At 30.4% G+C, this 71,890-nt stretch overlaps 6 protein-coding genes across 6 annotated transcripts; all 6 read left to right on the forward strand.

Moving 5' to 3' along the window:
* Positions 1 to 1,156: 1,156 nt before the first annotated feature.
* TRIADDRAFT_18816 (uncharacterized protein) lies at positions 1,157 to 6,629 on the forward strand (the record flags this gene model as incomplete). Its single annotated transcript, XM_002107587.1, has 13 exons — positions 1,157 to 1,294; positions 2,071 to 2,241; positions 2,318 to 2,425; positions 3,195 to 3,260; positions 3,375 to 3,584; positions 3,688 to 3,930; positions 4,156 to 4,219; positions 4,366 to 4,455; positions 4,630 to 4,780; positions 4,904 to 5,042; positions 5,204 to 5,311; positions 5,893 to 6,015; positions 6,285 to 6,629. Coding segments are annotated over 13 exons (1,956 nt in total), but the record flags the coding sequence as incomplete, so codon positions are not given.
* A 10,411-nt stretch (positions 6,630 to 17,040) lies between these two features.
* TRIADDRAFT_51324 (uncharacterized protein) lies at positions 17,041 to 23,687 on the forward strand (the record flags this gene model as incomplete). Its single annotated transcript, XM_002107588.1, has 16 exons — positions 17,041 to 17,190; positions 17,627 to 17,797; positions 17,889 to 17,996; positions 18,100 to 18,165; positions 18,325 to 18,531; positions 18,828 to 19,079; positions 19,537 to 19,597; positions 19,818 to 19,907; positions 20,281 to 20,431; positions 20,550 to 20,688; positions 20,837 to 20,944; positions 21,550 to 21,672; positions 21,802 to 22,137; positions 22,968 to 23,117; positions 23,349 to 23,481; positions 23,623 to 23,687. 16 exons carry the CDS (start codon positions 17,041 to 17,043, stop codon positions 23,685 to 23,687), a joined length of 2,310 nt encoding a protein of 769 aa, XP_002107624.1.
* Positions 23,688 to 30,722: 7,035 nt separating this feature from the next.
* On the forward strand, positions 30,723 to 38,971 carry TRIADDRAFT_51325 (uncharacterized protein; the record flags this gene model as incomplete). The annotated part of the gene is made up of 17 exons (XM_002107589.1): positions 30,723 to 30,980; positions 31,321 to 31,458; positions 31,622 to 31,798; positions 31,884 to 31,991; positions 32,099 to 32,164; positions 32,295 to 32,498; positions 32,933 to 33,175; positions 33,886 to 33,949; positions 34,297 to 34,386; positions 34,545 to 34,695; positions 34,880 to 35,018; positions 35,154 to 35,264; positions 35,369 to 35,485; positions 35,710 to 35,973; positions 36,348 to 36,518; positions 38,545 to 38,632; positions 38,898 to 38,971. 17 exons carry the CDS (start codon positions 30,723 to 30,725, stop codon positions 38,969 to 38,971), a joined length of 2,463 nt encoding a protein of 820 aa, XP_002107625.1.
* A 10,806-nt stretch (positions 38,972 to 49,777) lies between these two features.
* TRIADDRAFT_51326 (uncharacterized protein) lies at positions 49,778 to 55,600 on the forward strand (the record flags this gene model as incomplete). The annotated part of the gene is made up of 9 exons (XM_002107590.1): positions 49,778 to 49,862; positions 50,990 to 51,057; positions 52,430 to 52,817; positions 53,074 to 53,155; positions 54,575 to 54,600; positions 54,683 to 54,729; positions 54,885 to 54,978; positions 55,100 to 55,110; positions 55,436 to 55,600. The coding sequence occupies 9 exons, from the start codon at positions 49,778 to 49,780 to the stop codon at positions 55,598 to 55,600; spliced, it is 966 nt and encodes a 321-aa protein (XP_002107626.1).
* A 4,667-nt stretch (positions 55,601 to 60,267) lies between these two features.
* On the forward strand, positions 60,268 to 63,774 carry TRIADDRAFT_51327 (uncharacterized protein; the record flags this gene model as incomplete). The annotated part of the gene is made up of 5 exons (XM_002107591.1): positions 60,268 to 60,397; positions 61,275 to 61,664; positions 62,721 to 62,884; positions 63,538 to 63,582; positions 63,646 to 63,774. 5 exons carry the CDS (start codon positions 60,268 to 60,270, stop codon positions 63,772 to 63,774), a joined length of 858 nt encoding a protein of 285 aa, XP_002107627.1.
* A 3,229-nt stretch (positions 63,775 to 67,003) lies between these two features.
* On the forward strand, positions 67,004 to 69,566 carry TRIADDRAFT_51328 (uncharacterized protein; the record flags this gene model as incomplete). Its single annotated transcript, XM_002107592.1, has 7 exons — positions 67,004 to 67,048; positions 67,759 to 68,161; positions 68,351 to 68,420; positions 68,560 to 68,604; positions 69,005 to 69,036; positions 69,099 to 69,166; positions 69,270 to 69,566. The coding sequence occupies 7 exons, from the start codon at positions 67,004 to 67,006 to the stop codon at positions 69,564 to 69,566; spliced, it is 960 nt and encodes a 319-aa protein (XP_002107628.1).
* Between the last annotated feature and the right edge of the window lie 2,324 nt (positions 69,567 to 71,890).

Consider the following 71,890-nt stretch of genomic DNA (forward strand, 5'->3'; position numbering starts at 1 on the left):
AATATTCACAACTGCAGTATAAACGTATTCTAATGAAATAATATGATTGTCGAAGTCTCTTTTTAAAAGTTTATACTAAATGCCAATGGCACTATTGCTAGGCAAATCACTTTCGACAGACACCAGTAGATACTCATCGAGCTGCAGAATATGGAAGAATGTCAGATAGCATCAGATCCATTCGTACGTTATTAAATGATTGCCGTAATCTATAATTTTACGAGTAGAACAATGAAATCGATGATCAATAGATAAACATCAGGAGTATCTAATAAATACCTTTAATTTTGAACTATTATCGTTAACCCATTTGTAATTACTTTTATTTGTCTCGTTATATTATTTTAAAACATTTCAATAGTTGAATTTTTTATCAACTAGTCAATTAGCTTGAATTATCTGCGAATAGCTATTTTCAAAGTGAAGGGCCCATCTTTAACGTATATAAGCAGATCGATCATCCATATTTTATGATAAAATATAATGAGTAATTATAATAAGACGATTGCGAAATATAGCAAACTCAAAATTAGATACTAGATTGTGTTTACAGCATATCTGTAAAATTGATGCTTAATGCTCTGAAACAGTTTAATTAGAGACTTTAACTAGCTATAACTTGCCACCTTAGAATCAATCTAACTCCAGACTTTTATCAAGTGAAAATTTCGTCAATGATACATACGAGCAAGTTTATCACATTTATCCCTCCATTAACTATAGTAAATAATGTTTAGAAAATGTAGTGCATACAGGAAAAAATTAGTCTTTCGAGTAAATAAAAAATTGCAAAAATCAATAATTATCACCGATAAATGTACCCATCACTTTCTCATCTTTAGTGCATGGTCGAAATTGCCAACCAATCTACGTGGTTAACGATATTATTTCCCCTAAATTATTTTATATAATTAGATTGGTTAATTAGTCTTGAATTGATATTCACCAAGGTTATAGTATCGAATTTTAAGCATTTTTTATAGATAGTAAGTGAATAATCATATAAGTAATTACAATTGTTCAAAATGGCATAACGTTAATTTATTTATATTTGCCTCGATCTTGTGATCTTTCTACCCTATTTCAGTAGCTTCCAAATATTTCTAATAATTACGCTTTATGAACTCATCAAATCAATCTATTTGACTCACTTTAGTGTGATTCCGGAGTGGGGTTAAAAGTTTTATTTGATCAGCTGCATCAAAAGCCTAAAAAAATTATGGTGTTAGGTGCAGCTTGCTCTGTGGTTACCCAACCTATGGCTAAAACATCTCAATACTTCGATCTTTTGCAGGTAAGCAAATACTAAGAAGTTGATAAGCTATGTAAACTAAAAATCCTTCAAAATTTTATTTCTCAATATTTGTGAAAACTATAAATAGCGATAGAAAATGATGTAGATTTATAGTATCTATTATAGAATTCTTTTATCAATTTTAGATTGATCAATTAATGAATTCCGGTCTACTAGCAATGATTTAGTAAAATTCGCTTACAGTAGCTCATATTTTGCTTCTATCAGGGCAAATTTAAAACTCTAACATTAGTAAATGTATTAATCTTGAATAAAAAGCCGTGTATTTAAAAGGTCGGAACTAGATTCTAAATTGTGTATTATTTACAATTTCACATTTCGTGGTTGAATTACTATAATCATTTGACGTATTCAAACATATTACTAGCAAAATATACCTACAGCTCTGATAATAGTTAGCTTTATACTTTGATGAACGTAAATTATAAATACACAGGTAAATTATCAGCTCATACAAAAAACTGAACAAATTCATCAGTAGTCGTTTTGCATCAGCTGAACATTCCAAAATCAACAGTAGAATGTTACGCTTATTTCATAATCATATCTAATTTTCTAATTAAAAACCTTCTAGCTTTATGAAATTGATAATTCCAAAATTGATCTTAGCTCAATTTAGAATCAATTTCATTTGCAAACATGTGTCAAAAATTGCAAGAAATGAACATCATTAGAAACATAAATCTTAATAATTTACAGTACTCTCCTGTCCTTAAAGTAATTATCATCTGATGTAATACGAAATCTCATTTTAGTTATCATATGCCTCTGCCTCACCCGCTTTAAGTATTCGTTCGGTATATCGCAATTTCTTTCGAATATATCCTTCTGAAACTGCAATCAATCCAGCTAGAATAGGGCTATTGAAGCGCTTTGGTTGGAAGAAAATAGTCTTACTATATCAAACTGTAGAACTCTTTTCTGCCGTACGTATAAGTATAATTTGTCGCTATTTTTTATCGATACTTCGTAATGTAAACAGCATAAATGAATAATTTCTAGACTGCCACATCTTTGATTCAAGTAGCTGAAGAAAATGAAATCCAGGTTACAGCTACGCTGGGTTTTAGTTCCGATGATGATCCCTATCAGGCTCTTATTTCAATACAGGTTATAATGCTATAACTACAGTTTTGATAATATTAAAATTACGATAGACAGACTATACTCCTTTACTACGATTATTAAATAATTGAAATCTTAAGACTAAAATGGAAAGCAACATATCCATTATGAATCTTCGACCCTAATAATAGCCAACCATACTTTCGTCGAGTCAGCAATAAACGAGCATTTAAGCCGTTTTAAAGTATTACTATTACGAATTTTATGTGCCTTATCAAGAGTAATTGATGAAATAACTACAGAACCAAAGGACAATTAATTAATAAGAAATTACTTAAGATATTATTGCTACATTTAAGTACCCTACTAAAATTATAAGCAGCAAAATAAATAGTAGAAATATGTAGACTATGCGGTTATTAAGGATACAGTGATGAAATGTAAATTATATGATGCAATAAATACAGATAAATACATAAACGCTGATAAGTTTAGCTAGTATTTGGTTAGAACTGGAGCTGCTACTTGAGATAATGTAAATGATTATATTTATTAAGATCATGTAATTTATAACTATAAGTCCACTTAGATATTCAAAAAATAAGGCAAGAATCATCTATCTGTAGTCTATCATTAAAAATACCAAAAATTGAAATACGCGGTAGAAATAAAGACGTCATTTCGCAGGCTAGATATTCACTAGCAATTAAAATTTTGTAATAATAGGACTACAAACATAATGTCATCATGTAAGTTTCTAGGCAAATAAACAGGCAAATAGTTGCATAATGCTCTTCGACTTTTATATCTACAGAAATCAGAAACACGTATTATCGTGGGAGGATTCTACAGCTCCCAAGGTCGTAAAGTATTTTGTCGAGTAAGTAGGTATTAATTAATAACGTTCATAAATCAATTCATTTTAGAAGAGGAAATGATAAAATTAATTTTATACTTCGTTAAGTATCTTACCCTGGTTGTTCTATTCGTGTAGGCATACCATCTAGGACTTACAGGATCTGCATATGTTTGGATTATTACCGGTTGGCTTGAAGAAAACTGGTGGCTGGATCCGCTTGGGGAAGGAGTTACAGTCGGCAATCACCATTGCAATGATTCAGTTATGACAAAAGCTGTTAAAGGCTATTTTGGTATGGCCACCTTAGCTATATCTAGTCGTCCTCAATCAACTATATCCGGGCTGGTACTAACTTCTATCTCATATAACATATATTATAGTGTGATATCTTTCTTTCAACATAAAAAATAGTCTGACTTGATCTACTTGCACACTTACTAAACCACAGACATCATCAGAATGGCTCCAACTATTCTTTAAATACCTACAAAGACCTGGCGCTTACGTTGGAGCTATAGATTTTGCTTCCTTCACGTACGATTCCGTTTGGGCCATAGCTTTAACATTGAATCAATCCATTAACCCATTATCAAAAATAAATAAAACATTGGAAGACATCGATTATTACGATAAAGAGGCGTTATCGGTCTTTAAAGATCAAATGCAAGCTTTAGAATTCATAGGAATAACCGTATGCTTTTGACTGATATGAATTGTGTTCCGCTTAGATTTACTATAAAGCTTTAAATTCATCCTCCGTCTTCATTTTTTGTTGGTTTACTGTACAATTCTATAAGTCTTCTAAAAAATAAATATTAAAGTTATACAGCAATCAATTGAACATTAGTAATTACCCCTTAATTAGTATTGAAATCGATTATATCCATTTTTAACCTGCATTTAAATCTATTAAAAGGGGCCAGTTGCATTTAACCAAAATGGAGATCGCTTGGGCATTACTACCATCAAGAGGCAAATTGGTATAATTTATTTTTATAGATATTTCAATCATTATCTAGTTTACTAAAATTAAACATTATAGTTGAGATTAAATTGTAAGTGTGCACCTACGAATCGTATAGTCTTCAGTTTTACTTTAAGTTGAAATTTTTGTTATGAACTATAGGCAGCAAAGAAGTTATCTTTGGATTATACGATAATAAAAGGGAGACAGTTAATTGGAATTACTCTGTTGCAATTACTTGGCAAACTGCAAGTGAGCACTTAGATTCGAAAAATCTTAGCAAATTAATTATAGTTTCTTCAATAGCACTGTAGTATAATCAACTAGCTTTTAGTAATTGATTACCAAATCAATCATCTATGGCAAGTATTAATTATTGTGCAACTATTTTATGAACTGAATTCATATTACTTCCTGTCAATGCAGACAATCAAACACCGGTAGACAGTCCAAGAATTATTGTTGTTAATGCTAGCATTGCTATACCTCTATTCATTGGTATTTTGTCCATTGATGTCATTGGAATGTTAATGACAATCGTTTTCTTGGTTTTCAATATTAAAAGTCGCTCTATTCGGTAACTGCTACATTTCACCTTAAGTTCTAACTTTATATTGGTATCTTACCCATTACCCAATGAGTAATTGCCTTTGCAACTCCAATTAAACATTTTACATTTGCTATGTTTATGCTAATACAGGATCATTAAAATTTCTAGCCCGAATGTAAACAATATCATTGCGATTGGAGCAATTTCTTGTTATATTTCAGTATTCTTCTTCGGTGTTAATACTCAGAACATAAATCAGCACAACGGCTTACTGTTGGCAAGTTGTTGGGTTAGTCTTCTATTATAAATATGGTATAAAATGATTGCAGTAAGATATATTTTACTTCTATTACTATAAAGCTATAAGTTCTTGCTAACATAACGCAAAAATAGTTACAATTACTTCGTTTTATATACTGCAAGTAAACGATTTGATTTTATTCTTTACAGTGCCGCTCTTGGTTTCTAGTTATTGGTTATACATTAGGATTTGGAGCATTATTTGCAAAAACATGGCGTATTCATTCCATTTTTGCTAGAAAGTCGGTTAAGACCAAGGTGAATTAATAAATTGCAATAATGTCAACTATAGGGAGTATTTAAAAAAGATCAATTCGAATTATGTCTTTAATTTCCTAGCTGATTATTACACTTTCAGCTGAATCGTCCGTTGTACGAATAGTTATTAACGCAGTTGAAATATAATTTATACAAGATGAATAGATAGAGAAATAATTCATTTTTTGATAATTAATCGAACTTACAAAATTACTTGCAAGTTTTCGTTCACTACTCACTGATATCAGTCAGTTACGAGTAATTTCCTGTAATTTGCAGTTGCATATTAGGCTAAATTATATGTACATGCACAAGCTTAATTACCTTATAAGATATGAGATAGACTTTTAGTGGTTATAAATAAATAACTCTTAAGTTATATCTATACAACGATATTTGAATTTGTAACGTGAACGATCTTCTAACTAAACTACAGTATATATAAACTGTCAATTTACGATAGTCGCTCATTTTAAGGAATAAATCGCGTATTTTAAATATGAATTATTTCTGCAAGTCCTATAAATTGAATTCTAACTTCTATGGTACATTCTAACTAAATTGCTACATCAATAAAATAGTTAATCCGTGATAGCCGACTTTATGGAATTATAAGCGCTGCTGTTTTTGTGGATATTTCAATTATGTTGGCTTGGGGAATTATTGATCCTGTAAATATTGAAACAAAAAATGAATCAGTCCCCGTAAGCATTATGTTTCAAAGATTTCTAAAATAATCATCTTATGTAAATCTACATGTCAGTGATTAGCTAGAATTATAATGATCAACAAAAGTACCATAAGGGTGTATGATAAATGTTTGTGAATATAGAATACGGTCTGGTGAACTTTAAATAATCATCTAAATACTAAATTTTAGTAGCTATGTGTTAGTTTGTTGTCAATAAATAGAATACTATGATAATAGCTATATCTATAGAATACTAACGGCATTTTATGTCTACATTAATAGGACTTCAGCCATAACCGTGATAGAATAATGATCATTTCGATTAAACAATGTCATTCTAAATATCCAATTGTCTGGAATGTTTTACTATTTGGATTTAACGGATTACTGTTAGTTTATGGTGCCATATTAGCTTGGCAAACGCGTCAAGTCAAAATGATGGCAGTTAATGATTCAAAACTAATTGGCTTAGCAATTTATAATGTGGCAATCTTTGCATCCATTGGAGCTGGAATAGCATCTCTAGTATACGATAAACCAGACGCATTCTTTGGTTTAATTTCCGTATTTATCATTTTTCCTACCACCGTGACAGTTTGCTTGGTGTTTGTACCAAAGGTTGCTTAATTATTGTTATTGATGATCTTTGACTATTTCTATTAGGAATAAATTAAATTTTTAGAAACATATGATTACGCATTACGCTAGAATAATAATTTCATTAAAAATATAGGTAAAACAACTACATTTCCTATGTATGTTGCAGTATTTCACTTTAACTAATTATCTAGAGTAAAATGTTTTAAAATAAGCATCCTCTTAGATTATATCATTTTGAGGTAAACGACTAAAATTACTCTTTAATTAACTCAATTGCATATGCACTCAATGATGAATGCGCTGATTTCAAAGTACTTTAGTGTTTTAATAAATTAGTGCTAAAGTCAATTTCTAAGCATACAACTAGCTTAAGATGTGAAGCTTCATTTATATTCTACTAAGTAATTTAAGTCTCTTATAAATTTATGATTATGCCGTATTAGGTCTACAAACTAAAAAGCGCTGGAGCTTCTATGAAAATATCAACATTCTCAGTAGCTAATTATAATGTTCAGGGAATGATTAAAAGTGCTTCAACAAATTTAAAGACGATATATCCAGACACAAATATAGATTGTGATAATGTAGAGCAGGTAATTAACACCTTGATTTAATTAATTCATTTATGAATCATTGGCGCAAGTAGCAGTGTAAATTTGAATAAGATATCAATGAGCTTTAGGATACCAACCGGTAAAATTATATTTGAAACAATAATTTACATAATATCAATTAATTATTCTTTAGCTAATAAATGAAATAATACAACTGAGACTAGAATTAAAAAGAAAACGGCAAAATGAAAATTGTGTTGGCGATGGAAGAGAAATTTTTATAAGCAATCCGTTGACTATAATGCAACCTTCGCATCGAAACTCTGTATCGTCCGCTCATTTTCCAGAAACATCAAAGAATATTAATGAGAAAAATTGACAATATTTAGCTTAAACAAAATGATCTATATACATTTAAATGATCTACTTTCCATTACTTACCTAGAATGTGAGTACTCGTAACTGGTCAAAGAAGATTCAGCTAAGTCAATCTGAAACAAGTAAATATAATCAATTGTAAACTATAGTAGCTCGCCTTTAATAATATTCTAAATCAAATTGTTGATGTAAAATGCAAGCTATTTGATAAGATAATGATAAAATAGGAGATAGTACAGTATTTTAAATTACGAATGTTCATGTCTCAGCCTTATAGTTGGACGTGTATTTATACCCTAAAACTACCGTACATTGCCACTTTGTTTAATATGAATAGCATATTCAATTCCGGAAAAGTATTCCCTAAGTGTAGTGTTAGAAATTGCTAAAAGATCAATCATGTTTCATATTGCATGGTAGTTACATCATTAAAGATTTTCTAATTTACGATATTGTCACGAAAGTAATCTTCGTGACGTATACTTTATTTCTATGTTACATTCTATATATGTTTATATCTCAGAAATGTTTACAGTCTCCTTAATTGTAATTTTAGTGGTTAACAGTTGATATCCTTAATTTAGGATTACATAGACTAAAATAGTAATTGTCAACCAGCTAAACTGGATTATATCTATCACCTCCAAGGTTGTTAAGGTTCAAAGTACAATTCCTAAGTTTAGAGGAAATGTCTTAGAAGGATAACTTTATATGTATCTGTTAAACTATTAATAAGCATTAATTATTTTAATACTGTTACAGTAAATTTAATAGCATTAGACTGTATCTAATCTGTACAAATAGAATCTCTTTAGGGTATTAATTTGGTTAATTTCTAATAGACGAGGTGACTTGTGTAGCTAAACCGGTTTTAGGTCCGAAAGGTGTAAAAATGGCGAGTTCGCCGACAATAAATTAGATTGTAATTTTCTAGTAAGTCTTAAAGGTCTATCTTTGTTAAACCCTATCTGCCTTGGAATACCAATTGTCTGGTATTCCAAATAACAGTAGTATTGGATAGAAATCACCCTCTCAATCCTTGTTGCAAGTTAGAGCTATTCCTAGCTCATATAAGGTATCTACGTAAATTGAATGTGCGATTAAACTATTAAAATGCAAAGTTCTTGCCAATAAATTCCTAACTTATTCAACCTAGTACATATGCGTATTGTACAAGCATTCATTCATACTTGACTAAATACTATACTTATAATGTTGAACTTCATGAACTAAGTACAATCGAAATTTGTTAAAAAAATTGCCTTATTGTTCCATAAATATGCATATATTTAATGCCTTGTAAATACCTAGATGTTATCGATTCAGCTATTTTTTCGATTTAGGTTTTACTATAATTAAATACTTGGCGTAATCTATAAGTTTTACTGATTAATCTTATATGCATCAATATGATCTAAAATTACATTTACAATCAAACCGTAATTTGATGTCTTATCTTTATTAAGTTTTGATCCTGTTACTTATCTATGTGAACGTACTTTATCTTCCTACTTAATTTATATGGCCTAGGCTATGATTCATATAGTAAACTTTATGAAAATTAATTTATTGTATTTGTTGAAGACGGTGATATTATTTAAGAATTGTTTATGTCTGTTTTAATTTGATTTCTTTTATACATTTCTAGTATTTTACTTATGGTTGAAATAATACGTTCAGTAGTTTACTTGTAGCGACTAATTCTGCTATGTACAGATCTAGCAGTTGTGAATTCTTATTAGGATTTAACATTTGAGTATTTGGATTGTGAAATTACCTCGCGTTATACTTCTAATATAAGTTTAAAATGTACTCTCATTTATATAGATATTCCTATTTTAAATTGTGAGAACACATGTTAATATCACAATAAAGTGGTAGCAGAGTATGCGAGATTTGAAATTTTATCTCGTCTTGCCTTACGATTTTCTGAATCATACTTAATATAAGACTAGGTTGCGAATAAATATAAACACAGAGATGTAGGCTTGATCCTGAAATATCAATGAATAAAACTATAGCAATTGGAAGAGCGAGAATCATTATAAAACAACTCAATGGGATATCATGTGATTTTAGTTAACACAACTAATTTATTTACCTTTACTATCTTTAAACAACCTAATCAAATGTTTAAGAATTCTATAGCCTTTCTAGTGACTGATTTATACGGTAAAAATAGTGAATTCTTCCAATTATTTTTGTATTTATTAAGTTGTAAAAATATTGGTACCATCGTTATATTGATTAAGTTTCTAGTTAGGAAAAGAAAACCTATAAATTTGTGTGGATTAATATTTGATAGGAGCATATAAATACTTTCTCTTTAAATCATGAAATTGCAGGTATTATTGTACCCATTTTAGGACGATGAAAAAAACTAGAAATACTAAAGCTTTAATTTTACGTTACATACTACCAGTACGGTATAACAATTAAACTCAAACACGTAAACATTTTTCAAGCCGTCACTTAACGTCTGTAGAAAATATAGCAATGCTAATAAAATCGCTTTAGTTACGAATGTAACTGTAAGACATGAATTTAGGTAACCTGCGCAAACATGTATGAATATCAAATTAAATCCTCTTTATTGTATTTGCTAAGTATTCGATCAATATGCCTAAATAGGTATCTACCTAATTTGTTCGTTTTTAATCTAATACAATTGATTCTCTGTGTTATTGTTGAATTATTACTTGTTTTTCTTGAATGATTTTAATACTTTATATCTACGAACTATTTATTAGTGATTTGGATAGTAAATCAAAGATTTTTGCTCTTATTTTTAGAATATGCGTACCGTATATACAGGATTAAGGCATCATCAAAATATTTTTGTTTTTGACTCTAATAATTTAAATCTGATTATGTTCTTTACATCTAAAAAATAGTCGCAGATGAATTTTAATTTCAACTTAAAATCTTGGGATATGTAACAATGAGTAACCTAATTGTACTGTTGGCTAATATTATCATCTACCGTAAGAATCCATAAAAGAGTAATCGTTCTTTTCAAACTTATGCGCCTACCATGCTGTCAATATAAGACTAACTGTTACAGATTACCTTAATTTAGAGATATTCATGGATTTGCTAACAATTTATCAAACGCCAAACCGAAACTGTATGATAATAATAAGACTTATCCAACATTGTTTATTATGGTTGTAACAGTATCGATGATCATTATTAATGCTCTTCCTATGACCTAGAACGAAGCTAATGTCTTTTTATTGTACAAAATCACTTTTAACTTTTGATTACATGCGGGAGTGGTCATCTTCGGTATAAAAGAAATGCAATTTACACCTCTTATCTCTTTCAATTATATATTAATGGCCTTAGAAGTCGAAAAAATAGCAGTATTATCGTAGGTATAAAACTCTATTTATAGCTGTACCATCTTAAATCTGTGAAAAATTCTTTTACAGTTGCATCTCAGCAGGTAAATATGTTTTTCATCATTATAATGCTTACAGCCATTATGGGTATGAAATTATTTAATACGCGTATATTACGAAGCAGGTCAAATGTTAATAGGGGTTATCAGTTAGGAAAAGTTTGAAGTGAATATTTGAATATTAACTAAAATTTAATTATTGTACAATACTTACAATCCCAATGATTTTGCTGTCGATAGAAAATATCAATGATATAATGGTTTATTCTGACAATTGTCCACTACACAGGAAATCAAGTCGTGGTGGAAATAAATAACAAATGTCGTATATCTATAGCAATATTTCGCGTCAATATAATCTGAGAAGGCTGATCGATAGAATATATTTTGCACTCTTGAAGAAATTCAGGATATTAACTAGTTCTTGTCATATTAAGGCAGTCAGAGCATTGAGCTAGAAATAAATTTGAAATAAAATGGATCGTAAAATTATCTTCAGTGATATTTTATTGCATTTTAATATAGACATAAATGAAATAAATACTCATTGCAGTAGCTTTCTATTGCTAAATGAAAACTCCGTAGTGTACATATTCTATTATGTTCCACTGATAAAGAAAACCCAACGTTCAATTATATTTTTAATAAATAATAATGAAATACTGCAGTGAAACTAAATTGATACGGATAGTTATAACATTTGATAATCTACTGTGCGTATAAGATAATATTGCAGCATCATTTCTATATTCTCAATAGCAAGTCAACACTATCGGAGAAAATATATACGATAAATATGCGTCAAAATCAAGTTTGACATTTCAAATAATTTTCATCATTTGTGATTAAGCCACAATTACCAATGGTCTAACAAAGTATTCAGTACATTATTAGCTTAAGTACATCCATACACTGAAGTTAAAAATGAAACGTTTATATGATAATAATATCAACTCAATTTCACCACAGTATTTCTATATTATTTATTTAAACCATAATTGAAAAATGGGTTATCTATTTACGTGATGTAATAGCATTTTCGGTATCATATTTCATACTGCAAATAATTTACATCATTTCAATCAAACTAAAGGACCTTAGTTAATTTATCAGTACACAATTAAACAATATACATCAAACTCGAAAGGTGGAGCTAATTACTAATGTGAACATTGTATTCATTCATAATCTGTACTATCTTGACCTTGTATATATCACATAACTATAATTTCAATATATTGTTGATATATTGGTTTCACTTCCATCTAAAAGGTATGACCTTCTTTATTATCTATTTTCGATGATTCAAATAATATTCACTAATTAGAGTTGACCTATTGAAGTTATTTGTGGAGCATGGTGTGACATTGACTCAATGAAACAGATAAGCTAAATTCTAATTTATACGTAAATAAATATTTTATCTTAGTTATCTAATGTAACATACGTATGCAATATTCAGGACCATATAAAGTAAAGCATTCGTCCACATTCCGAAACTCGACGCATAAATCTTTATTCAAGGGAAAGCTGGACAAATTGATCAAAAAATATATGTGTGCATTTCACGCTTTTTATCTTATTTATTAAATACGATAACAAATCGAAATGATGTCTTCCTTTAGCACAGTTTTACCGAGATGTTCTAATTAACCTATCGAAAAAAGGTTATTAAAAATTCTTTATCTGTGAGAAATTTGTGTTTAGCGAACTCCTTCGTTATCCACATTTTGATCATTATGAATTAATCATTATCTGTTGTCGTCATGCAGACAATGCTTCTAGGATAGTTCACGTATGTGAATATAATTATTACCTTAAACTCGAAGTATAGTCGCTAATTGGAGATAAGTTATAGCAAATGTAAGAGGATTCATTTCACTTTGCACTCCATCATTAGGAAAGACAATCATTTATAGCTGCAATCAAATTATGTCAGTATGCTTTCTTTCAAATGCCCCTCTCGATGAAGTCAATAGAAAAATGTAAATCGTAGCCCCTTTATAAATTATTAAAGTAAACAAGAATATAATAAAGCTTGCAGTAATCCTGAACATCTGCCCTCGTTGCTAAAATCATAAATTGATTTGAATTGTATTCAATAATAATACAACGTTTTAATATTGTCGCCCACCGCTTAATCCAAACTCCGATAATTATAATCAATTCCGTCAATTTCTGATCCTTTTGTAGTTAAATTACGTCTACATATGAAATTAGCCACTTTTACGATGGTGATAGACACTACAATATTCGGTTATTGTAATCTGATCTTTATTAGACACTACAATATTCCGCTATTGTAATCTGATCGTCATATATCCATTATTTGCATGAGATTACATTACCTACGTACGCAATTTCAATTCACGATATTGTTTAACAATTAGTTTATGAACAATATAAGATACTCCGAAAATTCATTTACCCATGATCAACTTCTTTCGTAGCCTTACTCTAAAATAATCTTCTTGTAGTCAGCTTAACCAAATTTAAATCATTTAACACAGTTTGAGACGAAAAATACGCAATAAATGCCTAGAATGGCTTTCATTTATCGGTAACCAGAGTGAAACGTTTATTAACGATCTCCCTAATTTGCGATTATCATTTGGAAATCTCACCAAAGCAATATTAATGGTTTGTTTATTGAATTTGCTTTAATCAAATCAAATTAAACCACAACTTAATGTAATTAATTCGGACATATCTTAAATATAGAATATTGAACAATCAAATATCAAAAATTCATACAATGGATAATAGTATATGATCTTATAGATTTATAGTTCAAGACGTGAAATGTAGCTTATTAGTCCATGCAGTTTGCGATCCATTAATGATTTAGTATCGAAAGATTAAATCCATCGATGATTATTTAGATTCTTTCTAGTAATTTATTATAGCAAGATACACTTAGATCTGAAGGTGCAAATATGATTACTATTAGCTCATTTGGAGTATTTGCTGACCGATGCAACCAAGCGATCAAATAGCAGCTGAAATATGATATCAGATAGCAATAATGTTATCTTAGCCATGGAAGCAAAAGCTTTCTAAGCGATAAAAATTACTGTGATATTTATTTTTGCAATGACCTCATATAATCCTTGGGATCGGATAAATTCCGTTTTATGGTGGAAGACAGTCATTAAATAATATTAAGATGCTTATTGTCTTGATTTATATCTGATCTAACTATAATCTAATTAATACCAAATAGAAATTTGATAATTCGCCTTATTTATCTCATGGCAACTTAATAGAATTGGTAGATATGATTAATTGCATTTATCTTATGACAAGGATGGCTAGATACATGCTCAATTAAAAAATGTACAAGATGCATACTATAAAAATTTTTAAGGCTAAGAAATCACATCTTATGACCAGTGGATTTATATAGCATAAAATGATAAATATTTACTGCATTAACCGTTTCTCTATGTCACCGTTACTTAAATATCATACTAAACCCTAATTTCGCTGAAATAAAGATACTCAACCCCATGTAACATTTTTAATTGATCATTTTTCAGATAATTGCCTAACAAAATATCGTTCAAGTTGGATTTATAAACATTTACTCTGATAGGTAAAAAATAAACTCTTTACCACTTCTAAAATTATGAACTTTACAATTTTATCGTATCATAAGTATGCCCGCAGACATTTTAACTAATAAATTTTGGATAATTTTTTTGGCTTTGTAACTCATTAAGTTACGAGCTAGCTTTTCTTCAATTGGCAAATATTTGATTCAATTTCATCGTATTCAAGTTAAGGTTCTTAAAAAATACAGAATAACTTATTGCTCCTTATACCATCACTATGGATTTCAGCTATCGAATTATCTCGACTAAAGTGGTTCCGATTTCAATTTTCCTTTCTATACTAATGATCATTGCACCAGCTGTACAAAGTAAATACTTTTCATGCCCTAAAAATAACCAGGAAGATAAGGTACTAACTTTAGCAGGCTCATTTGATATTACTGGCGATGAATTAAGCGGAGTTGGTCCATTGACTGCTGCACATATGGCGTTGCGGCATATTTACTATAACTCAACTCTTTTACGCGGCTACTGTTTAAATATGGATTGGAGTAATGCATATGTAAGTGCTGTAAAATCATAATATTTATGATAAACTAATTTATTCTGTCTCAATGTGCTTCAAGAATAGCGCTAGACTATCATAATAATAGTAAAGCTAAGATAAATAAGAAAATTAATACTTTCTAGTAGTACCTACGTATATTATAATTGTTAACAAAGCAAATAAACTGCAATCGTATAGCGGGTAAATTTATACTTTCTAATTCACCAACATTCCCGGCTAATAGCAAACCTAGTACATGCAATTCTCCATAATACGAATACTGAAAGTAATGATTAAATATACGTATATAGATATACTGTTATACACTAATAACAACACCAAATCAGATAAAATACTAGTTTTTCTGATCGACTTGCAGCTCTTGGAGTCGAATTAATTAGTCTTTTGATGGATAAGTGAGCAATAATGTTTGATTTGTAGTTATTAACATACTTACTACGTATATCAAAATTACTCCATATTAAACTGCCAAAAGCCTCCCTCACGGCTGGCTTTCACTTGCATGTCATATTTTTTACAAGTTTTCCGGCTCTTCCTATTAGTTTACTTACAAATATTACATGAAAATATTTGAGCTGAAGATTGATGATACTTAAATCACCTAATATGTCTATTATGAACTGTAATAATTGTAATAACAAATTAAAACAATTCCAAATCTGTCTCATATCAATCAATGAGCATTAGAACTTGCAAATATATTCCTATAAACGCATCATTTTCTTGAACAATTTTACCAATTGATATAATCTCGTAGATATAGAAACTAGGCATTCGTATGTATCCCTGAACAATGAAAGAAAAATCACTGTGTTAACAGGAAGCTTTTTCAATATTCAGACTTGTACTAGATAGAGAGGACCATGTAGATCTAGCTATACTCAATAATGACCAAACAAAGTAAATTTTTAATAAAGTTTTAAGGTTCCTTCATCATTTTGATCCTAATAGTAAGAGTAGTATTATTTTTTCGAATAGTTTACACTCGGCCATACTTAGATAGTTCATTACACACGGAAGAAGTTAACGTCGTAGTCTTTTTATTGATTATTAAATCCTCTTAATTACAGCATTTACAGACTTGAAGTATATGCTTGTCACAACCCTCACTTGTGGCAAAGGAAAGTAAAGAACTCTAGTGTAGTTACTTAAAACTTGGGCTATTTCTCCCAGTACTTTCAGTTTCTATGAGAGAAGTATTTGAGAACTCGATTTCTCGGCTGATCTCCACAGACAACTGACTAATTATTACACTATTCTTCATGATATGAGTCTTGCCGTTTCTTGAGCAATTACTTTTTTTATTCTACAAACATACGCGCTTAAATAGGTTTCTACAGTAAATTCCAATATTAACGAGTGAGAATTCATGCTTTACAAGTTACATTAATTAGTATAATACCATTACTAAATATACATGTCGATATTCTCAGATTTAGATAGCTACAAGCTATCAGGTGTTAAGACGCTTAACCTTCGTCCATATACAGCTCAATTTTTAGAGATTAACATAACTTATAAACCTACAGTAAATTAACTGCTAACAACTTCTATTTTTATCTCATTTCTACCATCCTATTATCAGCTACAAGCGCATTAAAACATAGCACATAACCTTATCTTATCTATTCATAAGCATTCATTAATTTACAGTTACTTAATTAGTAACGGCGTACCGTGACAATGCTATACCTATCTTGAAAATGATCTTAGTCATAAAGTCTAGTCTTTAATAAGGATGCAGAAGCCCTCCTACATATTTAAAAATACTATACTCTATCTGAAATTCTTTTCACAAGGGCGTGTACCTCAGGTACGAAATAAAATTTTCATAATGATAATGATTTCGTGTTCAATTTAAAGTTTAACACTATACCCTAAAACAACTAGATTTAGAACTAATTTTGTGAAATTATAATGAAATCTTAATTCAACTTTTGTCATCAATTTTAAAAAATTTAAAATTTCTGTCGACATCGTAATGTCGTTTCAGTGCGATGCAGGCTTAGGCTTAAAGCTATTGTACGACCAAGTTACTACTGGAACAACTAAGTTGGCAGTATTTGGCTCATCTTGCTCCGTCGTAACTCAGCAGATGGCACGAATTACACCCTATTATAACCTGATTCAGGTAATTGTAATTCAACAACCAACTGAACCAAATAAATGCAATATGAAATATAATAAATTGTATTTTTGCATTGTTGCAAGCTGTTATTTTCAATTAATTTCCATATTAGGGATTATTACCAGTTATGTTCACCATTTTAGGGATAATTACTGCCGTGAGATTATGTTTTAAAACAAATTTACTATTGTCGTGGTTTTTCTTAACTTATCTTACAAATATAGAGTATTGATGTATAAACTATAATGGTATAAAAAGTATATACGATAGAGAAAAGAGTAGATTTCGGCTTAAGATAAATTTGCATAAGGCATTAAATTGCTCGTTGGAGATTTTTTTGAGTTTAACTTGCAGTCGTGATACTAGCAATAGCGTTAAAAACCATAAAGTTCTTCTACATTATTGAATGAGCTGATTCACTTTAATCACTTTTAATTAGCTCTCCTATCTATCTTCGTCCCCTACGTTAAATTCAAGAGACGATTATTCAACATTATACCGTACCTACCCGTCAGAGACTTCTATTAGCTTGGCTAGATTAGAGCTTTGTAGAAGATACAATTGGAAAAAGATTGCAATTATATCAGAATCTCTACATGTTTGCTCAAAGGTATAGGCCAAATCTGATCTATATAATAATTACAGCACGAATCAATAAGCTACTATAACTTTTGAAGCAAGCCTTTTATAAACTTTGGTAGACGGCTCAAATCATGAGTCAACTTGCAAAGGCCAAAAAATTGGAAATTCTAGCCATCACAGAATTTGGTGATCGTGAAGACCCGCTTCAAGCGTTAAAAATTATTAAAGTAATTTGCTTCGTGTTATCAATTGATCTATAATTTCATTTTTACACATTTAAAATTGCTAATTCGTAAGGTAAGATCTTTCGTTTTTCATAATTTTGACTAGAAAATGAAAGCTAGAATCATCATGGGAGGATTTACATCAACTTCAGCCTTAAAAGTATTCTGTCGTGTAAGTCAATACTTGAAAACATTATTCAGTAAAATCTTGATGCTATTTTGGCCATACTCTTTAATTTCTAATTACTCCTTGAGATGTTTACTCGATAAATTAGTAATTTTTCAGGCTCAATGTATAAATAATTTCACTAAAATTTTTGAAAAATTACAGGCCTACCATTTAAACTTAACAACACCAAAGTATGTCTGGATGATTAAGGGTTGGTTTAATAGTAATTGGTGGAAGCTAGATCAAGAAAATATTACAGTTGGTAATGTAAGCTGTACTCAAGCCCAAATTAACCAAGCTATAGATGGTTACTTCTCAAATGATGGCCTTCAAATCTATGATCAACCACTTGACACAGTCTCAGGCTTAGTAAGTAGTAATTACTTTACGGAAACCAAAAACTACCCTAAATTTTGAACCACGAGGTTGAGATAGTTACGATATAGTCTAATCATATCAAACACATGGATAACTTCATTTCCATCGGAGAAATTAAATACAAGTATATTTATATATCTACCATCCATCTATTTTTCTCAATAATATAAATATTATCTAGTCAATAGTCTAATTATCATGTGCAACCATGATGATAGTTAAACAAGATTACTACTTTAATATGACAATGCAAAGTTTTAAGCATCATAACTAATTCTGAAATATAGACTCCTCAGGAATGGAATAAACTTTATAATCAAGAAATGGCTCAGAAGCCGCTGAAACACGCCATTGACGACTATGGCTCATTCGCCTATGATGGCATTTGGAGTCTGGCACTGATGCTAGATCGGTCTATTAGTTATCTAAAACGTCAAAATTTAACCTTGGAAGGATTTCGTTATAAAAGCAATCAATCTATAGTATATCGAAATACCTTCCAGAATATTTTAGATCATTTAAAATTTAAAGGTATTACGGTAAGTGAAATCTACGCTTTTAAAATAGATATCAGTAGTGTCATCAGTCTAGCTATTAATAAGCTGAGAATGAGATCTATGCTTGCTAAATATATCTCTGCAAAATACCCATGATGGGATTCTGCATATCCATAAATTTACTTCAAATTTGATAACGGGGTCTAATTATTTAGGTGATAAGCTCAGCCGTGTTATTCACTAAACAACTAATCTGGCATTAATTTCCTAATACGGCGTAAAATTCATCCATAATTAATAATCAAATTTACTCAGCTTCCACTACTTACTAATTTAATATGTACCAATATAATTTTAATTTCGCTTGATGACAGATTCTAGCGAGTATTCTTAATAACATACTGTTCAATCGTATCAATTTTTATCTATGGTAACTCTATACTACAGTTATTTATCGATTTGTAAACACACTGAAATTAATCTTTTAAACCCACTATAGGGCCCAGTGAGTTTTCATGATGGCGATCGCTTAGGAAAAATCACTATAAAACGCTTCATCAGTAAGATTAAAATTTCAGTCTACCTATATTCTCTTCACGATTACAGCTAAATGGGTCTTTTCTGCGCGAAAAATCTTTAAAATTATTCAGATGTATAACGGATTTGCTACAGATCGTTATGCCGTGCGGCTTACTGCTTTCTGTCCTATTAGAGGCTGAGATATTAATTGATGGATTATGTATACCAAAAGCCCTAAAGTTCAATTTAAATTCCAATTAGATCAACGCAACGTTATAATCGGTCAGTTTGATGATAAGACATCAAATACTACTTGGAATAACTCTACCGATATTGACTGGAAAACGCAAGGTTAGCTTATTTCTTAAGCATCATTTTAACTCATTTCGAAGCATCAATGAACTAAATACGTGCGATGGCGAAATGATATAAATCTCTTTTGTGGTTATTATATTTGATTTTTCGATTTAAATCCAAGTTAATTATTTCAACTTGGGTAGGATATACTCTTCAATCATCCATTTTCTTTTTGGTATTACATTAAATTTAGTCGACGATCTATCATCGTAGTTTATTTCATTTGGTTAGCAACTTTTTTAAATAATTATAGAACTGAAATTATAATTTTATTAACTTTCCTTCTGCTCTTACCAATACTACTCTACCATTATTGAAGTAGACGTTTATCTAGATATATTGAGTATTCATTTTGCATCTCCACCAGGTAATTCCGTTCCCACTGACTGGCGAACTATCACCATTACCAACTTAAATGTTTCTGAAATGGTCTACATGATCGTCATGATTCATGTGGGATTAGTCTTCGCTACTTCCTGCATCTTAATGGCTATTTATTTCTACTATCGCAAAGAGCCGTAAGTGGATAATTCCTAATACAATAATTTTATGCCGTCAGTTATCCAATTTATCAATGAACAACCGATCTAACAGCTTCTACTGAAAGGATTGATAAATTTTAACAATGTTTTCTAGCCCTATTGCAACTTCAAATATCATATTAGACCTATTTATGGGATTCGGAACTCTACTTTGTCTCTCGTATGTTGGATTTCTTTGCCTAGAAAATGGAATTGTTGACCCCAATAATAAGATTTTAGCTTTTCTGTGCACGGTATGAATGCAAAGTAATAAAAATTGAAGCACAATTGACATAGGTCTAGCTCACTATCCTTTATTTGAATTTGATTCGTTACAAATAATACTATCAATTCCTCATCTGATGCAGTATTTTGAATATTTACTGTTTGCTCTCTTTTTAGTTTCGGAGTTGGCTATTGGCAGTCGGCTTTTCAATTACTTTAGGTTGCATATTTGCGAATAGCTGGAGTACATATAGATCACTTTCAGGCCGATCTTACAGATTGAGAGTAAGTTATTACATGTATTAGCTATATTTCCATTTAATACTAGAATATATCATACTGAACGAAAAGCTACGGATGCTCTATCTTCAACTGCTATTTACATAAAAATAAATTTTAGGTAGTCCTTTTAATATTGCATATTTAATTCACACAGCCATAAACAAAGCCACCTTAGCAACAGCGTTGCCACCTTCTTTCTTGACAACTTTATATTTACTTTTATGTTAACTTTTATGCAGACGGTAGCAAGATAATTATTGTAATCCCTTCAATCACCTTTCTTATTTTATATTATTCAGTCTTGCCGGATTTGCTTTCAATTTTATAAATTATACGCTCAAAAAGGCATAATCTAGTCGTCGGACTGATCGCTATTACTTTTCTAACATTGCTTTTCCACCGCTTAATTTACTGTCGTTGTTATATATTGTCAAGATGTTATAGTCTCCATGATTTTATAATCTAATTGGTTTATTAAATTATTTACAATAGTAATAAGTCTCGGTGATAGCATAACTCTGATAATCTTCTTTCCTGAATGAGCTCCAGTAATATACTAGTACATGCATGATTTCTAATTTTGCTCCATTTCTCTAATTATTACCTAGAAAATTAAAAAGAGCCATAGCTATGGCATTGCCATGTCTATCTTTATTTTTAATATCATTTTATGTTCGCTACGAGCTACCGTTGATCAAGTAGAAATTTTTAATGATACAATATGGAGTCAGGTAAGGCCTACTGTAGGCATGATGTCGTTAGAATTAGAATAATTACCGGTACCTCAACTTAGCTCTTTCACTCCTTCGTCATGGTCAAAGATTAACAGACTTTAAAATCTTTTCATTGTATTCTTTCAGAGACAAATTCAAAGCGATGGTGATATATTTGTTCTACAAGTCAGAATATGCCGTTTCAGTAAATATATTGTATGGGATGCGGTCATCTTTGGTATTAACGGAATTATTCTACTTTTTGGAGCAATCACAGCTTGGCAAGCCCAACGTATCGATATTACTAATTCTAACTATGTTCGATATTTAGCTATTACCGCCTACAATTTAATAATTTCAACTAGTGTTGCTGTTACCATGAGCATTGTCATCGTAGAACGGCCAACTGTTCGATTTGTTCTGATTAGCTTTTTCATCATATTATCATCTCTATCAACAAACTGCTTGACATACTTACCTAAGGTAAAGTACCATTAAGAATACACTGATCTACCTAATTGCGCACTGGAATTTCAATATAATGGTATCCAGTTTTAGCTGGCCCACTGATACATAAAAATTCCATTTTTGCGTAATCATTCCTTAATTAATAAATCTTTACTTACAGTTAGGTAGTTTCGAATACGCATGTACTATATTGATGTTTTCGGAGAAAATTACTAGTAACCTAAAGCAACTTTTAGCTTCCTAGATATAGGTTGAGAGTCTTCTAGAATTGAGTTAAATGCAGATGATTCTTTTCAATCTTGTCAGACATCATTGAATATAATTGTAATAGTTAGCCAATATTTCTTGAATTAATAGCAACTCTCCTATAGTAAAATTTCAGCAATATTCCCGATTGTAACAATAAATTGTCAAACAGTTATTAGTATCGCCTATATCTCTTTTCAAATTTCAATTCTATACTCACTACTCCGTATAGCCTTAACTTAAATATTAGCTTTCACTTGAGCAAAATATTTTAGAATACATCCACTTATGAATTATAATTTCTAGCCCTGCAATAGTTATCGATTGAACAAAGTACTTGTCTGAAATTTATCTCATTCTGAATTAGATACTTCAATGCTAAATAAACTGGCCGGTTCAGGATTATCCAGAGCATGATTAATAACAAATGATTATATTTAACTTCCCAGGATATTAATATGTCTTTTATATTTAAAAATTTAGACCGACATCTTCATTAGTTATTATTGAATTTATCTCTTTTACTTAGATCTTATAGAGCAAAATTGTAATTTTCCATCAATGCCGAAAATTTAAGTTACATTGTATTTACAATATAGATTCACCAAATGGTTAAAGACAGGAAGGGAATTCGAAGAAAGTCATTTCTAATTACCACTGGAAGGTCGAAAACATTATCGATGGTAGATGAACATGCTGAATTTAATTTATATAACGTTGAAACTCGGAAGCAACAATTACTTTCAAAGGTAGGATATTCAAATTCAATACTACATCGTCCAAATAATCCAAGTATTGAGACTTATATAGTAATTAAGATTGCTAACAGAATAGCCATAGTAGGTACGGTCAATTACGGATTCATACTCATAAATTAAAATGACCATATGTTGACATAAAAATTTAGTATTCATGGGAGCATACTGACTATTGTATGACGGAATAAAATTTTACTTGTTTCTTCGATATGATAAATTTAGTTAGAGAACGAAATCAAAGATTTAACAACAAAAATTACGGAAAAAGATGCTGTAATTGAGAGAATATCAAAATATATCAACGATTTTATGAAGAAATACGTTGGAGAAGAAATAAATTTAGACCCAAGCTCAAGTACGACTATCGCTGATAGATTTCAAATTCATTCAGCTCAATCCTGCGATGCAAAGTTCAGCAATATATCATCTCATGAAGATAATCAAGTCTATGATTAATTATCAAAGTTCAAATAATCTCTTTTCCGAAATATTATAGTTACTGAGGGTGATGAAAGCAAAGATATTTCATTACTGCGAGAAGCTGGATTAATAGCTCTGTAAATAATAAATTTTTACTTGGCATAAAATTATTTGCGAACTTGCTTTTCAGAATATTTATGACATTTCATGTATGTACATATTTACTTTTAGCCATGAAAACCTTGTAAATATTGAAATTCTTCGCTACTACTGTATTACAGTGCTACGAAATTTCACGAATTCTCATTTAAAGATAGAATTTACGATGATCGAGGCTTGAAATGATCAATTTAGCTAAATAGCATGGATAATAAGTATAAGTATATTTAGAGAAAAATAATATCACGAAGACACTTTTGATTTATATTATTTCCATGATCTCTAAAAATCAGAAATATTTAGCCTGTTCACAGCTAAACTTATATAGTTGTGTTTCTTTTTGGCCTATTCGATTAGTTATCTAAAGTCTCAGTTACTAGAAAATATTTGAATACTTTGCAATTTCTTTTATCTTTAATAGCAATACTGTAATACTATATACAGTATATCTTAATGGTAAATGTCTATATATTAAGTTTTCTCACACTGCAGATTTAGAATATCAGAAAAAGTAGCAATAACTTTAAATATTTCCGGATAATCTTAATTTATAAATTTACTGGCTGCCGGTTTATGTTTCGTATCTATATCTCAATTTAATGCATTCCAATATAACATCGTTCATATTTACTGTTCTGAGTGATTAGAATCTTTACTTTCTGCACTTTATAAACATTGAATAACGCTAACTTGATTAAATTTGGTAATAATTATCGATTCTCATTCTTAAAATATTTCTACTTTAAGGCTTGATCTGGCATCGTTTTACTTAATAAATAAGATCATTTTGTATAGTAGATTCTATTCATCTGTGGTTTAGACCAATGGTTCCCAAACATTTTTGGCCAAAAATTCCTTTTTTAAGTACTTAGCTTATTTAATAAGTTCAACCTAAAATCAGTAGGGAACCCCTTGAGAGTCACGACTCCAGGTTGGGAACCACTAATTTGCAGCTTGACTCTTTTATTTAAACTATCAGTCAAGATTTATCAATACATAAGATTTATTCTGAAAACGGACAAAGTTAAACTGAGTAAAATACACTGCATAGCGCTCAGGGTACATTAACTAAGTTAGCTATATATCTGTTTACTTTCCTGTTACAAATCTCCTTTGTAACAAGAAACCGGGGCTTAAACACTATCTTCATTAGTACTTGTGTTCCCAACTAACTTAGGGATCTATCGTAATAGTACTAACTCTCAGCTACACAAAAAACTACTATTGAGTAATAGGTTGTGACGGAGTACAGACTCCGTCACAATTACCTATCGAGCGATGTACTGATATTGATTTATATACAGTATAACGTTTTACATATTTTAATAAGTAAGTACATACTTTCATATTACTATCCAAGTACCGTACATAATAATCACTGACGTTTATGCACTTTGCTAATTTTTCACTGAAATATGAATTCAGTTTCGTTTAAAGAGAGACTAGTGGTGCTACTGATCGCTCTGATGATAGGAGATCGTCAGTATTTAGAGTCGTATTGTAGGTAGATGTCGGGAAGGACAAATCTGGCTCATACACGTAGCGTTAGTTTGTCTCACGTTACAAATTTCGATTTGTAAAACATATTTAAAATTTCCTTCTTACCAAATTACACACAGTACCTACAGATGATAAAATATAGGATCATTATTTATTATTGATGAAGGAATTTATTAACTTGTAATCCAATTTTATTCTACCACCGCACAATTATAAAATTTAATTAATAGAGTTTAATCAAATTTATCAATTAACGTTATAAAGTTGAACTCAATTCTGGCGGCGCTAGCAATCTAGATTAATCGATACTATTTCTATTGATATCATCACGACCAAGTTCGTCAGTGGCCAAGGCTTTTAATCTCTTCGGCTCAGTAATTGTATTATTAGTTCATTTACAAAATTATTACAATAAAATAGCTATTCCAACCCTAAATGTAGCACAAATACAATAGTGCTTGTCTACTTCAATCAAATTGATATTCTATTGCTTTCTCTGTTGGAAGACCATCGTCAGTTCCTAGTTCATGTCATTCTGTAAGAACAATATTCCAGCCCTGCAATTGCGTACAAATATTAACTAACGTATTCATATCCATTTGTTTTCTGTCTCTTATCAACAAATAATTTTAATTCACATTGTAATAAATTTATATGAACATAAATAAATATTTTGCGATTATTATGTTAATTAAAAATATTTCATCCAAAAGTAGAAGCGATATAAATTTTTCTCAATCATATTATTTGATATCTACTCATTTATATGATGCGGAAAAATTTTAGACAAAAATCCGAAATGAAAACTTTTTTTATTGGTTCAAAATGGAAATCGCTATTATTTCTACAAGTTCCTTTTTTGCTTCCATTGATGTTAACAGCTGAATTATTGCACATCGACAGCTTCTTATTATAAACCAACCTAGATGGAATAGGATTGGACAATAAAATGATCCTAAAATATGACAGCTAAAAGTCAATTCAAAAACCAAATAAACCATCACGGTAATGTCGAGTATGAAGTTAAGCAAGAAAGCAGGATAAGGCATCTTTCAGTATAAACTTATCCTACCAAATTAACATATAATTATTTCTGCACGCTATAATTCAACCTTAAGAAAATACTGATAAAAATTTAAACTTATCCTAGGATTCATGATCATTCCTATTTGTTTCTTGACATATTAGCAATTTTACAAATAATATATCTTAAAATTTCCAGCTAGAATGAATGCAAAATGGTAATAAATCTGATCTAGAGAAAGCTGTATTTTAAATTATCATTCATTACTCTTGCTGTCTTATTGAATATATGTAATTATCTTAGGGTAATCTTATAACGAGCGATGTTTATTTATCTGAAAATTTAATTATTTTACAAACATTTGTCGTATGATATTATTGTATTTCAACTTTATTGCCGCTATTACTCTAAACCTTATAACTCTATAGCTTATTTCATAAGTTCGTTCATCCGAAAATAAATTACGCAAGGACTTCGTTCATTACTTTTAATAGTTTTGGTTTAAACAATTACCCTGCAGTCTTTATAAATTCTAAACAATAAAATTTTATCATTCACATGTATTATATGATTATATTTTGTGGATCAATTCAACTGAATCCAATTCAATCCTTTCAGCTACATTGGACAGGAAAAAAGTCATAATTATATATCATCGTAGTCATCATACGACATATACACGGTCTGAAAAGCAGAAAATATAAAATACGTAAGATTATTTTAGACCTTATTTTAACTACTTACTATTAATAGAAGACTAATCAAGATTAATTGTAGATCAAGCAAACTACAAGCTTTAATAAGTTTATCGCAAGCAATTAGTATTGAACAGAATTCAAAGTCGAACATTAGACGAACATAAAAATGAGAGAACTATCATACCCTATTCCCTCAAATAAATAGTTTACCCTATATAATAGCCAACTAAGTGTCAATTAGTCTGTGAAAATTAAGATATATAATTTTCAACTTCTTCAAATGAGAAAATAATGGAAAAGCATTAACATAGATATGTATTTTTTCCATTACTTGTAAAATATCATTTATTGTTTAACTATGTAATCTTTATGAGGTCAGATAGGCGTGTCTATCTTACTGTTGTACTGATTTTAAGCAAACGGCTATTGGGAATCATTCGAGCTAATGATTGAATCATTTTTTGATTATACGATTATGATCGATCAATTAATTCGTTAATTCATTTAAATTTTTGACATATGTAAGAGAAAATTAATATTAAGATGAAAATCAATGTTGAAATTTTAATGGTATATTGACCTTTTACTGACTAAGCTTGATATTGAATGCCGTAACCTTAATCCGAAATGTTCATTCGTTCACCGGCACGAAAATAACGATAAATGAAACAAAGCTGAGATCTTGATATTCTTTTTCCTTTTTCCTAGTCTTTCCTTAAATCTTACAATAATAGATAAAACATCGATATTTTTACTGGAAATTTCTAAAATTGTCTAAAACTTCGCTCGAACCGAAAAAGAAAGTGATAGCGTAAGAAATAAAGTCTTTATTAAATTTCTTTTAATTTTGGCCAAACTTTACAAAGATACTCTCAAATTCGAGCTACAATCGTGAACAATAACAAATGCAAAATCTTATCCACTTGTATATTATTCCTATTAAATATGATAGCAGACAATCGTCATCTTCCTTCGAATTTTTTCAAGTTCTTAATTGTCTGATCCATAAACACCGGATGATCAATTGTTGTCTATATATTAGCAGTCTGAAATACCTTGTGGCCAATGAAAGAAAATGTAAGACTAATTTTCAGTTACGAATCAGACAGTCATTAGCTTATTTAGTCTACGTAAATAACAAATAATTCATCATAGGCATAAAGGACATAGAATAACGTGGATAGAGGGGTAACTCAAGCATTGTTTCATAATACTGCTCGGAGAGTAAGGCCTTGGACCATTACCAACTGATCCATAAATATTCAAATCATTTTCAAAGGTTAACAGGAACTTAGGTGTCGACTATAGGTATGATGGAAATTAAATTCTGATGAGTTATTTCGGATTTTTCATATCAGTACTTTGCCTTTTTAATATGCTATTTTTAGTGTAGGTATAAGAATAAATTGACGATCAAAGCCTGAAAACCCTTCATCTTTTCCAGTAATAGTATTAATAAAATCTCTGATACTGAAACGTTTAAATTCTGATTTAATGATATTTCAAGGCCTGATAATTACTTTATGAAATTACTTGCCCTTAACATATACCTTGTACTATAGTTAAAAAATAGATTATGCAATGTATTTAAAATTAAATTTTAATTTTGTATTTGGTAATTAAATAATTACTAGCTATCATTCAGCCAATATGACAGACTATACCGATTCAGTAGCTTAATAAATTGTTGTACAGGAGCGCTTACCGAAAAATTAATCCATACAAATACCAGATCTTTCTATAATTTTGACAGAGATTTGGAATTGCATGAAGGTAGGACTGCTTTTGAAGCAAAGTTAATTCTCATAAAATACCATGTTGTCCCTTTATTTGTTTGTTTGTCTATCTAGCCTAGGTAATTAAGAGAAGTAATGACTAAAGCCTTAACGTTTTACTTAATTACTAAATTTAAGATATCTTTTATGATATGTAAACAAGATCTGAATCCTAGAATAGGCTCTAATAAAACTGCGATAGCCAAGAATCGACGTAATACATCATTCACTGTAGTTTGCACAGTAACACACGTAAATATTGCATATAAATGGTATTTATAGGTATCTAGAATGAGTAGATACTATTTCAATTTAAAATTAATACAGTATACTATTGAACGCAATATAGCCACATTACTTTAATGAATACAAGCTCACCTTTCATTTTAAATTGAGTGAAGTAATATTGCTATCATTATCATTATTACTACTGGTAAATGCTAAATTTTCGTGCCTGAAATTAGAGAGAAAAATTATTTTACATAATGTAAAATAAGACTCTATCCGTATAAGCCGAAATTTTGTGACATTGTTTAGGGAAATCTTTAATTAGAATTATTCAAATTCGATACTATAATAGAAACATTAAATTTTTTTATATTTTTAGCGTATATGCTAAATATCTGACATTGAATACTATTAAAATACACGTATCACAATACTACATTTAAGGCCATTAGATTAACTTTAGACATTTGGTAAAGTGCCTACCCTTATTACTACTATATTTTCATACTTAAAGTTTCAGCAAATGTGAGGAAGATAGTATTACTTTACTTTCCCTTATCTGACTCTTTAACAATTCGCACCTAAGGTCTCAACATAAATTGCAAAACTTCATGTCGTATCGTATCCTATCTTAATGTGAAATGTCTCTTAAAGTACATCGTTGCTAAAATTAAATAATTCGGTCTCTTATTTGATAGATACAAAGGGGATCTGAATAAATCTAATTCTATTAAAATTTCGCTAGTAAAGAGTATTATCGGTTATTTTTAAGAACTCTACTATGAACTACATTTATTTCCATCCTAAACAGCCACTCGTGATAGAGATCGAATGCAATCTTTTGACAACCATACAATCAAGTAGGATTATTCATTTTAATTTTAATAGCTGAATGAGTATAGTATATTGTTTGATATTTATGGCTTTGAATTCCGCTAGGTAAGTTGATTGATTGAATTTAATCAGTGAGGAAATGAAGAATATTTTCTCTATAATAATGTTCGCAAGTTACGCTTAATTGATACAGTGTATTCAATTTTCGTTCTGGTATGTTTTTATGGTAGCTATAAAGAACTAAAGGTATGCAAATAATAATATTAGGTCTACTTGATAGCTACAATTTATCATAAGCCAGACAAATACCTAAATATGTTACCGACCTTAATTTGTGGAATCTAGTAGCATACGTTGAGATGGTAATTTTGACGCTTTTATTGTCACTAACAATTAATTGAGGTTAGTATTTACTATAATGCCACTGGGCCATTTACTATATTAAATACAGAATAAATATGGGAAATATCCTCGATTATCGCTATTTCTTATTTAACATATTTAGTATAAGATATTAATCTACGTCTTTATTCGGGAATCTACCGCTGAATCTAAGAACTACTATCTGTCGGAATAATATTGATCCAATTTAGGTTACAGATTTATAACGAAAATATTGATATGACCGATCTAGGTCCTACTGCATGTATTTACATTATATTTAGCAATAGAAGTCTGAGAAGCTGGATAACAGTCTCCATACCCTTAATATAGTCTAAATGTAAATATTCACACATAAAAACTACTCACGGTAATTAAGTACCGTGACAACCTATATATATGATGAAAACAACAGTTATGTTCTCTACTACAACTTATTCAAAGTAAATCTATAATACATAAGCTTAATCTAACTTCTATCCCTCCGACGGTAATACCGCAGTGGTCATAAAAGAATTTGATCATTAATCATTTTTCAAACAGAAAACGGAAAAATCGCTATATCTGTTGGGAAAAAATGGCAAACAGGCTAATCATTATGACAGCTATCGCTTTCATTTTATCCTTAAAAGCTAGAAGAAATCTCGTTGTAGCCTGCCAGAGTATGCCAATGCAAAATCGACATCCGATCACTATCTTGGGAGGCTTTAGTTTAAGTGGTGGCTGGATTGGTGGTGGCTCTGTTGGTGCTGCCATACTAGGACTACAGCATATCAACCAAAATTCATCTTTACTACCCAAATACTACTTAAATATGACATGGAGCGACACCAAGGTAATTCTTACAAACTCTACATCTATCAATTCTTATTGTAATGCTACAAATGAGATTAAGACAGCTGTCCCGATCTTTTTTATTGCCATTTCTACATATCTGATTAGCTTAGTACATTTAATTTTACATAGCATTAATTATTTTACCAAGTATACCAATAATTTGCATGTCTCGGTGTATAGGCTAATCTTGAATATCCTCTGTAGTCTAAGATCTGAATTATTGGTCAAACTGCAAAGTATAGGAGCATAATTTAAGAAAATACGTTTGACCTACTAGGTCATTTGCAATATTTTCTCATCGATTTTAACTATACATAGCGAAATGATTACATATTTAGTGTCAAGCAGGATCCGGTGTGGAAGCTCTATTTAATCAGTTAAGTATAGAACCGGTTAAAATGTTAGTTTTAGCTGCAAGCTGTTCAGTCTCCACCATACCTCAAACGCAATTCTCTCAGCATTTCAAAATTCTACAGGTATCCTTCAATTTTTTGATAGCCTACTTAGGGCTGGATATTTTCATGACATCAATACTTTTATAATATTTCGACATTCAAGCTGATTAAAAAATTTTATATGAGCTGTAGATGATATGATAATAGTGCGATACTGAGTTTTATATTGATCTTAATAATTTAGTTATCTTATGCCGCTGCATCGCCATTATTGAATAATCGCAAGAAGTATCCAAATTTTTTCCGAACTTACCCATCGGATACCAACCTCAACCCTACTCGAATTCAGTTGTGTAAAAGATTTAAATGGAAAAATATTGCAATCATATATGAGAATGATGATACGAGGGTTTTCTACGAGGTTACTACTTAATCTATTTCATTAGATTGAGCCTTTCAGACCAATCTTGTATTAAATCGAATGATTATTTTTATGATGTTTTCAGGCTTTGAAGCCATTATTAACTTTAGCCAAAGAAAATAACATAACTATCACTGCACTACAAAGTTTTATACCTGGAAGTGATCCATTAGATGCTCTAATGAATATAAAAGTTGGTTCATTTTACATTATTAATTCTAATATACTATTAAACCATTGAAGAAATGAGGATAAAACTTACAATTTTACCTAATAATTTACTGTATTATATATCTATAGGAAGTGAAAACAAAGATTATTGTAGGAGGATTCTACGCAAAAGCGAGTCGTGCTGTTTTTTGTCGGGTAATAAATACCATTATAATTCTCTTTGATTAGAGCTACCTCTTGCATAAAAATTGATTTATCCAATATAAGAATAACCAAATATTGATTAATCTTGGTAATTTAACTATGGTTTAAACTCACTACCTAGGCCTATCATTTAAATTTAACTGGCCCAAGTTATGTATGGATGATCTATGGCTGGTATGGAGAGCAGTGGTGGAAAACTCCAAATGGAGTACATATTGGAGATGTTTACTGCAATAATTCACAAATGGAACAAGCTGTCGAAGGCTATTTCTCTACAGAAGCCGTTCCTATCTCAGTTCTACATAAAAAAACAATTTCTGGACTGGTAAAATGTTGCTTTAATTCCGTAAAAGCTGTGTGTTATTGTTTGGTATCATTAAGAACTTTACTGAAGTTTAAAACTTTATTTAGCCGCCAATTCATTAAGCATATCTCTTGAGATTGATAGTTCGTATTATTACTTAGCCTACTTTAGTTATCAATACTAAATCTCACGGATAAGCATGAACTGTAAAATTTATTATTTCGACTATCTGAAAAGATCTTAATGGTACCCTTTCTTTAACTTTTAAAACTGTTTCGAAAGAGCGACAGCATTTTTATTTATGAATGACAAAACTGATCGCAATCGAACATTAACAGCATCATTATATTAATTTTTCTGTTATATCATAGGAGTGTACAAACTCCATGTCTTTCTTTCAAAGCAAATCTGTTGTGTGCCCTTTTTTAATTTCGATATTACATTTTCGTCGTTAGACCCCATCAGAATGGGTTAACATTTACAGCAAGTATCAGGAACACCCAAAATTGCCAAAAGGATCTGAAGAATTAGCAGCATTTGCCTACGATGCAGTTTGGGCAATAGCTTTAATGCTAAATCAATCCATACCGAAATTGGAAGCTATCAATAAATCCTTACACAATTTCAAGTATTACGATCAAGATTTTTATCGCATTCTGAAAGAAGAAATGTCCAAAGTCTCCTTTCTTGGCATTACGGTATGTATAAAAAATTTATCGCATTTAGTTATGTGATATATACCAATCATGAGATTCCAAATTTTAGAAAAATAAGGGCTTTATTGAATCTTATACAAAGATTAACTACACACAGCTCTACTCTAGCCGAATACTACTTCTAAAGACTTCTACAACGAACTAATAGAATAATCTAAAGTTGCATGCTTTTATAATTTCCGTAGCATTCGCAGCTACAATCCGCATGGCAACCTTTTACCTTATTTTATACATAGTTAAATTATTCTTAGTAAGACTATTCTACTGCGGACCATCATTAATCCAATATGGATACGACTACAGTACTTACGTAGACATTATTCACACCAGCCAAAGTACAATGAATTAACCATATCATAATATATGATTTACAGTTCTATTTTTACCTATATATAGCCTTATTAGTAACTCAACACCTTACTGTATATAGTCATCTGTATTCTAGCATAGAGTCTCTACCACTACAGTCTATAGCTATAGCTACCAAATATTTCTTAGGATAAATATCTACCGTATATTATACTAAACATGGCTAACAGTCTACAATCACAATACTAGTTCCATTACAAGTTATTTAATAAATATTAAAACAGGTTAAATATATAGTATTTACAAATTTCAATTCCAGTCGATATTACATTCAATTATATGAAGATTTTGTCGAATAAAAGTATCAATATCTCTTAATTAAGGGCCCAGTAACGTTTTCATCTACCGGTGATCGATTAGGCCCAATGCTAATCGAAAGACAAGTCAGTAAGTAGACTATAATAACATTTAACATTAACAAATTAAGAAAGATACCTGGACCATCTGTAATTGCTCATATTTTTATGTTCAAAATATTTAAAATATCATAATTCCCTATGAGGAAATAAGAAGGCAGTTCGATAGACAGAAATTTAAACAGAATAGTTTTAATTCAAGGATGTAGCTTTTAGAAGTTACTTCAAAGCTGTAAAATTAATATACTACTACATTTTAAAGTCTTTTAGCTGTATAGTTAACTACTGAAACTGTAAGGCACAGTTTAATAGTCACAAATTTCATGCTTATTTACTGAATTGAATAATCCCTTTTCTTATTTGCATTAAAAATTAAAGATGGAAAAGAGATTGCGATCGGAAGATATTATACGAATCTAAAAAAGACTGTCTGGAATTATTCGGTTGAAATGGAATGGAAATTACCGGGTATAATTATTCATTAGTCATCACATTATACAGCAGCAAAAATTAAGATTATAACCCAGATTAAAATACTTGTAACGATATAGAACTAATTCACTTATAAATAGCAATATCCTGAATCAAAAATATTTAAGTTTTCAACATTTGAAACTGCATTTTAGGCAACAGGACGCCGACAGATCAAGTCAAAATAATTACTGTCGATATAACTGTGCCGCTATCAATTTATATTTCTATGAGTGCACTAGCATGCTGCGGAATCATAATGTGTATCGGCTTTATAATTATAAATATAAGCTACAAAAGATATAAGTAAGTCTTTTGACGCTCTGATGTCAAATTTACGGTCTAATTTTGTTGCAATAAAATTCTAATCATCGCTACTTAATTATCACTCTACTCTTGTTTACTATCCCAGTACATAGTGATGATAAAAGACTAATGAGTATATAATCTACCCTGATTCTAACTTTTGAATGTGTTACTATTGCTATAGGATTATTAAGTTATCAAGCCCAAATTTAAGCAACTTCATTGCCGTTGGCGCAATTTTATGCTATATATCCGTTATTTTATTAGATCGATACACTGAATTAGCCCCTATCCATGGTCTCGTTGCTATTTTGGCTTGCCTGGTAAGAGCTGTAAGATTAACAATATCTGATATAATCATGGAAATTTTCGATTAAAAATATGATTGAAAAGTATGATTACTACATAAAACTTAATCTAATTTGTGAAAAGTAAAGTAAAATATAATTTCGAATCAGGGAGAAGTATGGTTTCGAGCTATAGGGTTTACTATGGCATTTGCAGCTTTATTCGCTAAGACTTGGAGAATAAAAACTATCTTTAATTCTACTATAATAGTCAAAAGAAAGGTAATCTAGAGCTATCCATATAGCAAAAAAATCTATTTTTAGCTCTAGCAAGATTTTTCTAAAATTTGGGCTACGTTATCTTCCATTTATTATTGATGTGCTAGGTCATGCGAGATCGAAGCCTATATGGTATTGTTTTTGCAGCTGTTCTTGTGGATATCATATTACTATCCCTACAACTGGCAATTGATACAACCACAATTGAAATTAAAAATCAATATGTAAGGCTGCTGTAGTAATAACTTGTAGTATCGCCAACCATATTAATTTTGTAATTCAATTTACTTTATCATTTTCATTAGTATTAATACAGAAAGTAGAGTTGAATGGCTAAAAATGTCAATGTAATAGAAAGAACAAGTTTTAAAGCCATTAGCAGCTATTAATAGATAAATTTATACTATGAAATATATCACGTATCCAACCCTTGATTATTTTCATTCAGGTTTCATCTGAATTGAACGGCTACGAAGACACTATTTATAATTACATTCGACATGAATGCACATCCCAATATGCTATTGCTTGGAGCATTCTTCTGTGGGGAACGAATGGTGTTTTGCTATTTTATGGGGCCTTTCTGGCATGGAAAACAAGAAAAATTCAGCTATCTGTTGCTAATGACTCTAAATTCATTGGCTTGGCTATTTACAACGTTACAATTTTTGTCAGTTTAGGCATATTTGTTAGTATTACGCTACGTGATAAAGTAGACATACATTATGCTACTATGGCATTACTGATACTCATCGCAACGACATGTACTACCTGCTTGGTCTTTGTTCCTAAGGCATGTTATGAACATTTTCAAACACAAATATTGTATTTATAATAAGATTTTATTTAAAGATGTAATATAAATGGTAAAATGGAGACCATAAATATGGAAACTTGGACGGATTCTAGTACCTCAAATACGTTTGTCAAACTTAACATGCTACTAATAAGTGATATCAATATGGAAGTACTGTATCGTTGTCGCTAACGAAAATATACTGTATTACAAACCAAATCATGCAGAAGCTCTATAATATAAGACATTTCCAGGAAAATATTAATCATTGCATCGTTTTATCTTTTCAGATTTTAGCCTTAAAGCATGAATTGAATCACAAAAAAGACGTTCGATTATCAATTCATAATTTAAGTGTGAATCTTAGAACTATTACTCGGCTCCATCTAAATGATTTTGAACCTAGAAATAACTTAGAAAGAGACTGTTCAGATTCATCACTAGATACCAAAATCCATAAGGTTAGTTTCTACGAACTGATCTAGAACTATTAGCAGTTAGCTTAAAACTTGGCTATCAATTATAATAAATGGCAAGACAGTAATTTGCTACAAAGTAGCTTTTATACAGCAGCTGCAATAAAACGCAGATATCAAAAAACGCACATAAGAATATACATATGACCATTTTATAAATTTTTTTAGATGCAGTAAATATTTTTATAAAGGTATTTATAATTCTTCTATTATTGTCTAAGTACTGATAATTTATATCTATATAGAAAGAAATATCTTAAATTAGTTGATTTTTCGATAAGATTCGAGTCTATAGTTTGTCTAACAAGACATGCGGTTGCAGACGATAGTAGATCCTTAGTATTTTAAGTTTTACATACTGTAGACAAATGTTACAGAGGACAATACTAATTGCAGACATGGAGTAGTTAAATTCCTCGTTATAAATTGGTTATAGCGCAACAGTATAATATCTTATTGATATAATCTCTTGAGCAAAAATAAAATTTAAGTCTACTTTTAACGTACAGTAGTCCAATATATCTTGTCAGTCGAGGCGATATTTAAGGCTCAATATATCAATAATATGACAAAATACTTTGCCTATTGGCAAAACTGATTCTTTTGGCTGATAAATAGTCAAAGAGGAAGCAGCAACATGTAAACTGCATACTCGTTATTACATACTCATTATTAGCACTAAATTTGTAAATGTCACCAAACTTGTTCATAATTGTTTGCATTTAAATTACAATATGTACAACAAGGATTATCCTTGTGAATTTTAAGGAGTCATAGTCATAATACTAATTAACGGCTACCTACCGATGATCTTAAAATAAGAGTCAGCTTAGCTTTCTAAATGCTAAATCTCATTATATATTCAATTCACTTGACAATACGAGTACAGATGGACATACATAACTATACTGTTATATATTGTGACATCGTGTGACGTCACTGCCGTATACTTTAGCTCTATAGTAAAAACAGGAAGAAAAAACAATAGAAATAAAAACAGAGTTATTGTCTAGTTATATTGAAAATTTACTTAGTAGATCACTAATTTCCAAGAATATTACTAATCATCACTTAATACTCTTATAATACGATGATCGGGTAAATCAAGTTACAGATAAGACTCAAATCTAGCTTCAACATGTTAACACCTTCCGTATAAGTATTAAATAAAGTAATTCGGACCATTAATAATGCTATCACCATAGCCATAATATAAATCGCGTATACTTGTACTTCCTTGTTTACTTTATCAATTTTATGACATGACTGCCTGGTAGTTCATTTTATATCAATGCAGTTCATTTACATTTATTAAGGCAATTCAATCTATCGAAAATATTCGAGACACAGATTTTACTTTCGAGTTTTTTATCATTAAATTATGTATCGATATGCGTAGGTTGAGGTCATCGTAAAGGAAAATTGATAAATCGCAGCGAATTTTATAGTCAGTGGCATCTTTATTTAATATAAAATGTGATAGCATGAGTGTTTGAATGCTATTTCGCTCAAATAGACTAGTTTTATAGCCGGCTTACTTTAAATATTCTTTAGAGCTTAACATATAACGAAATGATTAAACATGTATTAGAGACGAATGCAAAGAATGTTAATTAGATTGAGACAATTTAGCGGTCTACTATGTATTATGGTACTGTTTATCTACGGTAGAAGCATAAGTTCTGAAAATTGAAATATATATATATAGCATTACGCATTATTATCAACCTACCCCATCAATTTCTATATTTACTAACTAACGTTAAGCTATTTCACTGTATAAATGATGATTTAAAGATGATATAGCAAGTGTACAAGGCTTCGCATTCTTGACAATAAGATCAAAACCTTTAGATCACCTGAACATAAACAAATTAAAGTAGATAAAATTCGATCTACAACGCAACTTTACCAAGCCTCATACTATCGTTAATTAAGTTAATTAAGTGAAGCTCTATTTGTACTCATTAATGATATAATTTATCCTTTTTTCACTTAATGACTTTATCAGCAAAAATTGAAGATACTAGAATTGAAAAATCAACTTAATGAAAGGGATTCAATTATGCAAAGAATAACATCAGGCCCAAAACTAACAGGTAATTCTTTATCCATCACTCATACAGTAAAGCTAAAGATTATCTTAACAGTGCACTATTAATTCGATTCAAAATTTTTTCTCAAATCAACACTATGAATGACATTGAAAATATTATATTTCGATTTATTCACCACCTGGAATTGGATTCATTAGCATCAAGAAAGCGCATAGCTAACAAAGGAAGCAGTATATAAATTTCATTATCGAAGTAATAACGAACAATTTACAAGTTAAAGTTTATTATTCTATATGAATTTTTTTAGAAGAATCGAAAGCTATTTCTACTTCCGATTACCTTGACATTATTTGCGATGGAATTATAATGAGCACTACTTAGCTGAAAGTGGTTCATTATCATTCTGTTTATCAATGGTAGTGCTTTTGGCTTGCTTTATCATAATATTTATCAATATTTATCAAAGATTTGCGCTGTAAGGCGAATAAAATTAAAATTTATAAGTTATCAATGAGTTTTTAGTTAGATGTAATAGCATTTAAATAGCTACTGGTATTTCAATCCTGTAAAAATTTTTACATAAATAATCTAATGTATTTACGCTTGATTTATAACATTTTAAATAGACTAAATAAGCATATTCATATTTTCAAATAACAATAACTCCGTAGCCTTAGTAATGAAGATAACATAGCTACCAATTTCATCATGTTTATCTAACGCATTAAGGTGTAAAAATATTTTTATCACTACATTTAAACCATAATTATTCATTTATTCTTTTATAATCTGTGACGTTACTATGTCAATACTTTTTCTGTTAGCAATTGCCGCCTTTAATCAACTCAATACAGTGTAGCTTACTTAAAATAAAGCCTAAATTGATATAAAGATTAATCTATTTTCGACGTCAAGAAGTTCATCCCGGAATTAAGAAACAATTTCATCAATTATGTGCAAATTACCTTGCGAAAATAATCATTTACATGTTTTAGTCTATAGTGACACAGTGATATAAAAACTAAATACTATTCAATACTTTCTATATTAATCTAAATCTATCCACATAAAAAAGCACACGTATAAATATAGGGAAGTCATCTTTATTTCCTGCACTACTGATTAAAAGATTCGTTATTTGAATTTATTATTATGCAATCATCCACGAAGACCTAATAGATTCAGTACCAAGTACAGGTAAGTATCCTAAATATTAATATTCGATATCTTCACTTTATTTTACTCCTTTATTGGATCAAAAATGGACACCATACTAAAAATTCGCTGTACTGCACTCATACCAGCGTTCTAGATATAGTATAGCAATAGTAAGCTACTATGTTGAATGGCACCGTACCGTCTTATTAAAAGCAGTCCATATGTTCCTTCCATAGTTTGAATGTCCCACAGCGCCATATTGCTTTCATGAACAAATGCAACTACATGCATATAAAGTGTTGGGAAAGTAGATTGATTTCATGATTAAGTTATCGGACTTGATTATCTAAATTTTAACAAGCTCAATCGTGAACATTATATGCAGCTAACGGACTTTGCTGAAAAACATTTTGAAGCTGGGGAATTCACTTTTTGATAATGACCTAATTGAGTTGTGTAAAACAGTGTAATATTGTATTCGAAGTTGATGATATATTTAGTAATGTCTACCGTAGGTGTTGTGTTCAACATGTGATAGATATTCTCGTTAGAGGCTTAAGTATTAAATATAGCTAGCTTAGTAACTGTAATCCTTTTGAAGAGGAGCGCTACAGTGCTCACACTAGAGCTTCACATGAAAGGTGTAAACTATCCTGTATTTGAGATGCTAATATTGAAGTGTGTAGTAAGTAAAGGTGCTAAGACTGTAAACGCGGAAAAGTATATAAGCGAGTAGTTTAGTATAATAAGAGAGTTCTTTCTCGCTAGAGGTCCTCAGCTAATCGATTACGTAGTAACTTCGTAAACGAGGTTTTGTTCAATAAATCTTAATTTTCTAAAGTTTTGAAGATTCTTGATCTATCAACCTCACAAGCTGATAGTTAATACTATACTCTCAATTAATTTAATTTAAATTAAATATAAAAACTTTTTTGGTTGATTAAAGCTAACCTTTTGGTTTCTACGCTCTGTACAAAACTGAAAGGCGACTGTAACCTGTGTATCTTTACTAGAAGTTTGCTCGACAAGTTTACTTTTGTATCATGTCACTTTACATATTTATTTTCTTTTACCAAAAATTTTTTATCAAATTTTAACCAACATCAGGGACCATCTTAATTTAGTCAGTACATGCAATATTTTTCTAGCATTGATAGTAAAGGAACTTATAAACGTCCCATATTATGCGATAGCTCCATAAAAATCAGAAACGCCTACCATCCGATGATTGATATTTGAGTAATATTCCATCACTTCTGGTCTATTGCAAATTTCGTAAATAACAATATTAGCAAGAGCATCCCGCATAATGAGCAGAATGTTCTCTCTACTATGCATTGCTCCCGTCGTTATAATTTATGAATTATTCATGATCTAAATAAAATGCACAATAAATACAGACTTATAATGCTTGTGTCCTATCCTTAACTTAATATTGATATTTACTGGCGAAAATACTTCTATCGTAATTGTCAACAATCGCGCTGATGCGTGACTATATTATTTGTTCAATGTCGGAGAATTTCAAATGGTAAAATCACCAGGTAACGATATTGTCATTTTATTGATTATAATACAACACTTTTAAGTCGCTAATATAAAAAAACTTAATCCTAAATAATTTTGATGTCGATTCATTGTACGTAATACTACACAGATCAGACATAATTCGGTCATGTTGACATTGGAATACATTTCATCCTATCGTTTCTATCGAAAATATGTGGCGTATGAATGAGATTCAATGCTAATACGACAACTATGGTACCTTTTATTTTACTTTTCCAGCTATTCTAGAAAAGAATTATTGTTGTAGCCTTGATTATTATCTGACATGAGATGAAATTCTAACTTACATAAGGAAAAAAGTGCTAAACGGCATAGTGTAGGTAGAATCATCTAACACGATCAATGATGAGCATTGTTAAGGATCCAGTAGAAGAACGACTTAAAGATCAGCATCCTTTCACTACCTGTGCATTGATTTCAGTGGCATTAGTTGCGATAATAAACTAATTGAGATTACTTATTTCAATGTTCTTAAGATATACAGATTAAAACATCTAAGGCTTGAATGAGTGGGCATCCATATTAGCAGATGGATCTTTGCTATATACAAATAAAAATTAAGTATTCGATATTTACAGCAAATAGTTGCGTATAGAAGTTATAGAACTGTATCGATATTTAATTAAACACACACTATGATATACTGTACTTCTGTAGTAATATTCGTTTAGTGTGATTACTATGCAGACTTGACTAACAGAAGAGCAACATGTGTGCAAAGCACATGATTCTATTAGTTCAAAATCGATTGACGTAGGATCAGGCTACATAGTAAACGAGACTATCCGCAAATCATTTCGTAAATAGTCACAAAATCATATCCAGTATTAGCTGTGTTCATTATTCAATATGTTCTAGTTCTTGGACTACTAAAAAATATTGTGGCACTTTTTAGCAATTCATGTCTCGATTAATGTCTATGTGCTATAATTTTATGTCAAGTAGAATAAGAGAAAGCTGCTGTGAAGTTTCAAAAGCTTGACGTGAATGAATTGCTTATGCACACATCGTGATATCCAAAATATTTTTAATTTTATGATAGCTTAAAAGAATTTTCAGCCAAAGGCATTTGGGCGTTAGCCCGTTTTACATATTTATGGCTTTCTGAGAATCTTAACAATAGCCTTATTTAACATTGAAAGTTTAAGGATTTCATGCTAGCAAGGCCTAAAAAGATGCAACAATAATTTATATAATAATCAATTAAATATCATCTTCATGCTACAATAGGAAAGCTTAATTAATGTAGGACAAAATTTTTTAAGGTAGCAGTAGAGGAAAAGTATTGAAGAAAACATCGAATCGATAGAATATAGCATCGGTGAAATAACTAAGGCGTTAACTCAGACCACAAGGCATTAAAATAAAGTCGATATTGATTTCCATAGTAATATTTAATGATTTAAAATAGAAATCATCAAGGAAGGAATGATCAAGATTTAGATGGAATTTTAAAATGATTAAACACTAATCATTTCCCTTAACTAAGTTTTTTTTAATTCGATATAACTGAAATCTTTCCATACTAATTAATTATCGCAAAAATCGACCATAAAGTTTTGATAAAGTTAACACACCCAAGCCTATCTGACGTAGAAAGTATGATAAATGATTATAAATGAAAGACTGAGCTTGTAAAAGAACAATTCATAAACAACTTCAATTAAAACAGTTGCGTTTAGCACAGCGATTTTAAGAATATTCTATCCAGTTATGAAACGAATAAAATAAATAGGTCAAGTGTGCCAATCGACAGTACAAATACTACGTAATACTTATAATAGAATATTCTTACAGCCTGAACTTTCACCCGATACTTTTCATTCCTTCATTTTTTGAATAACTTAGATTGGCGATCTCTTCTACTCTTAAATACTTTTGTTCTAAGGACTATTTTATCTCTTCTATTCAACCTAATAGCAACCAAATGAATAGCTTGCTATTATTTAGTCAATAGTCATGCAGTTATGATTTCTATTTCAGTTGTCAGTATGTTTGTTAATAAGACAGATAGGAGATAATAACCAATCCAATCAAAATGTTCGAATTTTTCCAAAAAGTTATTTGTTTTATAGTTTACTCATCTAGTGTCAGAAAAACTTGTTAATTTCGACAGTTTCTAACGTATTAACGACACCATGCCTGCCCAAACTATTCTCTATTCCACTGTTACACTGTCTCCACTAATTTTTATTAACACAATATAGAAAGTAAATGATTCAGTAGAATATCAAAAAGTATTTAAGACAAATAATTAGAATAGCCTATCCAGTCAATAGATGACACTCGTATAATACTTCTTTCCTTAACAATGATATTTATCAATATACAAATCGACCTAATTCGACCTAAAATTCAAGCGAAAAATTTCTAAATGTCTTAACAGCTATATACTCTATATGAATAAGAAACCATTGCAAATTGCAGTAGACGTCAGCGATCACTATAGCGGTTCTCTATGTTTACATCAATAATAAATAGTTAGATAATTACAATAGATTTCATCGATTACAATTGCTGCTGTATACGTGCCTATTATCGGAACATGGTTAAGTAATTGCGACGGATCTCAATGGTTACAATTGCGTTCAATTTATATGCCAAAACTAAGGTAGAAGACAATATAAGCCTTATTAAGGCGTCAAAGATCAAAAGTAAGACTTTACTTTATTCTATGCATGTGTCTAAATTATGATCTAGTTTTTGGACAGCCTAGCTATAACAACGTCTATGCAACCTTCGATTCGGCTATAATTTACAATAATCGTACATGAATTTTTCATCTTAAGCACTTTGAGGGTTCTCCTGGATAATAACATAAACAAAATGATCGATGATTAAAATTGAGCTCAAACGATGTCCACTAGGTGCCATATCCAAGTGTATACCACCATCACTAACTCCTTTTTATGGAACCTATAGCCATTTTCCAATAAAGACATGTCGTTGTCGCAAGCTACTTCATAAAATCTACCTCTTCAATTGTCATTATCGCAATATGATTTGTTTGCCTGAACAATATGTCAAACTGTTTTAGCTGCTACTATTAAAACAATAACTTCAACAATGATCAATTGCCGAACAGCATGTAGTAGCAATATCGTTCAAAATGATAAAGGAACCACATTAACAGCTACTTGATGCAAATTTTGTTTATCCCTTATAAGAAAAATTTATTATGCCATCTTGAATGTCAAATCAATTTTTTAATTTTTCAGACAGTTTATTGTATTGAGTTTTAGGATGGAATAATACACTAAAGCCACCTAGTTTATACTTTAGTTTAGTCTTGTACAATAGAAATGGATGATGATAATAATATTATTATTTCTATATTAATGCCAGAATACGAAATGAAATGGCGAGGATAAAAAATCTACTAGAGAGGAGGAAGCCCACGAAGTGATAATAACATTTAATGATATGAGGAATGAATTCTAAATCAAACGATTTAAATGTTTAGTTCGATAAGCGGAAATGGTAGAAATTAATTCAAGTTTGAATTATTAACGATGAAAAATACAAATGATATAATTATAGTGGAATCGGCTTCAATCAAAAGACTCGTAGACAACCCTAGTTTAAAGGCCAAACAATGCAATTTATAACCTTCCTCAGCAAGATATCGACATTTCCTCTCTCTTTTATAACCTAAGGTCGAAAATTGGGCTAGTTTTCTTGCTAGTAATTATACCTACTTTATTTCCAAAATTGAATACGACTCCTTAATATAGCTCAAAGTAACGAATCGAACTATTTACCATAGCATAATTTATCCCAAAACCAAAGACTTCGCATTAATTGACTAGCAATTGAACATTTGGAAATAATAAAATCTCAACCTCATTTTTCTACCATTTGCTCATTTTGAATCGATTAGTTCATCGCCAACTTAAATGATAGCTCATGCTAGATGATGATGATCATCGTATTGAAATAGTATTTCCCTACAATTAATCATCTTGATGATATTAGCAATTGCTCACTGATAGCTTTAACCCTTTTAACCTAACGCTATTGCCCAAGGGGTAGAGCAAAACTATAAAGTGTATCTGAGTAATTATGTCAATATGCAATATACGTACACTATATACTGTCATTGGTTCAAATATTATCGAAATTCAGTCAAAACCAGTAGCATTTCCTTTCGTCTTTATAATAAACCTGAACAATAGTAAATGTAGCAGGGCCTTCAATGTATTACCGATATGATATTGTTGGCTCTTGAATAGCAAATCACCAGGAACTGTCATTTATTGCCATCTACTGTAAATACAAAAAACATTCAAGTAGCCTAAAATAGCTCGACGTGTCTTTTTCATTCTCCTCCATTAGTCTAAATATCAATCACAACATCATTTGACTGGACTCATATTGTCTATTCCATTTTAGGCTATCAGCAATTAGAAAGGATAATGAAGTTTAGTTCTATCTCCATCAGCTTGCTCGTAATTACTTTAACGATAAGGCATGTAGCTCCTGTAATTCTTCCATCAGGTAAGTAGAATAGTGTATAAATACCAGTTGATAAATTTTATTTGAAAGATTTTCTCCTTATGCTAGTATATTACCGTAGAGTAGAATAAAATTGATCGACTATTAGTGGCATTAGAAAGCTTTGCGCTGTATTATTTGTTAGTCAGTCTAATATCTATCGCGCTAGAATTGTAATAAATTCATACTAAGTAGTTAAATGATCGTCGCGTCCTTCAATATTTTCACTGAGCCTTAAGTTATCTATGTTAGTGAAGGTTGTATGTTACAGATCGTTTTGATCCACTATAAATTCTGTCAGTAATGGTCTTCATTCTCCTAATTAGTCTTCTGTTACTGTTACCACGTATGTAGATTGCACAAATTCAATAACGCCATTCCTTTCACAGTATTCATTATGAACCATTGCTGGGCACGATTGTTGATAATCATGTTGCTAATTAAAGTGAACTGAATCCTTTCTGATTAATCCATAGAAGAAGATCCTAATATTGGAAATGTCAGAAATAAGACACCCAGTATTGGAGAAGCTAGCGCCACGATAACCGGTACAACGATGAATATTGCTATCCCATTTAGGGGTGACTACTCTGAAAAGATGGTAGCATCCCGTGTAAAACAAAATTTCAAATGGTACCGGTACACACAGAACTGTCAAATTGAGATTGAAGACATTCCTGTGCAAAGTTCTTTCAAGTACAATAATTCACAAGGCTATCTCTTTTACAACATCCAACTTACGAATATCGATACCTGCTTAAAGCTTGATATAAACTTAGCTGCAGACAGTAAACAAGTTAAGAATGGACTTTTTCGAAGCTTTGCATGGGGTATACCTGAAATAGGTGTGTAAAATTTAGACTAATCACCCGTACGAATATATTTGTACTTGTTGGCTTATTATAATCAGGACCGCCGGTTTGCTTATACAGTTTATCAGTGATACTAAGGAATAAATGAAAGTCAAAGTAATGTCAGTAATGCTTAGCATCACGTAAAATGATGAAATTCGCCATTATGAAAGTCCACTTCTACTAGACACTATATTCAACAGTCAACTGCATTCACTTTAGAATCTAATAATATTCTATGATAATATCAGCATCAGTAGCACTTCGTCTAAAGATTAATTGAAGAGATCTATATTGCACTATTATACATACCGTAAGACTTACGGTAGTTTTGTTACAAAAGTAAACTGATCGTCGTTTATATTTAATAACAAGAATCATATCCACTTATTTACTGACATAAAATTCGATTTTATCATAGCGTTCTTCTCTGTTTAATTTAACAAATTAGCGAAACCTGTTACTCCTACATATGTCCACTATGAAACGGATAGCGAAAGAAATTTGGCAGCATTTTATTATAAATCTTTGCCATCAAATAGTTTGATGATTGTTCCTAATTATTCTCTAAAAATTACAAGAATTAACCTGATTTCTCTATCTATACAAGAGGTAAGCTTGATACCATTATAGTAAGATTTCTAATCAAGCTCAGGCTGTAACCGCTAGATTGCAGAAATATGCTTATCCAATTAAGGGTTACATAGCATTCCCGCTTTAGATTGCACTACCTTGTATCCATTATGCAATGACGATAAATCTTCTCTTCATTAAAATTTACTTCATTCTACAAAATACAATTATACATACAGTTTCATGTATAGTCTCTGTATATCGTTAAGCTGTTAACTAACTCCTTTTATCCTGTACCGATGACGTAATTATGTAACTAATCCTTTATACAAAAGCGTTGTCCATCATTATGATTTCAATCTATTGGTTCCAGTGTCCAAACTGACGCCTTATTATGATCGGCAATCACTTTTAAAACGTTCATATAATTTCTATTTTCTCACTGGGGACTCATGTTTTATGCATTACAGTTGTTAAAGGTGTAATGGCAAAACGTTCATCATTCCCAATCAGACTACCAGCCTATGGATGTTGATATATCAACATTCTAATTTGTTATCCCTTTTTCTCAAGCCTGGCTGGACTAGGCTAGACCGTCTGTGGACATTATTCATATTTCAAATTAAATGCGTGCAAGAATAAACCGGTTGAAGAGGTTTAAATTAATTATGATCACGTTTTGCCCAAATTGTTTTTCGATCGTTATCTTTCATAATCAGACACTGTACTTGCACAGTAATCAAAAACTATTGTCTATAACAAAGATAACAATCGATATAACAATAGAAAAGCTTATTTTTCCCTTATTGTTTCACCATCATTTCCGCGGGAAATGTGGGCCATGACAATAACGGGTGAGCCTCTTATCATTTTTGGAGCTTTTTAGGCCATGGATTAATTTCTAGACTAGCTTCAAAAGCCATGAAATTTAAACTAGAAAATTTTTAAACTGATATTTTCAACACTCGAGAGAATGGTATCACGTTTCATTTGGGATGGAAATACGATATTTTTAATCAAGGATTGTTATTCAACTTCTTCATGCCACAAATCAAAATCAATCATGACATACAAAAATTAATCATCCTTTTTTTTCGATCGTAACCGTGTCATAAGTAGCCTAAAGTTACTTTCATTTAATCGCTAACCTTAAAATTGTAAATCACACTTCTACTGCACATGTTATCAGTAAGATTGTTTAGTTTAATTTTTCCTTTAAATGTTTTTACTTACACCTACAATGAAGCGATCATGCATTATTCAAACCAACGCCCAGATATTCACGATGTATAAACCATCGTACCTAACCCAAGTTGTCATCGTATCGCTTGATATATCATTCACAAATGGGCATAGTATCCTGCGAAATGGGTTTTCAAAGCCAATTCTCTCTATGTACATGATTTACTACCAAAGTTGATCAACAGGACATAAAAGCTGCGTTTTAGTTGCAGCGATTTTGTCGATGAATCTTGCTAATGTTGGACTCCTTTGATCGATAGAAGTACAGCACGGTACTGTATAGTGCTCTTTTATTCTATATGCAGAACTATAATTATAATATAAGCACCTGATTGATATTTACTTTTCAACTTAATCTCCCTTTGCTATACAAATTCATCGCATGCCATGCTTTGCAAAACAATTTCCATAACTCTGTAAAACGAAATATATAAATATAGAAAATGTTGATGAACGGGTATATGATTGTAAACCATTATACTACCAGTCTTTAAAAAAAACGCTAATTAAACAGGCTAAGTCATAACTTATTGCTATTCTATACGAATATGGTGAAGCTACGGAATTTATTAATTCATAAATAATTACCCACTACCTAATACATATATAATGCAAGCAGAGGCAACCGCATTACTTTAACAACCCCAATCGACAATCTTTTTAGTTTGCAACCATTATCTTCTGATTGCTACAGTAACAGAAAATATGACTTGTCATATGGGAATATAAATGAAATACTTATGACTAAATCGAATAACAAGTAGTTTAGTTACGCATTCGCACACTTGTTTTAACATAACAGATGAACTGGAATCAGTTAAAAAGGATTGATTGTAGGCGTATGCTGGCACTATTATTGAAGCTACTCTTGCAGGTTAACACATAGACAAAATTAATTAAATAATGAACGAATTAAACTAACCTCTAGCTGAAAATGAGGCAGATAATTAATTTATAATAATGCATGTATCAGCCGCTTTAGTTACTCAAAAGATTAAGTTCTCAATTTTTCAATTCATCTGCTTTCCGTTTATACAATAAGCAATTACGGTCTGCAATCATATAACCTTATGTTCAAGTTGTATTATTACTATAAGTGTAATAAAAGAAGCTTTCAATAAAATTACATACTGTCAACAATTATCTAGTGCCGATATACAGCATAACCACCATTTATTTTCTGTGCGATCTCATTAAGGACCCGATAAAATTCAATAAGAAGAGTCGCTTTGCAATACGATCTTCACCTACCGAAGTCGCATGTATATTTTCGCCGCAAAAACTAAGTATAACCCAAGTGATGACGAACAAGATATATGATTTTTTATGGAATAACCCAAAATATAGCAAGTTATCTTCTCCGGTTTACTGGGATTCCACAGGAGGTATGAATTTTATAATTGTGAATGATTAAGCTTTAGAAACTGCATTCTAAATATAGAAGATATGCTTTTATCTTATTAAAAATAATAGCCTACATTACTTTTTGTTATACAATGCGAAATGTAGCCAAAGTTGATTACTGAATCTATTGCAATAGTTCTATTCAAGTAAAACAATAGATACCATACTGTACATAACAGAATGCAATCAATAAATAGCCATTAATTCGTTTCCTATTTAAAATTATAATTCAAGCGAATAAAAATATACGTTACGGTACCAGATTTAATCATATCGAGCAGGCTGCAGAGAAAACGCCTTTAAACCTTAATAGTATACCTCAATATGATACTGTTACGGTTTAAGATATTATGTGATAATGTTATTGAAGAAGAAATAGACGGTTACGATTAGATAATCATAAATATTATGATCTGTTAATATTGTGAGATTCAATCGTTAATGGACTTCCATTAACGAATGTGTAGAAGTAAGGTACTTAATATGCCAATGACGTGTAATAACCAAAATGGCGGTTGTCACACTTGTAGGGAATCCGTTAGATCTTAAATTGTTAATTGGCGCTATAATATTATTAGCGCATAATAATATCAATTATCATATATTTGTTCGATAGTAATTAATAGGATTACAAAGTTATAGAAAAGACTAAGTTATACATAAGAATAATTAACAGGTGGAAAAGGTGTAGATTTGATACAAGTATATAAGAGGTTGTAATTTACCTCGCTAGGCAGGAGGAAAATACGGAGACCTAATAAAGTTAGTTTAGTAAATTTATCCAGACGCTTCTAGTCCGCCTTTACTGTTGACTGAGGTCCTTCGCTGAAGTGGAGCGAGTAGTGACGCCTGGTGGCAGTTTTACGGTAGGACAGAGGAGAGTAGGATAAGTGTGGAACGGGAATCCGATTGTTGCAAACGACGTTGTGACAGATACTAATAATTTTTTAGAAAATAAAATTGATTGTTTACGAGCTAAAATTAATATTTCAGAAAATTGATAGGCTTTGAAAATTCTTCTCATTATTTTTAAATGCTAATGCTACCTTGTTACATTTCCATAGAGGAAACTAAAGTATACTTTCTCTTCAATTATTTTCACACTAAGCCTGTAGAGTAGTATCCCACATCTTCTGCGATAAGTATGCTGGTGACTATCCCTGTAAAATCGTAAAGGTAAGCTTTTAAATAATTGCTTAGTTAGTATCTATATGTTATTTCATTGATCATTTTCAAATATTACAGTATAGTATCGCCACATGCGATTTTACAGGGGTTTCTTATAAGATTATAATGTTGTAATGTAACTAGTATTGTGATTGTAGACTGTTAGCCATGTTTAGTATAATATACGGTAGATATTTATCCTAAGAAATATTTGGTAGCTATAACTATAGACTGTAGTAGTAGAGACTCTATGCTAGAATACAGATGACTATATACAGTAAGGTGTTGAGTTACTAATAAGGCTATAGGTAAAAATAGAACTGTAAATCATATATTACGATATGGTTAATTCATTGTACTTTGGCTGGTGTGAATAATGTCTACGTAAGTACTGTAGTCGTATCCATATTGGATTAATGTTGGTCCGCAGTAGAATAGTCTTACTAAGAATAATTTAACTATGTGTAAAATAAGGTAAAAGGTTGCCATGCGGATTGTAGCTGCGAATGCTACGAAAAGTATAAAAGCATGCAACTTTAGATTATTCTGTTAGTTCGTTCTAGAAGTCTTTAGTAGTAGTATTCGGCTAGAGTAGAGCTGTGTGTAGTTAATCTTTGTATAAGATTCAATAAAGCCCTTATTTTTCTAAAATTTGGAATCTCGTGATTGGTATATATCCCAAATGTATAACCTATAGTTTGTAACAATATTTAAATACGAGTACATTAATTTAAACATAGTAAAGCTATATATTGTTGTAAGGTTGCAGCATAAGTCATCTTCTTAATATACATTTCTGTTACTAAAGCTATTACTGAGATAATTGTCTGTTTAAGAAGTTCAATAAGTCTCCATATTCAATAAGATAAAAGAAACATTGCTACCTAATTTACTATAACCCCACAGTTATAGATCAAGCTACTTTCTACATCTAAATTGGATGATTTAGCTTATTTCTTCATACTTATTTGGTAACCTAATGAAGTTATTATAAGAGCAAGCAGTACCACTTTTGCACGTTTCGTTGTATTTATATTTGCTCACGGCCATTAATGTAATCCATCGCTTAGTAACAGTATTTAAATATCAATGCATGATCAATCACTGTAAATTGCATTCAGTGACAAGTATTAGATCTTCAGTTCGACATTAATTGACGATCTATACGATATTTCCTTCTATTGCAGCTATTGTTGTGATAGCAATAGCTTATAAACGATAAATCACTGCATACATTCAATCAAATAATTAATGTTATATATTTTAAGAATATAAAATCAAATTATTGTATTTTATTGTCATAGTTATGCAATTGGTGGACTTAAAAACTAAAATAAATAGTTTAATTTCATTATCGATAATCTCTTTTCAATGTACACAGGATGGTCACAGTAATACTTCTTCACCAGAAGATAAAACAATAATACTACAGAAATATGGCGATGAAGATTTAAAAATTATTGAAGTTATTGATCAGGATGATCGGCAGTTTTACTTACCTATGCTGCCTGATGGCACAACAAATGAAACGATAGCTATTCGCTGCCCTAGTGATGTCTTTAATAGCAATGCCACTTCCAAATATCAAGATCCAACAAAAGGATCCATCATTAATTTACAACCTGCTAAACTGGTTATTTCCATACTACCTACATCTAAATCCCCTAGTACAACTGATGGCTATTCGAATAAAACAACATCAGCCAAGTTAACGAGTATATTATCGGATACTACCCCAAAATCTGATGCTCAAACGGACCAGATAAAGTGTAAGTCTACTAGCACTTAGTCACCTCTAAAATTCGTTATAATCACTCTTCATATTATAATTGATTATTTCACTATGTTCACTACTAGATATTTTTGCAGCGATTTTAGCCCCTCTAAGTATTATAGTCATATTGGTACTGGTATATATATGTCGTAGGTAAATGCAATATATATTATATATATACAATTGTAGCGCAATAACTCGATAGCTTAAAAAATTATTGCTTTTGATAAACTATATGCTGATAAAACCAGGTATTAACATAAGTGCCCATCCTAATAATCTTAATTCGTTACTTTTATTCAGTAAATCCCCAAAACCAATTCCGGAACCGACGTAAGTTTATCATCTATAAAGAATTATACCAAATTCATTAATAGCTATAACCTTATATTAAACTGAATTACCCTGTCAAAGAATTGATCAATAATTAATTAAGTTTCAAATCATTATCGTATGAATTAATTAGTGATAAATTTTTCCATCAGTGTGTGTCTGAAGGGAAATTTAGAAAAATAATTTATTCCGATATACTGCTACGATGTATACGCCATTAGTGCTCTTGTCCCGAGGTATCGTAATTAGATGATAACAAAACTTTTTGAATCTTAAAGCTAAGATTACTAGATTTCTATTTAAATTGTTTCAGTTATTTAACAGGTCTTCAGTAGTAATAACAGTCACAGTAGTAGTCAAGAAGGTTACATTAATTCTTAGCAATACTTCTTGCAATTTTCAATTTCGCTGCTGTCTAGCTCCCTTAATTCCTGCTAGAAAATTTTGCGTTATCCCCTTAAATCGTTACAATTGATTAGTATTCTTTATAAATGACAGTTGCAGTAGTAACCACGAAGGTTTAATCAATTTTTTTCAGCATCTCTTCCAATTTCTATCAATTAGCAAAATGATCTATGGTAACATTGCAAGTACAAGGAATTACTACTTGCAATCATGTTTTAGGATGGAAGTTTTAGGATTAGAAATTATCCTAAAACTTCCATCCTAAAAGATGATTGCAAGTAATAATTCCTTGTACTTGCAATATTACCATACATCATTTTGCTAATTGATAACACTCTTGCATCTCGAATCTATATTTGGAATTTCCTGAAATCAATTAGAAGTTATAGCTAATGGCAGTACCCTGACAAATTCCGTCCGTTGCTATTCTAGCATTTTTATGCATCAGCCGTTGCCAAAGATATACCAATTTAATCGCATCATTAATTCACCATGCTTGTAATCATGTCATAAATGACTAGCTAGGATAATTTAACAGAATTTAAATAATTTCACCTTCGAATTTATAATTTAATATCTTCAGATGATTAAAGACTACTTTCAATAACTCTCAAAATCATGGCTAATGTCATACATGACTAACTTAGATATTTTAAGTGAATTTAAACAATTGTATTTCATCTTAGTTCAATATCTTCGGACAATTTTACACTACTTTTCAATAGCTTTCAAAATAAACAGTTATGTCATAAATCAATAACTTACATAATAAATTTTGCTTCAAAAATTTACGATTTAATATCTTGGGATAAGTTTAGACTTATTTTCAATAACTATCGAAATTAAGTATTACGTCATAAATAAGTAACTTAGATCAGATAGACAAATGTGAATAATTTTGTTTCCGAATTTACAATTCAATATCCTCGGACAAGTATAGACTACTTTTCAATAACTATGAACAGCAAATATTGATCAAATTAATCCATATTTTTTTATTATATTTTCTTATAGGCCTCCATTCTTTCCCATACAGCCTGGTAAGTTAGCCGCAGCAAAATTTTAATACCTTGTTATCTTTCTTAAGAAGTTGAAGTAAATTTGACAATTAAACCTTAATAGTATCACCAAATGAACCGCAAGTCTCTGAGAGCGATTTGAGTCTAGGAGTAAGAGAAACCTTGATACAAACAATAAACATTGAAATTAACCTCGCTTTTCGCTTAATATAATTAATAATTAATACTCTTTAACTTATTGCCATAACTATTGTGAGTATCCTTTATATTGATGTAGTAATAAATGAATATTACTTCTTGCATAGCAAACGGGTAGGCCACCAACAGAAAATTTTCCAAATACCGCAGATTATGGACATGCCAATAATCACATAGATCCGGATGCAATGGATAATTATGGTAAGTCAGTTGGTACATACTCACATTTCCTTCATATTCTTCTCATAAATGAATACTATAAGTCCAATGTAAGAAGGGGGCATATTTTAAATTGTATTTTCCATTCATTTTGATATTCTAGGTCGTCCAACAGTAAGTAGAAGATCTTTACTCTTACGGATCATCTCATTTTTCTTATTATCAATGCCATTAGATCGGATTATAAATACTTATTAACATATCATCAACTATCATTTCTAAATCCAATCCTATGCGTCATTTCCTCACCTGTATTAGTTCTTTTATTTAATATTCATTAATTTAGAAAATTTATTCAATAGCTCAGTGTTGACATCAATGTACAAATATAGCGTTTGCTATTAAATAGATTATCTTTAGTTTTCATATATTTCATTATTTGATCCTTAAATTCATGTTTATTCCGGCTTTTCCAATAACTGTCAATGTGTCCCCGTAGATGTTAAATAATCATCCAGAGAATAACCTCCATGGCGATGGTGAAAATATTACTACCACGAACCAGTCTTTAGGATGTCCGCAATGTATTACTCATCACGCCTTATATAAGAAATCTGGTAAAACAACGGAAGGCGACTATGAAGAATATCTTTTGCGGCTGTGAGTGTCATTGTATCCAACGTTCTGCCATCGAAGATATCAGTACCTATAGTCAATATAAAGAAACTATAGTCTGATTAAGGGCTTGTTTATTAATATAGAACATTCAAACCCATTTTACAACATTTTATGCATTGATCCTGCGTAGACATTAAGTTATATATGAATATCGACTTCTTTTCTCCACATTAATGTGATTTCATTAATTAACTAATCAATGTTATGATAGTAACAATTCAACTATGAGGCAAGAAGTTTTGATTTTATTATCTATATGTAGTTCCAATTCACCACAAAGATATTTATGATTTTGATTTTAATTAGTTATAGCTTTGACTTGAAGTTATATCTTTTCTTTATGTTTTTTTGAAAATGCAGTATGAAAATTAATGTAATTGCTATCAGCTTTTGAAATCTTTTCAGTTTGAATACGGGCAGCATCCTTACATTTATTAAATACTATTTGCTCTCCGTTGACTGGAATATCTATAATAAGCAAGAGTAAAGATATGAGTAGTTTTTTAAATTGCTCAAAGTGTACAGTAGGTATTAGATTGGATTAAGAATATCATTTTTTATATAATTTATTCAAGAAACCATTGACTCTAACAAGTACTTTGTAAACGCTGTACTTGTTGGATTTTGATCTTTATTTTTTCTTTTATGTATTGAAATAAAGTTAACGTAATTTTCCACTAATGATAATAGGAATGCTATCAATTAATTTTCCTAACACTAGATCAGTTGAAGAAAAACATTTTTAAGTCAACAGCAATTGCTTAAATTTAGCCTACTACTTAAGAATCCTGACTAATATACTGGCAACTAACTGTATGGAAACTAGATCAGTCGACTTAAAATCATTTTCTGTTTGACATAGTTTCAAACCAAGTTAATTTATTTCTTATGGATATTTATATGAATATTAGCAGGCAATTTCCAAACATTTTACTAGCTGGTTCAAGATTGTTTAAAGTTTGAAGATAATCAACGAAAAGTTAGCATTCTCTAATGATTGCAAGCTTGAACACTAGTTTTGAATTTACGTCCAATCAGCTAAAGTTAGCCAACTTATGATGGTTGTGAGCTGGATATTAGTGTTGAATTTAAATCTAATCTAGAAAACTTCACATATATAATGATCGAATTGTTGTCCAATAAACCATTCTTCCAACTATTTCCTTAAATTGATACAGAAAAGGATAGTCTACACATAGAGTTAGGAATAGAGATTTATTGCTGCTATTTACATGAACGTACTGGTCATCCAGTCTATCAGTACGATAAGTTAGCCAATTTTACATCTCAACGATTCTAGTAAAGCAACTTCTAACATTCCATTGATATCAGTCATCTTTTTTAGCCTTTTCGTAAACATATCTATTAAAATTTCTAATATTTTTTTTCTGTTTATAAGTAATCAATGCTAACTTATTCCTCAGGACAGTTAATTGTAATACCAGCAAGTATTGCACTCATTGATGCAGAATCATTTTCAGTTACGTATAATTAATCAAAGTTAACTTATTCCCCATTCATAGTTACTAGAAATGGGCAAGTTCAAGGTCTAAGCTTAGCTTAGCAAACCCATCAGCTAAAGTTGTGGACTTTATGTTATGTTTCTGCTTGTTAGCAAGGCTCTAAAGTCATGCGAGTACAGTATTGTCACTAGTGCCCATACATTCGTTCATCATACGAAATAAAATCAATAAGGAAGCTATGCTGATATTTTAATATATTTGATATCTATTTTGTGAGGAGAGTAGCCTAAGTAACCTAAACTAACTTCCTAATATGCCAAGTACATAGTAGTATTAATTCTAGCAAATCATTTTTTAAGAGCTGCATTAGTTATTTCAAGGTCATTTTAATTAAGGTGCAATTAACTAAAGCCAAGTTCTGATTGATATTGATTAAAATTCTGGTCGGCGATTCTGAAAGCATTATATCCATTTTTAAGATTATCTTTTTCGGCCTTATACAGATTTGAATAAAGTTCGCTAACTGTTGTTAATAGTTACTAAAATACCAGAAAGGACTACAAAAACTTTACAATACTAAGCGATTCAAATCCTATTCCTGTTACCAGTAAACAAATAACATCGCTTTCGTTAATTTTTTCATAGTTTCGGAATCGAGCAGCAAAAGCTTTACATTTTCCACGAGCTAGGAAATAAGTAATCAGTTACAGAACGGCAATTCATTGCATTCCCTAGATTTAACTCATTTATGCAATGAAAATTTAAAGTTAGAAATATTTCTCATTGATTCATAATCGAGAAGATTGACAGATATTTATATCCACGAGAATTATAAGCTTTTGTTTTATATTTTCAGAACTTCATTGCCACAATATTACTTGCAATTTAAACACTTTACCAAAATTTTACATTTAAAATACCGGTAATTCGTAATCTTTAAGTAATGCATTGAAATAGTAATGTTTTCTGTAGAATATGCTGCTGTTTTTTAGTCATTTTATTTCTAAAATCTACTAATGCAAGAAGTTTCCTCTTGCCCACCAGAGCTTTTTAATTTTTTATGTAGTATCTCAAACGCTAGAGAATCAGTAATAAAACTTGTTAATATAAAACTGTTGTTGTAATCTATATGTTAAGTAAAGTGAGTAGAATAAATTTCGTACTCTTATTCTACAACTATGCTCATTTTAGTTCTAAGTATGTCAAAAAATGCACAGTATGCTTTGACGATAGTTGTGATGTTATAAAAGGAATAAAGAGTCAGCATGCTGCATTAAGATGGCTCTATACCCTGCCTGCTGAACGATTAAATTATAATTAGCACTTCTGAGGTTATCTTCGCACCTTACAAATAAATCAATATACATCAAATTTACATTTACATCACAGTTATATCTTGTGTGAGCTTAACATCACATTCGATCCTCACTCGAATGATTTATTTTGAAGTAATGATTTCATGAAAGTTAAAGCATGATTGACAATTTTTCTATCAGGAGAAAGGTACATGGTTATGATTCAGGCAAGAGCTCTACGCTGAGACATTTCCAGCTGTATACTGATACTTATTAGCATGTTAGCGTTAGAATTGCTGAATATCGGATAAATAAATGAGACATATTCTATTATTGGCCATATTAAAATCTAGATATTAATAAGACCGACAGAGTATTGGAAACATAGTACCGACGAGTACCTTATAGATATAAACGTATCACCTGGATTTAATGACCTAATCTACCGGGAAGAAATTATTCCTTATGAATACTTTCGAGAAGAACTTTTTAAAATACAAATGTTGAATTATTATTATTAAATCGTAACCTTTATGCCTTCAACGATAATTTATACTATTATTAGATGTCGCTTTACGAACATACCATAGTTTCGTTTATGTTGAAAATGCTGAATAAACATCTTATTCTACATCACATATATTGAAATATGGTTTGAAATATGATGGATTTATTCCATGGAAAATCTACCGATGGCTATAATGTGCATAAAATTTTCAAAACTTAGACAGCGATTGATTATTTATATTGTCAATCATATGATAATTAATAAGGAAATCAATTCTACAACTATCATAGTTGTTTTTATCCTCTCCTCACAACTTGCTATTGTAATGTTGCCGATTTTAAAAATGATTAGATTCTATTACATTCTATAACGAATAAGGTATCGGTTTATCATCTTTCCTCTTCTGATATTAGACCATGATCCATCTTAATATAAGCATGCAACGCCCTTAATTTAAAGGTAAAAAACATGGCTTACGTTAGTTTGGATAGTAATATTTAGATATAGTTCCTTAAATAGTATCATTGTCTTAAATCAGCAATTTGTACTGGTGTACTACCTCACTAAATAGATAATGCTTAAGTTCTTTGAAAGTTAAGAAAGGAAATTAGGAAGACCGAAAAGTTTGAATGAGTTTTATTCTTATTTCACTTTGCAAATCTATCAGTTTTGGATTAGCTCTGGATCCAGTTTGTTGTTGTTAACTTTTCGAATTACTTTATTTATGTTTTCACCGAAACTCGACTCTTTCATGATAATATCATGATAATATCATCTCATTAACTACTCACAGCAATCTAATTGAAAAATTATTACCTTGGATTAATCAATAAACAATCGTGTTAATCTTTAAAAAAAGAACAAGGAATAGCAAGGCAAATAAAAAGACCTGTGTATAACACTATATCCAGTCTTGTAGAATATTTTATTATTCATTGAATTATAAATAGTTGCTATTATTTCATGATGTGGGATATCTAGTTTACAAGCTTGCTGTTTTACTATTGCAATCGATTACAACCAATTTCACTATTTTAAGCCAAAGTATTTCAATTGCTTCATTCAAGGAAAAATCAACATTTCTTGCATTAAAGCATCCTATTCATGCTCTTCTCTTCATGCTTGCTTGTATCATTGAAATAACTGGCTACTATTTTATTCGAATTTATTATTTCGATTTTTCAAGGCCATAGTTGTAGCAACGCCCAATTACTCTGTTAGTACAACAAATGTTTGTGATTTCTTTCAACAAATTCAAAGCATTTATCAATAAATGGTAATTATTAACCGTAGGGCGCCCTCTTTGTTCTTCGTTACTAGGATTAGGCTAAAAATCCAATTTTTTTCAAAATTCACTCATTACATTAACAAATAGTTGAAGGCCATCATGCAAAATTTACGTAAACCACCCAAACAACAAGCAAATAAATTTATCCATTTATCTAGGATATTATTAAACTTATCCATCATATTCAATCTATCATTTCAACAATGTATGGCAACTAATCCTCAAACAGGTAAAAAAATAATCTTTAAATCTTTAAATGAAAAGGACGCTATTTAAACTACGATCGTAAAGGCTATTTGTGTCAGAAGTATTGTCCATTTAATAAAAGACGCAAACAGATTATTTTCAACATCAATTGCTTAGTAACAACAAAATGTTTTCCTCAATTTTTATATTCATATCAATTACTTTTTTTAAAATAATATTGACTTAAATAAAGTTGAGTCTAGGGATATCTTCGTCTTCACTATCGATCGTGACCTATTTACATGGTCAACAAGGATTTACTATTTCTCTCTATTCTCTTCATAATCAATGTATGTGTAACAACAAGTTATTGAAAACTACGATTAAATATGAATGGTTTTATTCTTTCTCAGGTTAATTATGCTTTATTTACAGTATAATAGGCATTCTGCTTGAGGTTAGCGTTACTTTTTTGTATAGCGTTTAGCATAGAGAATTGATCAGCTAAATAGGAAATCATTCGACTCCGATACAACAGTAATCATATTAGCTATACATTATCCTAGCATGATAGTCGTTCTAGGATTTTACTAACACTCCCATTTCATACTATTCCACGATATCGATTCGTCGATCGCAAGGTAATCTTGTCTAATTCAAATTATCTTAGTATGATAATCGCTCAAGGATTTGATAATGCTCTCATTTTGATATTATTTAATGATTGATTTGTTAATTACAAGATGACCTTTTGCTATCTAATCCAACCCACATTATCTTAGCATAATAATCACTTAGGGATTCTGATAATATTCTTAATCGATATTATAGAACGATTGATTTATCAATTGCAAGGTAAACTGATCGTATCTAATCCAATTTTATTTAATTGCACTCTATATGGGTGCTTTAAACGATAGATAACATTCCCTATGGCATTGGAAATGCTACCGTTACAATTATTGGTAATCAAGCGACAATTATAATTCCATTTGCAGCCAACATTAATCCAGAAAATTTAAATCACGCTAAACATCTCATATCTTATCAGTGGTTTTCCTCCAATTGCCAAACTGGTCAAGTCAACTTTAGGGACAAAACCAAGAGCAATCCTTTTCTCTACAACCTTCCATATGGAGAAATACACTATAGCTTCATCATTTTTAGCTTTTATACCTGTTTAAAAATGAAGGTCAATCTAACTAGCATAATTCAAGGTGATGTTCTAGCGAGTAATCAAAGTAAGGGAGTGGAATATGTAGATGTTAATCCTTACGTCCGTTTTTTTTCCTGGAGAACCAAGGACTACGGTAAATGAGACTATTACTTACTCATTTTAACTGAATTTGATCCACTTTGATACTGGTATATTGCCCAGTCTTCACTAGCACTACCACTTTAGCAAATACAACTTGAAATAGTTGCAGTATCGGCGTGATTTTCTAGCTCAAAATAGAATCAGTTTAGTGTATTACAAAACCTTTTCATCATTTAACTCTACTTGATAGAAGTCGAATTGGTTGCAATAGTTAAGAGTGTCATCAAGTCTTCTGCTCACTTCACTCTAAAAAGGAAAATTATACCAACATTAACATGACTTACTGATTTTAATTAAAATTTTAACTAATTTAATGTATTCTAAAGTCTCACTATCCCTTCATTTAAGTTGGTAGAACTTGAAATAGTTGCAGTATCAAACTAATCTCGTCATTTTAGTTTGGTAAACAGGAATTGAAATGGTTAGATTTATGACATGATGTTCTTCCTTTAATAATTACATTTGAACTAGTAAAGTGCGTTGAAAAAAACCATATCTTTTCTATTGAGTTGATAGAACTTGAAATTATTATCATATTAACGCTATTTCCTTACTAGAACTAAACTTGGACCATTCTATAGTGTTCTATAATCTTTCCAGCACTATTGCTTAGTTAATAGAACTTAAAATTGTAGTAATATTGATGAGATTTTCTTACTGGAACTAAATTTTGGTCAGTCTACCGTGTTTTAAAGTCTTCATATCATTTCATTTTAGTAGATAAAACTTGTAATTGTTACAGTATGGATAGGATACCAACATTCATTTAAGCAATATAGTATTTCATAGTACTTACTAAAGAATACCGGATGCTTAACTGATTCAACTAATCACCAGTAATAGTATTCTCCACTGACTAAGGTTCAAATTTCACTGCCTTTTTTAAGCAACAAAAATGAATCGAATCGATCAGTCAGTCCACCTTAAGCTTAGTACATCACGAAAGAATAAGTCATGATCTTCAAAGCAATGTAAATGATGATCTATGCTATCGATTAATCGATATTGGACATATGATTCTATTCTAAAACACCGTTTCATTCTCTAGCAATACCAAATGCTCCCAGAAGAATAAGAATTAAAGCCGACTTAAGTAAAGAAGGAGCTCAAGTACTGATGGATTCCAGTTCCTGGACTTACAACTTAATTGATAATAAATTAACCTGCCGGGTAAAGATAAAATCAATCAATCTAGCTGCAAACAAGAGTAAGGTAAGATTACTATGGTTAAAATAATGCTAGTATTAACAACGGCAGAACTATTTAAATCCAATAATCATGATCACTGATGCGAAAGGAAAAAAATTAGTGATCCCATGCCGTAGTTGTCTTTTATTATCATCCTTCTGCCAGGTAATTTTAGTCATCTCTGATACCTCTCTACTACTATTGAATAATCTATGATAATTTTGAAGGAATGATTATTCCCTAATTACAAATCGTCTTGCCTACTTCAAGTTCCATTCTTACCGTCAAGGCAGTCACAACTGCTTAGTAGTTAAAGGAAAAAAATGTCATGTCATATCTTTTTAATTGCAGAACTAAAGAGAACTTCGGCAATTTAGTTTTCCTCGTAATGAAATGATTCCTCGTTACTAATTCATACCATTCGCCGATATTGATTTTCATGATAGTCATTCACAATAAGCATTAGAACCAGGAATCATGCTACCAACAACTCATTGATAACTGAGTTATTTTTTCATTTTATCAAAATAATCTACTCCATTTTTTGCCATTCTATCGTCAATCAAAAAGTTTTGCAATTCATTTTCGTTACTGGTAATCCATTCAACAAGACACACAAATACCAATTCTTTATATATTATATAATATAATTATAATTTCTTTTCTGACTTCTCTAGTGCATTAATTTCAAGCAAGACCGAATGAATTTCAGGTCGTGTAGGGTTAGCTATTTCTTACGGTAGTTTAGGAACAATATCACTGTACTATTACTGGATATGCAATAGGAATTCAGAGTTCTTATGGAATATATATTACATTTTATAGGGGGTAGAAAAACGCTATTGTTAAAGGAATGTCGAGATTCAATTAATCCGTTCTATATCATACAGTTCTTCATCTTTCCTATTGCATAGTCATAGCTAGATAGACTAACTAAGTTATAAGTACTATTGACAACTACAGCTTTAAAGCTTGCTTAAACTTTAGCTATCATCTCTCGTATAAGAGATAGTTACGCTACTGTAATAAAAGTATCTCTTAACTGTTCCATCTAAACTAATCTAACTTCTAACCAAACCATTATCTCAGGAAGATAGATTTTAGAAAAGGCTTTTGTTGCAGAGTTGAGAATAGTAAGTAGCACAATAATTAACTCGAACAAGAATCTAATCTAAATTATCCTAAGCCTAAAAGAAGTGAAGTTAAGTGTACTCCAAGCTCAACTTTGTAGTTCTTAAATACATTTTGTTTAATCTATTTACGAGGATAAAATTGCCAAAGATCAGACTTGAATCAACAAAAAGAAGACTTTTCCCCTAAGAGATCATCAATATCTTTTTCTGTACAATGGAATCTGCACAATATATCACTACTCTTCTATTAATATCCAACACCCGTAAAGGTGCTGGCCATCTTCATAATTACAGTACATACAGTCATATTGATCTATTTACCATACTTAGCTAGCTGACTAATATTCCTAATCAATAATTGTAATATGCCGTAGAAATTAACTATCACCTAATATTAATATCACGATAATATCTATTCTTACAACCTAACTATGCTAAATAATTCTACTATTACTCCAATTAAATATGAAGGAGCATCACTGCAACTTTCTAATCGTCAATTAGTACTAAGGAAAAATAAATCAATAGTATGCTCACTTTGCAGAGTTATTCATCTCAATAAAGATGATAAACTAACAAAGTCGACTTAACGAACTATAAGTCGTATAAAATTGATTATTTTCTCTTACAATATTGCCTATTACAGAATAGTCTGAACAAATTATTTATTTCATCATTTATCCATGCAAGAGATCTAACGAGAAATGCCTATGCTTTTAAATCATTAAGATAATTTAAATAAAATGGATTAAATTGACCTTATTTCGGAAACGGACCATACTTGCAGTATGCTCTATTTTAATCTTCCCTATATAGCATATACCGAGTATCTATTTTATATTTTATGTATCAACATTACAATGTTTCTCATATTTTTCAATTACAATACGTAGAATTTAGGGATAGTATTTCCCATTGATTATGACAAAGTGCTTTAAAGATCAAAGCAAAGCCTTTTTAATTTCTCACAAAATCTTTTATATAAACTGCTCCTTGCATAAAAATATCAAGAACTATCAATCTTTACTTCTTCGGTCCAGAATTGTCTAACTGTTTACAACCAAATTTACAATTTGTATATATATATACAATTGATTACGTAGATTTTTACGAGCCTTATTGTAAAATATCTTGTCAATACGAATTGTGAATACTATCTACAAGTAGAAACTTGTAAAATTTGACAGTCTAATCAGCAAGTTGAACTATTTAATATAATCTTATAACCATATAATCTTAATCTTAAGCTCTTTGGGAGTTGCCCATATTAATTTGCTTTGTATCCATAAGAAATTTCTTAAAATTGGAATATTTGACAGTTAGCGTTACTGAGATCTTGTCATAGTCCAAAAACGAATTGCCATTACATTAGTAGCCTACTATCCTAACTCATAATAATTGCAAATTCTACCTTTAATACCGCTTATGTAAAGTATTAACGGAACTGATAGGAGAATGCTTGATGTAGCTGTCGCGCTACTAAAGTATGATTTTGGACTAAAATGACACTAAACAGGATTCTAAATTTGACCGTCAAAGACTATCTAATTTTAATTTCTGCTTTTTATTATTTTTAAGAACGTCACCGATGTAACTGCAGAAGACTTGACTTCATGCAAACAAAGTATTTTAAGCTGTAGATGTAAGATTAAACTACGGAAATTATCTTTTCTACAATTGCGAGGTTATGCGCTTTACAGTAAATCCGAAGTCAGCGGTCCATCCTCTCCTATCTACTGGGATAGTACTGGAGGTAATTATTTCAAAAGTCTACTCAAATAGATACTTGAAATATAGTAAAATTTACGAGATATTTATCTAATAGCTAGTGTATTCCAAGAACATAGTAATTGATTAGAAATCGCTTTGATTTTAATAGCATGCTAAAATAGATTCAATATTCCATGGATATAAAAGTTGCAACAATTCATACCGTACTAATTTGTAATTAAAGCAGTATAAGTAAAGTAAAATTTATAATCATAATATAATCGAGATTAATTTCATTTTAGCTCATTTACTTCAATGAATGGCATGTAAATGGAGTGTAATAGTGTTATACAGCTAACGATTCTAACTCTGTCTGTTGATCAATAGACCGCATGAGCATGATTTGATAATCTCAACTAACTTTTGGCTTGTTTTATTTATTATAGCTTGCAAAACAATTACAGATATTTCTTGTACCGGAATGCTAAATGAGTACGAATGTAGGAATACAAAGGCATGTTTATTAATTATTCAGTTTTAAAATGGATCTTGTTGGCTAATTTGGGATAGTAGAACGATATTATTTAGGTATTAATTAGGAAGGAATAGGCTTCAAGTAGTATTTTAGGCCGCCTTTAGGACATATTGAAATGTAACCTTGCTTTCTTCCCTACCCTATGCTATCTAGTCATTATTTACCTACCTTTAGACATAAAAATTTATAGCTCTTAGTAAATATCGTTATATGCACAGACTATCAATTGCTACCATTTCAGAACATTGTACAGGTAGCAATAAATCGTTTTAATACGTTACAAGAAATAGCGAGATAGCCCTTCTGCTCGTCTTCAAAATTCGCAGTTGTAAGCAGCTACTATACTTTTCCTCAATTTATACCCATGAGTACGCTACTACAAAACCAATCTCCAAAAATGAAGATAGAATAAATTTAAGCTGTTCTTTTGATCCTCCATGAACAGCTACTATAGTAACACAAATGCTAAGCGAAATGATCTCCATTCAATCCATGTATTACAATATACCGATACTGAATACTTGATTATGAAGGAAAATGTACTAGAAATAATATGCTAGAATGCTGTATACTATTGTGATATATACCAATCACGAAATTCCAAATTTTAGAAAAATAAGGGCTTTATTCAATCTTATACAAAGATTAACTACACAGCTCTACTCTAGCCGAATACTACTTCTAAAGACTTCTACAACGAACTAACAGAATAATCTAAAGTTGCATGCTTTTATACTTTCCGTAGCATTCGCAGCTACAATCCGCATGGCAACCTTTTACCTTATATTACACATAGTTAAATTATTCTTAGTAAGACTATTCTACTGCGGACCATCATTAATCCAATATGGATACGACTACAGTACTTACATAGACATTATTCACACCAGCCAAAGTACAATGAATTAACCATATCCTAATATATGATTTACAGTTCTATTTTTACCTACAGCCATATTAGTAACTCAACAGCTTACTGTATATAGTCATCTGTACTCTAGCATAGAGTCTCTACCACTACAGTCTATAGTTACAGCTACCAAATATCTCTTAGGATAAATATCTACCGTACATTATACTACACATGGCTAACAGTCTACAATCACAATACTAAGTTACATTACAACTATCTTTATTTAGCAGTCTAATCACTATGTTAAGTTCATATAGCAACTCTAAATATCTACCATATAGCTAAGAAAAGCATACAAATTCCTATTTAATGGTAATGATCAATAAACCTGCCGTCGATAATTATAAGCTATACAAAGTAAATATAGAATTATGCATAATTATCTCCTTTACAATTTAGAACAGTGTAATTATTATTGACGCTGACACGACAGATACGCATAGACTTAAAATTATTACTATTAAGATTCTCAGGATATTATGCTTATTTATTACTGTAAAATACCCCCAGGCAAGAAAGATGGGATTATTTTTCATTTTTACTATCTAATGGAATTTAACAGTGCTGATTATTATTAATTTATCTTTTTATCAATTGTTAATTAAAGAACGATAGCCAGTTGTATCAACCTGTAGCTGATAATATCATCGTTCTGCAGAAGAGTAAAGATGGGAAATTAAATACAGTTGAAATTACTGGTAGGGATAATCTGCTATTTACATTAAGATCATCCGCGGATGCCTTGAGAAATCAAACATATGTCCTTAATTGCCCGATCGTTGCAATTCAAGATCGATCATGGAAATACCTCAACGAAACTGTTGGGTCGGAGTTTGAGCTAGTATTAGCCAAAGCAACAGTCATCGATAAAACGCCTACAACTACAGCAAGAGCCTTTCCAATAGCAACGCCAACACCAACTTTCGGTACTGTTGCAGAAACAACAAGTGAAATTATAATTACTACCGGGAATCCAAATTCCAGCACAACTGCTATAAAAAATACGACAAGTAGAATCATATCTCAGCATTCTTGGACTCAAACAACTCTACCAAGCCTACGAGCTCAAATTATGCCCTGTAATAAATCTCTTCATACTTGACTTATGCCACATAAACCTACTCATCTATACGTTGTATAATTATCGATGCTGGAAGTAATTTAAAGATTATAATAATTACCAATTTTTCATCATATAGACTTTACAGCAGCAATTATTGCATTTTGCGGATGCTCAGTAATTATTTTCATGAGCCTATGCTACTATAAGTATGTCATACCGTATAAACATGGATGATACAATTAATTAATAGAATAATGCTATTTATACTTAATTCAACTCTATTTCTAGCAATGTCTCTCATCTGCAGTTGTATCAAGCTAATATCTATTTCTTCATGAATTGCAGGTGTCACCGACCCTCTAAAGCAGGGTTATATATAAACTCCACAATGTAAGTTCTTCTTTTCTGCATCAACAAATTTTATTCTACATAAATAGCGATAAATTAAAATTAATTGTGTAAAGGAAACATTGTAAAACAAACTTTCTCTTTATCTAGTTAGATTAAATCCAATCGTTAGAATATATTAGTCTCACAATATTAATTAAAAGTAGTTTCAAGTCTATTTATCGCACCCCAAATAATCCCAACAATCTACAGTTGCAGCGTTACAAAATAGAGAGATTTAATACAAAATATATATACTATTCCACAATAATATTATAGTAAATTTAAATTTTATATAGCACTTTACTAAGCATGTCTCATTTTGGAAAACCAGCTCTTTGCCATATAGGTGTAATCTGCACAAGTTTTAATTTGCTGACTTTGCTGACTATCTTATTTTTAGGTTTATCAAGGCTGAGCAGGCCATTGAAACTCGTAAGTTAGCGTCTTAAAATAATCTGTAATGTCATTAAATTAACTGTTAATTTTAATGATAGCGATACAAGGCGTACCTCTCGCTCATAAATATACCTGTCAAGGATATAAACAAGCTTCTGTAATGGAAGTAAGTAAAAATTAATGAAAGTCTCTAGCAATATCTAATTGCTCATATCGACATAAGATTAAACACTAAACCTAACCTATCCTACCATTTTATTATTGTGTAGATCAAAGCTAATCCCCTGGCAGTTAATTTAACTCAAAACGATGAGGAATGTTCAGTTGAGATCGGCGAATATCCCATCGAAGATAAGAATTTCATAGAGTTTGCTAGTCATTTCAACCAAGTCAGCAATTGTAAGACACCTAATATTCGGCCACAAGAGTTAACAAGGAGTCTTAGCAGTACATGTAGCAGCAATATACTCCATGATAGCGAATGTTTAATATCAGACCGATATAGCCGGGAGAATATAATAGAGAAGCAAGATGTGCAAAGAGCTATCGACTATGATTCCAACTAGTCTTCGTTCTATTTATGATTTGTTTGCATACTTGATTCCTATATCTACACTGAAATTTAGGACAATAAACAACTCTGTATGTGTATATATATATAGAGCATCATTATTCATAATGTCGCAAGGCATGTATTTTTTACTAACTAATTTAAAACTTTTTCTTGTAATCAACAATTAATTCATTTCATCGAAGTTTTCAAATTCTAATAGAGTTTTGTCAAAGGTCATATGTCCAAATTTTAGTTTTTAATTTAAGTTCATAAATTTACTCTCCATCATTTATGAAACTAATGTTAACTTAATGTTAAAGGTAAGTGTTATTTAATGATATTAATCTATTGCAGCGTATAAACCAATTATCAATGTAGTAGCATAAATTTTAAAGCTTAATTTAACTAAGTAACTATATTTAAGTATGCGCTAACGCTGCACCGGCATAGAAAAATTAAGTCTTTACTCGCTTTATACTATCTTCAACTACGACCTATTAAATTAAAAATTTTGATTAAGATTTTAAATAATTAAGCCTTGAAATAAACTTTAGATTCTCAGCATTACTAAATTATTAATAATATAAGCATAACTTTACCATAAATAGAGTCTATCTACGGTATACAGCATACAACTAAAATTACTAAGACAGCCCAGCATCCTTAAATCAGAGCATTGTTCAATTATTCAGGTTTATGCAGTGCCTAATGAAAAATAAAAATAACTTGTACTTTAATTTATAATAAAACTGGCTTTTATTAAGAGCAAAGCTCACCACAAATTTTATCATAATTAATGCTCAAATATTATGCTAAATATATCAGTTATCTGACATTATCCAATGTATAATAATTAAAATAATTGTGCCATCTAATATGATTAAATCATAGCCCAGATATACGAATCTCCTTCGCCACATACTCAGTTGCTAAAAAGCAATTACTACAAATACCTAACTAAATTAGTCGCGGTTAAACAACAATGCCTACTACAATCAAAAATTTTACAGGAGTATTCTAGAAACTACTCTTTTATTACAAAATTTCTTTAGAATCACATCGATGTTAATTATGAGGTATTAATTCTAAAATTACGATAACCTGCTGTAAATCAAATTAAAGATTTTCAACTGGTTGATGTGAGGAAATTTGGAATTAGATCTAGTTAGTTCCTACAGAATCCAGCCAAGGTTAGTACAACTAATTAAAAATCATAATAACCTTGAGTGAATAAAATCACACATTTTTGTCAATCGGTTATGGCAATATTCCCTTTTTACTATAATTTCTAGTTTGCTCAATAGTGATCTCCACAAATATTCCATGAATGTCAAATAAAACAATTTGGGTAGTGCATGAAGATCAATGAAGGCCGAACGAGCAATTCTAATAGATTACAATAATTTTAGTCATATCTGCAGCATCTAATTTTCCGTAAGATTTAATTACTTTATCATGAGATTTATTATCAAAAACTGACAATTTCGAGTAAGAATCTGGGATTACTAAATGGAAAGATTTTGTTATTAATGATATAATAATACGCTGATTTTAATCGCTTATCGTGAATCTACTTCTTCTTTAAGATTTTAATTTAGTTTTATATGTGATTTGTCTCGCAACAACCTATAAAACAGTATAAAAATTCAGAAACTGTTAATCTAATAACGTATAAGAAAACAATTTTAACTAAACATGTTGTATCTATTTCTGCTTTAAAATACTAATTTAATTCATCATGTGAATTTTTATAAAATATCTCCATACCAAAGAGCAAAAATGATCTATTCCATTCTAATGCAAAAATTTTAATGGTGAATATTACATCTAGTTCTTAGTAAAGATTTTATTTAGTCAGAGTATCATTTATTTAAGAATATTAAATATAATAAATTCGAATTACTCACAAGAATTATTTTATTATATCGTAATAATCCCAATTGTAGTTACTTTAACCATTACTTTAGCAGGATTTTATTTAGTTTAAAATAGATTTGCTAAAGAAAAATCCGAAAGTACAGGCTAAAATCCCTGAATCTGATCAACAAGGATTTTATTTCAATGATAACATTTTAAGTTGCTCATTCTATCTGTTTCTCTTGCAAAAACTTAGGCTAGTTTACTATGCAATTGTTCAGAAATAACTCATAACATAATATAGAGATTCATAAATGCTAACTGAAACAATTTTATTGCATTAAAATGACTTTAAGTATGATGCTCTTTACATTATCTAATTTCTATACAAGATTTTAATTTTAATTTATGTAGTGGCTCGCTGTGGAATTAATATATGCAAAGTCTCAGGAATAAGTTTTATGCCAGTGCATGATTTTA

The sequence above is a fragment of the Trichoplax adhaerens genome, genomic scaffold (assembly GCF_000150275.1).
Source record: "Trichoplax adhaerens TRIADscaffold_1 genomic scaffold, whole genome shotgun sequence".
Taxonomy (NCBI): domain Eukaryota; kingdom Metazoa; phylum Placozoa; class Uniplacotomia; order Trichoplacea; family Trichoplacidae; genus Trichoplax; species Trichoplax adhaerens.